The sequence below is a fragment of the Lygodium microphyllum genome, chromosome 4 (assembly GCF_053477565.2).
Source record: "Lygodium microphyllum isolate KBCC chromosome 4, Lygodium_microphyllum_v1.1.10, whole genome shotgun sequence".
Classification (NCBI taxonomy): Eukaryota; Viridiplantae; Streptophyta; class Polypodiopsida; order Schizaeales; family Lygodiaceae; genus Lygodium; species Lygodium microphyllum.
The window spans coordinates 160,946,485-161,018,573 of NC_141138.1; the positions used below are offsets into that span (position 1 = coordinate 160,946,485).

Consider the following 72,089-nt stretch of genomic DNA (forward strand, 5'->3'; position numbering starts at 1 on the left):
AATTTCAGTTGTTTTTCCTCTCACGAAATCAATTTGACCCAAAAGTTGAGCAACAGACCACTTTCCCTCTCTTCTCTATACTCGTGAATTTTCATCTCCATTGAAGCTCCATGCTGAGAGTAATTAGGGTTTTGAGCGTTTTGCTTACCTCTGCACTTTCTTCTCCACGTAGCTCTAGATTTTGGGCAAAACACAGGTGCCCATCTCTCTTTGCATTTTCTCTTGTTTGCTACTTTTTCAATAGGGTTTAATGTCGTTTCTTATTGTTGATGTTTTATTGCAGTGGTTGTTTGGGGCAGGAGACAAAGGTGCTCATCTCTCTCTCCTTTCTTTCCCCCCTCTCTGTATGTATTGTTTCTCTTTTATGTTGTGTTTTCAATAGAATTTGATGTTGGTTCTAATTATTGTTTTCTTGCAGAGTTTATTTGGAGCAAGAGGCAAAGATGTTAATCTCTCTCTGTTTGGTTTTTTTTTTTTTGCTGATATATTTTCAATACAACACAATGTTAGTTCTAACCCTTGTTTTTGTTTTGTTGCAGAGCATTTTGGGTGACATTGCATAAGTGCTTATCTCTCTCTCCGTCTCTCTTTCTCTGTCTATGTTTCCTCTTTTCTATTGTTTTTTCAGTATACCTTCATGTAAATACTAACTCTTGCAAAATTGTCTTTTGTAGAGATCAATTTGGGTAAAATTGGATAGGCGCTCATTTCTTTCTCTCTCCCGCGTACTCACATAAACTCTCTTTCTTCCTCTCTGCGTTATCCCTTTTCTACTATCTTTACAATAGGGTTTGATGCTAGTTCTAACTTAAAGATCAATTGTTGTTGCAGCACTTAACACAAGGTAGAGCAGAGATTCTATAGCTCAATTTACAGGTAAATCTACCATATTTTGTGGTGCCAAAATTTATTCATTTAATTAGTGACTTTTATATTTGATGGGATTGAGGTTTTCTTATATCCATCATTTGCAATGGGTTTTGATTAGCAATGATTCAATCTTATCTTCAACAAATCAGCTTATAGGTAAATTGGCCATGTTTTGTATTGCTTCTATTCATGCAGTTATCTAGATATTTTTTGCTAAAATGGATTCATGCAAGTATTTTTGTTAAAAGGGATTCATGCATGTGTTTATTTGTACATGCAGGTATTGTACAAGGTTTAGGTGAAGCATATAATTCTCCATCAACTATTTTGATGTGGTGAGTGATTCCTTTGTGTTGGATGATATGGATCTGCTGGAAGTCGATGGTTCAAAAATCCTCTGCTTTATTGGTCCTATGTGTCCATTTGGATCTCCATGCCAATTGGCAATGATCCATGAAACTCTTGTATCATATTATCCATATAACACACAATGTGTTGAGTCTTAGAATATCTCAGGTGTCAATCCAATGTGCCTATTAAGATTTACATGCCATGTGGCCACTATCCTTGTAACTACTCTATAATACCCACATTTCATACAATGTATTGAGTCAAATCAGACTCCTCTTCATTATAATAAAATTTATTTTGATGAAATTCTCTGAGTATTCTTGTGCTATTCTTTTCATTATATTTCATGTAAATGGTATGATTAAAGTGATGTCTTGAAATTAAATCTATACTTTGTGTTGATGTATATATCCACATGCGTTTTGATATCGATGTTTATGTCTGTTTACAAAAGTGTAAACATCTCTTAATGCCATGTTGATTTGTATGGCATATTGGTGATTACTGAACAGACTTAAAATGCTTATTATTTAGGGATTAATACATATTTCTTTACATCTAATGTGTAGGTTATGATACCTGAGAGAAGAACAAGCATTCTCTCGATAGAAGTACGTAACAGAAAAGATGAAGGAGGGAATTAGATCACTGATATGTATCATTGCTTGTCTTGGGTACATATGCATCCAAGTATGAAGATAGCTTTCAGGGTGAAAGCATCTACAACAATTGCAGAGCTGCAATAGAGGAGGCTCCACCTTGTGCTCCAGGTGGCAGGCCTTGGCATAATGTCTTCCAAGTGCCAAAATGGCAACATGCTTGCTTGGTGCGTGCCGCCATGCAAGCTCAAGGAGCAAGATGGAGAAGAGACAAAGGTTGGGGATGTGAAAATAGAGAAAGCAAAGAAATCAAGATGTGAAAATAAGAAGAAGAATGAACTTTTAACCCATTTAAACCCCAAAATCGAGTTAATGCACCTTCATATGCACTCAGTGCATCCATTGTGTGATCGTAAATCCATAACCTTGTATCGGAATGCGACGAAACTTCACACATGCACTCGTTAGGTGGCCAAGAGCCCTTTTTTTTTTGAAAAAAAAGTGCATGGAGACCCTTGATCTAAAGTCTGGCGTCTAGAGCCACTTTCCTGCCTTTAAAAAAAGTGGTGCCAGACCAGGGGTCTGCATGTACTTTTTTTTCAAAAAAAATTATTTGGGCTCTGGGCCACCTAGCGAGTGCGCATGTGAAGTTTTGTCGCATTACGATACAGTATTTTAAAAATTATCCCACACCAAAATGATGAATGGATTGATAATTGAGATATCAACATTGCGACTACTGGCCCTTAGAAACTTTGCACCACATAGACTATAAAGAGGCATTAGGAGTAAAGTCTACAACAAGAAAGGGCAAATTAAAATTGACAGTTCTAACAAAAATTGTAAGTAAATATTGAAAATACAGCGAAGATGCACAGTCAAAGTTGAGAGCGAAGGACAAGTGTAAAATTTTAATTCATATTTTAAGGGCACATACAATAGTTTTGCACTGGGACATAGTCATATGTCCAATGCACGAGGATAACACTATGCCAAAAAAGATAGGATTGTAAACGGTGTCTATTCTATTGGAACGAATGCATCCTTCACTGCTTAAAGATTTCTTACAAGTTCGAAGTCCTTGGGAGTTACAATGATGCGCTTCGTATGTATTGCACAACGTTGAACATCAGTCATCAAGTCAACTAAAAAGGCCTCTACAGCACACTATAGAGCATGAAGACATTCTTTTGTGAAGCGATCAGGTCTATCCTGACCTTGTGCCAAAAACCACCTCTTGCTTTCTGTGTGGTTGCACAATCTCACGAACAAGTCTCGAGAAGCTCGCCTTCGAAATGATGAGATCAAAAGAGCATTGATACCTTCTAATTTCTCTCAAGGCCACTGTACCTAGTTTCCACTTATGTTTCTTGTAGGGATGCTGAGGAGGACCCTTGTGAGGGAAACTTGAGGAAGGCGGATTAGGTTGAGAAGAGGGTGCATCTGAGCTAGTAGATGCTCCAAGGGGCTGAACACGATATGGGGCTCTAAGCGGAAGCTTATTTGCAACTACCTTAGACCTAACCATCTTTCCTACACAAGAGATGTGAGAACTCAATGAATAAGATAGAAAGTGAAACCCTCTTTTATATAACCCTAAATTGTGAGACTCATTCACATAGATGCACACTCTCTCTTTCTCTCTTAAACTATGAATTGCATTCACACTAACTCACATTGTTCATCTTACTATCTTAGCTCTTTTCGAACCCATTTGCTCCCTTGTTTCTAGCCACTTGGCATGGTTTTCTTTGGCACTTGAGGCTTCATAACGCACTCTTTTAATGACACGATGTGATTCCATCATGTCTGTAGCCGATTCATCAACACTTTCATTTGCTCTCTTTTGCAAGAGTTTAGCTTCATCCGCTACTATAATCCTATACCACCAAGATAGCAATTGGATCATTGGATTGCTACCATTCACCCCTCCACCATGATCAATTTTTGTTTGGTATGCAACACGCGCTATCCAATGTGAATTTTCCATCCCTTGTGTGGACCAAATTCTAATGCTTCCCTTTTCTGCAAAGTATGGCCCATGTGCCTCAAGTATATGCTACAAAGACACATATCACACATAAGTAAAACTATGCTCAATAGTTTATACAATTCATACAATTTTAAAATATTAACTTAGTACACACCTTGTAATGTGTGATAGAGCTTATGCCCCATGCTTCCACCATGTTTTTGTAGAAGCTATGCATAGCATTGATAAATTCTTGCTTATCTTCATTGTTAAACACCATCTTGCAAAGTAAGGGAGCCAATTTGTTAAGACTTATCCAAACCTTAGCTTTGGCCAATCTTGTTTTTCCTCCATTACTTCGATTAGGAACTGCAAAATGTAACTTTTTTCACCCATCGTAGTCCTGCGGCCTACGAACTATGACATTCCCTTCCTCATTGATGGGTACTGAGAGAAACTTCCTAGCCTTTGCTCCTCCAAAGAAAGGCTTTTTTGGCAAGTTACCAGATTTTCCTGATCTCTTCTCATCTTTTTCAATTGTCACTTGATGCTTGTGTAGCCCAATTTCTGAAAGCACTCGCTCCATATTCCTACACATTGCAATGGCTTCTTTTTCTGGTTGCATCCTATAAGCAAAGAAAATGTATTCATATACAAGTTTCTCCATGATTCTGACAAAAGCATGCATGAACAAATGTGAATACGATCCAAGGGAATGTTGAAGATGGGCTTCCAAGTGGGATCTTCTCTATTGCGCGTCGGTACAGAACTTGTCACCTTTTGCCAGTTCTTCTTTCCGTCCTTTCCTTCCACCCTCTCTGTCAAGCAATATAGGCATGGATTCTTTGTATTTGCACCATTAGAGATTCCACACATGCATTTTAAAGTTTTCAAGTCTCCTACAAGATGCCATTCAACCAAGTATTGACCATACCCTTCAACCAAGAGCATCTCACCATGTTCCTTGACAATCAATAATCCTTGGAATGCTTGTGTGCATAAAGAATAGCTGAAACACCTCAAATTTTTCCTTAGGAACTTCAAATGCAGCAAGCCACCACACATGGCACTCAAATTGAACACTAAAGTTCCATGGGTTGTTCTTGTCGAATTGTAAAGCTCTATTCATCAGAGTTACACTAACTCTTTCAAGCTTTACTCCTTTAACGACCTCACTTTCATCTAATTTTATAACAAACTGCAATTTACCATTACATTTGTCAATAGACATATTGTAGTACATTACCATTGGTGACTGCACCTTGTTCAAATCTAAATAGTAATTATTGAGTTCGGTCAACTTCACCTCATATGCATTTTTGGTCCCAACCTTTAGTGTTTCCACACATTGAACATGCATGGAATCTCCTATCAATTCCAAAACCTTTGTATTAAGTTGCCGTCAGGCCTCTATTAACTTTGAAGGTTGAGGAAGAGGCACGATTCTATTTCTCTTCAGCACACGACCAAACCCAGTCTTCACACCTTTGAATATCTTTGAGTAAGTCATTGTGCTAATGCTGGCCCTGTCACAAATAGATTGTGCATTCACAACTAAGAACTCATTTGACACATCTTTTAATGTGTACTCAATCGCCTTTTCCTTCACAGCCTTAAACTTACGATTTCTCAAAGCATTTTCCAATGTACTTACCTTCAGCAATCTACTAATACACGATCTAACCTCACCCTCACCTAGGTTCTCTTTTTGAGCTACCTTACATGCTTTGATACGTCGCTTCCACTGGCCACTATTCACAATTAACTCATTGATTGGCTTCTTCTTTCGTTTGCGCTACTGTGTTAGCTTGATGTTGATCTTTCTCAAGTCGTCCAATTGTGTCTTCGCCTCCTCATATGAGATACCAATGTCATGGATAGTGTCTTGTATTGAAATAATTTGATTGTTTTGTTGAATTATAGTGTCATTCAGTTGTACCACTTGTCCTATGAGCTGTTGTATATGAAGTTGATGTGCAGTAATCACATCATGGCAATTTTTTATGGTTGCTTGGCAAGTTGTAAATACTTTGAACGCCTGATCATTGAGCCACCTAGTATAACCAAGTAACCCATTTTCACCCTCGCACACATACTTCAGCAAATTTGTGATTCCTGAGAAAGTTGGAGGTCTATTGTTTAAGGGTTCAATTGGGTAGATTCCCCCATCAACCACAAATCCACATGTTTCAATCCCATTTGCATGTAACTCTGCAAAACCTGAGGATTGACACTAGTATGCTAGGTTCTTTTGAATAATGGGATATATTCAATCTCTACCTCAATATGCAGCTCCTTCTTTCCTGTATTCATTTTACTATTAATAGAAACGGGGAGCTGACTTGGTTGCCACAAGAGGTAGAGTGGAGATGCACAAAGAGGCACACAAAGGTGCCAAGGGAAAGGAGGGTGTAAGTAATTCACTCTATTAATGAAGGCTGCATAAACATAGAGAAGAGGTCACAATAGAGCCATAAGAGAGTATAGATATGGGGGGAAATAGCTCAGAGAGTATGGATGTCCAAGACTTTTTGTATTTTAGATATTTCTATTTTGCCTCCAAAAACGTCTCCAAAAAACACAAAATTTGACCAATTGGTTTGTTTTTTAACCAAAAGCTAGGATATAAAAAATCCCCAAAATATCTTAAAAGAAACTTTCGAAATTTTATTTTCCTTGTTTTCGATTAAAAAATCAATTACCTCGTATCTACTAATAATTTTGCATTGAAAATGAAGCACCACACTCCCGTAACTAACTCCTTTTTTAATATAAAATTTGGTTGAAAAATACTTCTTGAATGAGGAGAGAGAAGGAATCTGAGTATATCTTTGTAGATAATATAAAAAAGGCAAAAGAAAATTGCAAAAGTGGAGAGAGAGGAGGATTATTTTACTATTCTTCTCTCCTATTTACTTGTTTTAAGGAGGAGAGAGGGGGAGGCTAAAAGGCCCATTTGTGAGTTCATTTTTTTTCTAATGTAAGGATCTATCTAGTTATTTCTTGTAATTATGACTAGATAGGTTTTGCTACATCAAAATGTCATTTTGAAGGACATCAACAAGATTTGAAGCAAAATGGTGGTCATCTTACCAAGTTAGTAGGTTGTGACCAAGGCATTTTGGAGGTTTCTAGACAAAAGAGGGGGCCAAAAGGGAAATTTTAATTAATGGAAAAAAGGTGTGCACCATTTACAATTCTAGCCTTTTATACTATATCCTAACTCCTTTCAGAGTCTCATGGCTCTCATTGGGTACTTGTATTGCACTTATCGATCATACATCATTCTCAAATGGATTCTTAAAGTCTCACCCTAAAATAAGAAATCTATTACATGTTGTAGAGCTTTATTCATGAGTGCAATGCTTACATCTTTTGTATTCTAGTGTTTTAATATTTGTACCTCATCCAATCTCAATACAAAGGTAAGTCTCCCCTCATGTTCTTCAGAGTCATGTATAAGCATGCACCGTTGTAACTTGCACTCTCTTAAGATTGACTTAAATATTATTGAATTTAGTGTATTAGAAGTAAGCATATATATTTTTTTTAAATTTTGCAATAGGCATTGTATCATTAATATGCTTGTAGTCACTCAAAAGCTTTATTATGGCCAAATTTTCCTTTCATCTCTCCTTTTTTAGGATGTGTAGTCACGGAAATTCCCTAGAAGATGTTGATGAAGATTCTTTACCACTACGTTGTTAATTTCCTCCAAATATATTTATGTAGAGAACTTAAAGTTGGATCCTTGAAATGTTGGATAAGGTTTTCTCTATTTTGGTATATGCTATTCACTTCCTAGAATAACAACTTTTGAAGTCAACTCTTGTCATACCCTTGTTATTTGATTACTATGCCCAAGGAGATAAATCTACTAAACTAGTGAATGATTTGCAAAGACACCCTCATAAGCTCCATTAAGATGGTCAAAATATACCTTAAAGAAGAAACTATTTAACTCTAGGGAATCAATGTGATATTAAAATAGCATATCAATGTCATTTTCAAACTTAAAGATAAGTAAATTTAGGTAACCTTTGAGTTAATCAAAGAGTTCACATCCACTAATAATGTGGCATTCTTTGGTAAAAGGATCATTGGAAACACAACTTTCAAGAAGGACACCTCAATGGTGCACTACATTTGGCTAGATCTTGACTAGGGAGACTTCCATCATGCATCCCCTCGTTCATCTTGGATATGCCAACCCAACTCGCAATCTAGAAGGCCCTATTGAAGGTGCTTTGTGTTTGCACCATCACTTCATGTGTGTAAAAGATTACTCTTGTGAATCCTTAAGGAGCTAGTAAAAGTACACATGGGAGAGTACTATACGCCATGGGGATTGGAAGGGCCATAGGGGCGAGCAAGGAGGGCATGGAGAACAGTCCTAGGATCAGTGTGTTGCCACAATCCAAGAAGCAAAGCAAGCCGTCCTGTGGAAAAATCAAGCAATTGAAAATAAATTGAATTGTATATTATTGCTCGTATATCATATGAGCCTCAAAAAACCCTTATACTTTGCTTATGAATATAAATACATTTTCTGTGCAATCTCTCTGTGTTGTAAATATTTTGCATATTTTTATGTTTAAGATGAGCATAATATTAGAATTTTCGACAAACCAAAGTTATGATGTCTCAGGTCTGGTAATGATGTCTCTAGCAATTGATGACGAAAAAATATATTAAAATTTTGAAGACAACAAATCATCGTTCATATGGCCCAAGGAGCTTGTGAATGCTTTAATGTGTCAAAAAATGACAAAAAAAGGAGTTAAGAATAAGCATACTTGGAGGGCTCCTACCCCCTTTTTATTGTCCTTTTTGTGCATATTAAAGCATTTCTAAGCTCTCGTAATTGTCCTACCCCTACTCATGCATCATGACAGGAAAGCATTCTTGGTGGGCTCCTTGCTCCTTATTTTGATCATTTTTTGGTGCATTAAAGCATTACTGAGCTCCTTGAGCCCTGGGAATAACAGTCTAGTCTAGTCACGTATCATGGTGGGTAAGTAGGCATGGAGGGCTCCTGGCCTTTTTTTGTCTTGGTCATTTATTAGCACATTAAAGCATTCCTAAGCTCCATGAGCCCTTTGAGCGACATTTTTTGAGTTTTGTAAAAAATTACACATGTAATTCATTGCTTCAATGTTGTGCACATACTCCATTGCCCATTAGCCAAGGAGAAATGCAAGTATATTTTAAAAATCTAAAACATTGACTAAGATTGGATGGGAACACATCGAGAGCCGCTTCAATTTTCCTACTTTATCATAGCGGATTGCATTAACATTCTACTTTCAATATACTAAATTAAAAGTAATAATTATTAAGTAAATGTAGTACGAGACATCCAATATTAAATTAAGAGCAAATGTCTTTTATAATTACTTATCAAAATAGACAATGTGTATTGAGTTGCAATGGACATGTACAAAAATTCTAAGCACTTGGCATCTCCACTTTCTCTCCTCTCTTAGTCTTTTAGCTAATTGTATGCCTCTCTACATGATAGTGATGTGCTTGATATGAATTGCATACAAGTATACATTCTCAAATAGGCCAATAAGTAAGCTTCTGAAGCTTCCTAGATAGCCTTGCATGCAAAATCGTCTTCCAAAATACCAAGTAATTTTCTTCATTGTACATATGAAGGGTGCTTTCATTATCTCAATAACGTTGTGCTCTTTTGGTATGCATATATCCCAAAGCACTACCAGGTGATAATTCTTCCTCTTTACCAATTTCCTAGGGACTTGTCTTGCTAGACCTCATCATGCTCATTATGCTCATTGTTCCTACGCTTGTTGGGAGACTAAGGTTGATATAGAGGTTGGGGTTGAGGTTAGCATTGCTCAATCGAGTTTGACTGTAGAGAAATGACAAGGGCTAGTTGAGGAGCAAGAGGAGGAAGTTTTCATTGCTTGGTTTGTAGCTTGGGATGTTGCATGGGGCCCTTGCCACTATTGAGTTTTCTTTAATGATGGTTGCACTTATTATTTTCACCTTCCACTACCATTCTTTCATTCACTAATATTTTTGTCCTCGCTATCATTATTGTGACCTTCTTATCAATAGATCTTACTTCCTCATCTACATCCTCCGAATTTTTGTTGTTTTCATCCTCCTCTTCCTCTCTTGTTCTTAATATCTTTAGAAGAGTCTTCTTATATGCAAGCTCTTTTCAAAGTCTATAAGGTTGACTAAGGGAGATTTTTTTCACCTTTGGATAAGGGGAGGTAGGAGTGCTAGATGAGAAAGTTGTTGTTGTGGAGCTTATGTGCTAGGTGAAATTGTAGATTTCCTTATCTAGTATTAGTGGTGCACTGATGAATATTTGGTTGGCTCGACATAGTAGATGTCATCATGTGGTTTGCTTATTGTGTGGACAGTGAGGTGGATTAGAAGAGGGGAAGAAAAGATAGAGCAATAGAAGTGTGAAATAAAGGATGAATCAAGAAACAAACTCTATTTATATGAAACTTACTAAAACAAGTTTAAAGGATATTCACATGTGGTTTCATATGCATGCCCATTTTGACCCTTTCCTTCACCTCCTCATGCACCATCCTACATGTGTATTCACAACAAATGTGTTTCATCACCTTTCTTTGTTACAAGCTTGAATTTCCTACTTGAAGCTTTAGCCAACACAATAGTCTTTGCATTCTCCAATATGATGGAGTAGTTGGAGGTACATCTATAAAGACCAATTGAAAATTTCTACAAGGTAGCTACTCTTGGCATGGCCACCTCCATGGGAAGTGTTCTTGAAATATGCACCACGAGCTTAGTAATGAGACTTCTCCATACCTTGGTTGCTCCAAATGTTCAAAAACCCATAATTGTCCAAAAAATATAACCCATGAACATATAATATGTGATGTAAAAGTATGGGCCATTGACATTAGATTTGGAATGCCAAATTATACAAATAGAAAAGAATATGTAAGTAATAAAGTTGAAAACATAATATGTAGTGTGGGTGATGTTGAAAACATACCATGTAGTGGGTGATATTGGTTTCTCCCCATGCATTAACCACTAACTTTGTAGAATCGTTGTTAGCATTATACACACTAGTTTATTGAAAGAATGCCAAATTTTGGTATGAGCATTCTTAAGATTGGGATATGTTTCCAAATTTGAAGTGCATTTTCACAAATCTTTCCATAGCTCCCACTTTTAACCTTGATGACTTACTAGTCATGTGGTCGAGAATGTCTTCGCCTTCATCCTACTCATTGATATTTTATATGCTTTTTCATGAGGTAGGCCTTTTTTTTTTTGTTTCTTTTCAATCTTAACATTTCCTCCATGTACACCTACTAAACTTAGTAATTCTTTGTTTTTTTTAATAGTTGTTTCATGTCTAGAGGGAGGCTTCATTATGTTTACATAATGGGCACGCAACTTCTATAGCTTTTCAAATATACACACAAGGCAATGCAAAGTGCAAAATGGACATTCTCAATGTCAATTGGAAATATGGCTTTCTAGTTCTTCTCAATATGTGACCTATTTGGCGGTGCCTTTCTATTGCAAGCCAATGCTTCTCCATTCCATGTGACATGATCCAAGGCCTTAGAACAATTGTTTGCTTTCATAAAAAATGGATAGGGGACTAATGTTGATACCTTAGTGTCACAATTAGCCATAAAGTTGAGTGTCTTAAGATCCCCATCTAAGTGCCAATTGGCATTGAATTCTCCAACGCCTTTTACATAGAGCTTCTCCCCACACGTACTTGTTTAGAAATTAGATCTGGATACAGTGTTCATCAAAAGATCTAGGAGAGAACATTGTGGGTCTATTTGGGCACTTTAGTTAATATGACATTGAGGATTTAATATAATATACTTATTTCTAGTAAGTTTGTGCTCACTATGCTAGCAAGGTGTTATTTCAACCTTGTAATTGCTTATCAAGCTTGACAAATGCCAAATCACAAAGGGATGCAAGTTAGAGAGAGTGTGTCTTACATTGATGAACTACACAATGGCCTGTGTGAAAAGTATCATGTGTGTCCCTCTCGTAGTGTCTAGTTGGAAAAGGAAATTTGGTGGCTACCAAAAGAAGTATGTGATAACCCACACAATATGCATGAAAGATATGAAGCACATAAGAGAAGGTACAAAGCTAGATATGTAAGGAAGTAGGTGAATGCACATGCACAAAAAAAAAAGATATAGGTGCATATTAAAGAGATCACTATGAAGGGCACATGAAAAGGAAGCACATTCAAGAAGATGAAAGGTCCATGTGAACATGCTAGTGAAGTGTGTATATGTGATCTAATAGATGTGTACAAGTACAAATAATAGTTGAGAAAAAATGGCGTAATGTCTTTGAGTACAAGTATCGCATAGCACAAATAACACAATAGCTCAATATCTTCGAGTACAGGTATCTTATAGCCCAAGTACCACAATAGATCCTATCAATGAGGCTCAAATAAATCTCTACATATGAATGCTTCCAAAGAAAATCACATAAATATAAATTTTAATGTGTAAAAAGAATGGTACAGTTGAGTCATTGTGAAAACTAACTATTAATTGGAAGGTGTAACTAAACTGAGAAAGCTCCAATTGAATCCTAATTTAGTGAGCTTGCAATGATGACATACACACTAATGTATATACATTGTATGGAGGCATGTAAAGAGATGTGGTGGGTCAAAGATAATGATAGGTGGGAATCCAGTGAGATGGGATGTTGCTAGTAATAAAGATCACTGTGATAGATGGGACAAGGGATAATGATGGTGAGCTTAAAAGTTTAACTAGAGTGAAAGATAAGCTCAAAGTAACTGGTCTAGCCAAAATAGTATCTAAGGATAGTAAGAGAGATGCGTGCGTGCGTGCGTGCGTGCGCGCGCGCGCGCGCACGCACGCACGTGTGTGTGTGTGTGTGTGTGTGTGTGTGTGTGTGTGTGTGTGTGTGTGTGTGTGTGTGTGTGTGTGTGTGTGTGTGTGTGTGTGTGTGTGTGTGTGTGTGTGTGTGTGTGTGTGTGTGTGTGTGTGTGTGTGTGTGTGTGTGTGTGTGTGTGTGTGTGTGTGTGTGTGTGTGTGTGTGTGTGTGTGTGTGTGTGTGTGTGTGTGTGTGTGTGTGTGTGTGTGTGTGTGTGTGTGTGTGTGTGTGTGTGTGTGTGTGTGTGTGTGTGTGTGTGTGTGTGTGTGTGTGTGTGTGTGTGTGTGTGTGTGTGTGATGATATTCTTATATAGGATGTGTTTTCCTCAACAAAAAAAAACATTTTCTCATGTGTCAACTCCTTTCTTCTATCTTTTCCTCCTAATTATTATTATTATTATCCTTCTTCTTCCTCCTCCTCCTCCTCCTCTTCTTCTTCTATTATACATTTCCCTTCTATGCAAAAAAAACCCATTGGTATAAATGCTAGTATTTGTATGGAAAGGGTGTGCTAGAGAAAACTTGTAAACATGGCCTGCAAGTATAAGAATAAAATATTTTGAAATGCATATTGTTGCAAGATATTCTTATACTTGTAGACATGGCCTACAAGTATAAGAATAAAAGAATTTGAAATGCATATTGTTGCAAGATAGCTTACAAATATAGCCTACAAACCTATGGGTCACATATGGCTTATATGGAAACTTTGGATGTGGTGCAATAGGTCTTGTATCTACATGGCCTACAAGCATGCAAGTCAAATGTGCAAGCCATCTAGCTTATACGACTCTAGCCTATGGCTAGAGCCTATAAGAAAGTGAGTCAAGTGTATGGCTTAAGGGAACATCTTATCTAGGATCTACCATTATGATAATTTATTATTTTATTGCTATGAAGGGAATGTGTTACTTATTATTGAATGAATTTTGATTTGTTTATTTCTCACATAATAGTGGTGTATTGCACATAGTACCGCATGCACACTTGTTACATTCTACCTGATGGATAGATGGCAAGGAATTAATGTGTTTTTTATTTTTGGTTAAATAGATTATTAGATGAAATCATGAATGTATTCACAAAAGCTTAGGGAAAGATTACATCCATTCTCTTGTTGTGCACTCTTGTCTCTATTTTTTCCCTTGTGCAATTTGTGTTTTCTCAACTTTAGGTCCTAAGTTTTGTTTATGGCTTATGGGACAACAAATAGACATGGCTTACAAGTATCCTCCTAAGTGTGCATGCCAAGATTATTACTTATATCACAACTTGAGGCATGACCTACACTCGTATAAACCATGTGTACAATATTTCATGCCTTTTGGTCTCTTATAAGGTAGCTCATAACATGTTTTGCAAGTGTGAAAGTTTAGGGTTTAGGATAATATCTCTCTCTCTCTCTCTCTCTCTCTCTCTCTCTCTCTCTCTCTCTCTCTCTCTCTCTTCTCTCTCTCTCTACTTTATCTATTCAACTTTTTCTTCCACTCTCTTTGTCTTACGCCTTCTTCGAGAAATGAAATGGCAAAGACAGAAAAAAACAAACAAAGGACAAGAAGGAGGCTTAACTTCATGTGCAAATTGACTTGAATGTGTAGGTATGAATGTCGTAACAAGGTTATAGGCACAAAAGAAGTGTAAATTAGCTCATAGCACAACACACTTGGTAATAAGATAGTCTAACTAATCGAATGTATTGTTTAGTTCATGATGTGATGGGTTTTTTGTCACTAAATTAACCTTCTAATATCTATTGTATCATTAGGTTGCCTTGGCAACTTGCATTAATATCTTGCACCAAACTGTGTACAAAGTGATGCAAGTCATAAAGGCTTACCTCAACATGATTCTTGAGTGGGAATGTGCATTGCTTGGCTTGTCTCATGATTATGGTTTGAGCTACTATGGTGATAAAATATCATCACAAGGGTCTCTTCCAATAAAGGTTCACAATAGACATGTGACAAAATGTGACTTGTGTAATGTAGAACTCTAGGTACTTATCATTTTGACTAAAATTGAGGATAATAGACCTACCCCTTTTCTATTATTGAAGGTGGTTGAAGAGCATTCAATTTTTCCATGTGACTTATAAGGCTAGAGGTGGGGCTATGCTACTTAGACATTTGTTTGTCATATCTCACATAAGCATATTTGTTGGCAAGGGCCTTTCTAGCATTATGCTCAAAATCCTTAATCAACACAAGCAAAACATGGTCATGCTCTTTAGATATCATTTTAAGAAACTTCACATGAAAACATATGGTGTAACCAAAAAGGAAGATTCTTTACAAGCTTTAAAGGAAGGCCAACTTTTCCCTTGCCCATACTCGAATCTCCAAGTGAAACAAACTTTTGCATGTACCTAAAGCTACATGTATGCATCTTGATATTATACATTTCACTTTTATATTGTTGGCCATTCCCATTGTGTAGTAGGGCCACATGTTTGAGATAGGTGATTCATAAGATGATTTCTAGTTATGGAGGGATCAATAATCATTCATTGAACTTTGTACTTTTTGCATTGACCCTTACTTCAATCAATAATATTAATGAGTTAAAGCCATAAATTACTCTAGACTATATATTATCCTTGGTCAATAAAGGGAGTGCTTCAATTTGATAAAAGCATTCCCACTAGAGTTATTGTTTCAATATAATTGAGATTTTTTATTGTGAATTATAATATTGGCAACTATAGACGACAGCTTTACATAATACAAGGTTTGATAATTTTGAGAAAATATTTGGAACTCTCTATTAAACATACAACATTGATACCATTCATCCAAAAGACAAACTTGAAGGAACGTTTATTCAAGAAAGAACTAACAACAACACTCTTTTACAAACTTATAGAGCCTTGGCGTCCTACCTTTCATGAGCTCTTGTTACTTTTAGCTATGACAATGAACATTACAATTGTTCAAAATTTTAAAAAAGGAAGTATATAATATATTCGTGGTTGGGGATTAAAGTGGGTAAGAGGCCTTGTTTTCTATAATTGTTTTTTTGGGGATATGCAAGAAATCTTTTAGATGATTACAATATGAAAGTGGCATACAATCTTGGTTATGGTGCATTGCATGCTTGGGGAAGATAGTATAAAGCTACAAATAAGATCGCAAGGTGGGGCCAAAGGAGAGAGCCATACACGAAAATTGAGGGATAAGACAAGTTCACATATAGTAAAGGAAGAAGGGCATTGAAAGGGGGGGGAGAGCACATAACCAACATTGTTCTCAAATCTTTTGGGATGCATGTGCAATTATTTTGGCCTATTCGAAGCTGCACTTCATGTACATTAGGAAAGGAAGTAGTCATCAGGTGTCGATGATCTTGTCTTAGATTTTGTCCCACTGTCCAAAGGCAAAAAAACATAATGTGTAAGGTGAAAAGCCTTGCATCTCATCAACAAATTGCCAAGTCCACACCTCGAAACTTGCACCAACCATGTTTGTTATGGGCATGAGGTTGGTGGTAGCATGAGGAGGGGACGGGGCTAATTAAGATGTATAAATCAAGGATGTTGCTATGCCAAAGATTATGGCTCGAAATAGAAATTGAATATTTAGTTAAGGAATAAGCAAAGCAAGTTTACTACAAGCGGGTGATGATAAATAGGGTAATGAAATAATATGATGTGAAGGTTATGTCACTGCCACCATCACCTCCGCAGCCGCCGCTTCCGCCTCCTCCTCCTCGAAAATTTAGGGCATGGTGATACTATCAATGCATTAGGCTTTGGGAGTCCTTATTGGAGTCCTGAATGTGGTGGGAGGGGGAGCAGTCCTTGGAAGCGAGGTAAGCGCCATAAATGTAAGAGATGAAGCCCCAGATGGAGAGGAGCATGGCGATGCCTTTGAGGGCGGAGAAGCTGTCGTGGTTGAAGATGACAGCGAGGACGGGGAGGACAGGGATCATGGCGGTCATGAAGACGCAGGACATGAGGGAGGAGGCAAGGAAGATGATGCCGTAGCCCCCGAGGATGTAGAGCTGCCAGCCGACTGCAGACCAGGCAAGGGTGAGGCAGTAGGAGGCGATGCCGAGGTCGAAGGCGCGGGCCTCCATGCGCACAGCGGCGAGGTCCCCGCTGGCCCACATGCCCACCAGGGAGAAGGCGGAGGCGGCGGCGGAGATGCCGACCTGGACCTCCAACACCACCACGAAGCTGGGGCGGCCCGCGAGGACGCGGCGGTAGATGAGCTCGATGAGGGCCAGCATGAGGGCGTACAGGGCGGACGCAGCCACCGTGACCACGAAGCCCAGCGCGTACTGGCGTTGCGTGGTGCCTGGAGGGCGGTCGGCGCCCGCGCCCGCGCCTAGCAGCACCGTGCCGCTGGTGATCACCACCATGGCGTTGACGGCGTACGGGGTGATGCGCTGCCCCACCAGCGCGTACGCGAAGAGCGCGTTGAACGCCAGCTGGCTGGAGCACACCAGCGAGTTCGTGGACACGGGCAGGTACGACAGCCCCCACGAGTAGAGCAGGTTGTCGAACGCCGTCAAGCACCCCAGCGCCACGTACATCACCCCCAGCTTCACCATCAGAGGCCGCCGCCAGCAACCGCGCCTCTGCGCCTCGGCCGCCGCCTCCTCCTGGCGCCGCTGCAATACGTCGACGCACTGCTTCACGCCAGCTATCATCTCCACCTCCACCTCCACCTCCACCTCGCTACTTATAAATATACCATCATTACCAATATTGCTCTCATTGTGATTGTGATTATTATTATTATTGTTGTTATTGTTATTGGCCGCCGCTCCACGGTGCCCAGCGCCCCTCCAGTGGCACAGCAGTATTGCGGGCAGCATGATCGGCCACCCCGCGCTCTCCACCCACGTATACAGCCACCTCCTGGAGCCCCCGTGCACGAAATACAGCCTTCCCAGCAGCGTCGCTGACGATAAACCCACCACAAGCGCCACGCTGCTGCACATCATCAACCCCCAGAAGGTGAAGTCCCTCCCCAGCACCTCTATCCCCGTCATGATGATGAACCTCGCTCGTCGCGATTGCCGGCCTGCTTCCGCGCCCAGCTCATCCTGCACCTGCTGCTGGCGGCGCATCTGCATGCTGCCGCTGCTATATTGGTGATGATCGGCAGCTACGCCTAATTCTTGATGTGGATCGACTGCACCTTTGGCTGCTATACTGATCGGTCCGCCTATCCCTGCACCATCAATCATATAATTCCACAACTCATTATTAGCAATCGCCCAATCGTGCGCTTAAATCTACTCTTATAGTCTCTAATTGCCTTACTCCATGCCAGTGCCTCCTCAATGGAAATTCATTACTCCCGTGAAGTTAATTACTAAGGTTCCAGAACTGACTACATTTGCACTACACACTAACATGTTACAAAACGTCCTTTACGGTCACCCTAATTATAGCCTTCCTCAAGTTGCTCAATTCGACTTTGAAAGTTGAAACATCATTACCATCAGCTAGTCAATTGAGCTTCAGAACCGTATTTTACACAACAGACTTTTTTTCGACCCTTACGATCTTATGGACCTGATGCTAACAATGAAACATCTTCTTACATTCTTATGAAACATAAACCTGTATTTTGAAGCAGCTTCTTACACTCTACCATATGAGCAATAAATGACTGTTGCTATTTGGCCTACATCATCCTTAGCAGTCCCTTATCATATGACTAATATGGTCCCCTTTCAGATAATTAGCTTTGCTCAAGATCCTCAATTGATGATATACCTGCACCTATCATTATATCTCCAAACATATCATATATGGACTTTCAACCCAGCTGTCATCAAGCTCCTAAATTCAGGAATCAGCATTGCTCTCTACATGAAATCAACTGATCAATTGTGTTCCTCCAAAAAGTGTACGCATACTACGCACCGGCTAATTGCACTTGGATTTTGTCAATGCTGATCTGATGCTCCAGCGTCGCATGCACCAACGCGCTAGAATTGTTGCTGTGAGTGGAACCACCTTGAGAATTCATGCTGGCAGACATCAATTATACCTTGAGACGTAAGCCCATATGATCAGGGAACACAAAATCACCCTTTTATACGGAACAAGCAAGGAACTAATGACAAATAAACAAAGGCAAGTAACTATGCTCTGGACGAAATGGGAGGAAAGGCCAAGCAGAGAAGTCAAAAGGCGGAAGAAACTAAGGCGGAAGCAGCCACATTCAAGGGAAAACCAAAGACAGGCAGGCAGTGTAAAGGTTAACAGAGGCAAAAGAACAAGGCAGCTAACAAAAAGAAGGGAAGAGAGGAAGGTCTTTTGTGTTATACTGCAGACTGCCTCTTTTCAACATTTGGTCAACAATGTAGTCTCTCTCTCTCTCTCTCTCTCTCTCTCTCTCTCTCTCTCAATCATCAAAAGAAAGAGAGAGCCCACAAAATCCCGACTCAATCACTTGGGCAACACAAAGCAAGGAATCGGAAGACTCGTTTGAAGCAAATCAGAACCTCGTGACATGGAGGGAAGGAGAGGTGTTGTTGGAGGAAGAGCAGTGGAGATTGAAGAAGCACACAAAAACCAAAGAACCGGGCGGCCTTCTTTGGCTCTCCCAAATTCCAATTTAGGTTAATTTTAAGCTGCAGAAAGAACAAAGAAAAACTCGTAAACAAGACAGCCTTCTCTCCTTTCCCAACAGAAACAGTGTAAGGAATGGAGTGCTCCAGATCAGTCCAGCCTCATCCACACCAGAGGACAAACACAAGAGCCCCTTGGGATCTAGCCCATTAATATGTGCTTGAGAGAGAGAGAGAGAGAGAGAGAGAGAGAGAGAGAGAGAAATCTCACCTTAGAAATTTAAGTTATCCTTTCAATATAACACTAGCTATCTTTTCAATTGGGCACACCTCTGTTATCTTTTCGATATGACCTCCCCGCCTCCCGCCCTCTCTCTTTCTCTCTCTCTCTCCAAGTGTGTAACCTCGTGGATATCCGCTTCTTTCTTCCTGCTACGCATGCATCATGGATGTATGTGAAGCTTGTAGCCGAAATTGCAGCCAAGCTCTTTCGCGTGAACATGCTTTTATAAAGACAAAGAAAGAGATCACATTACCTCAAACTTTGCCTTGTGTCATGTATTATTTGTATGTATCCTCACCTGCCAACCTTCGGGACGCTCACACAAACCTATCCCTTTCCCTTTCCCTTTCCCTTTCCAGCCACCCTTCCGTCAATGCCTCCCTAGGTAGTGTTCTTATGGGGCAACATACCTAGGCTCTATACATCCGTCCATAACTAGCAATACGAGATGACTAATTCTTTTTTCTTGACTCGAAATACTTTAACCCGATCTTTCAAATTGTCTTGTCCCACTCATTTACAAACCATCTCAATTTAGGTCAAGCAATGTTCACACAAAGGTTTAACAAACATTTGGGGCTAAGTTATGTCAACCCTAGCCCGCCAAAGCCTTAAGAGTCGGGGTTGAGGAGGCACTATGCTTTGCTCTACCCATTACCATTTTCACTCAGGTCAAAGCAAGTTCACAAAAAATTTTGGAAATGTTTAGGGGGCTAAGGTATAAGAACCCTCCCCCACCCAAGCCCCTAGAATGGGGTTAATGAGGCAATCTCCTTTGCTCTAACCAATTGCTCACAGAATATGACTTCCTTTGATTGATAGCTTTCTTGGCTTTAAATACTTTAAATTGATCTTTCTCATTGTCTTGTTCTACTCATTTACAAAAAAAAATCATTTAGGTTAGATGAATGTTCACAAAAAGTTTAGCAAACGCTTGTGTCAATGGGCTTATGACTTACTCTCCCTTAGCTTAAGCACCTACATCTTATTGTGTTGGGTTCATATCACTCAAATATTAGAGTGACATGCCCCTTATCCCTTCCTCCAACAACCAAATAATGATAACTCGACATGTTAAAAATTGACTATCCTTGCTTGGAGACATAGTATTACTGGTAGTAGCATGGTGAGGTAGCTTGAAACTTTCTTGAAAAAACATATCCCAAACAAGTCTATTATTTCAATGCATAGCATTAATAGAAGATATTTACGCCCTATATTGAAAACTCAAAGAGTGTTACTTTACTTTGATTGCAATATGTTCTACTCAAACCATGAGGTTTTATCTTGTGACATTTATAGTCACTATGCCTTGCAAATAGTTTTATACTAAGTTAGACTAGCTAGCCACCTTATCATACTTTTACCTTGCAAACGAGTATGCATAGTCAAAAGCCTTTAAATGTTTACCTGTCAATCATACCTATCCTTTAATATGTTGTGGGAATCAATATGTGATACAATAACATGTACACATAGTCAAGGAGAAACAATTCCATTGATTTGCTTGATAATTAAGGTACTAATGAAATAAATCCTCTAATTAATCACAATTTTGATTTAAAAAAATTGCATGGCAATTTAACATAGTTATTTGGTGGCATTATGTATTCCTCTTCCACATTGCACGTTGAGAGATTAAATCACTAGCCATTCACTCTACTATTCATATTTAGTCCCAATGAGTAGACTTTTGAGACAAGCTTATCCATAACACCCATCATTGTCACCACAAACTCAATGTAAAAGGTTAATACATTGGGTGAGCTAAGCTACTAATATATGTGCACTATGCAACCTATAGTGTAGAAGTGACTAGAGTGAAACTTTTTTCATTTGTAGACATTGTGAGCAAAGCATCATGCAAACAATGTGTGTTGACATCTTAGATGATATAAGCAACTAAGAAAGTGTGGAAAATGCATGGAGCCTTGTCTATATGGGGAAATCCGAAGGCTTTTTCTTTTTTGGACAAAGGAATGCGAGCAAAGTGTTAAAAGTATTGAATTTAGTACAATCAAATAAATAAATGGATACTATCCAATGCCATTGGATGCAACGATTGGTAAACGAGGACATCAAATGCTTGTGCATATTAGACAGATTGATTGTATAACAATATGAAGGGTTGTAGATGACATTAAAGAAAACCATATTACAATTTGCGATCCCATCATGCATTACTACCTTTGTACAATCTAAGATCTCTTTTCCCTTTCATATAATCTTTAGTATATTCTCATGCCCTTCTATCTTATCTTATCTCTTCATAGTCAGCCTTCTTGTCATTATTAGCTCTATGGAGCTTATGACATAAACTCCAATGTCATGCACCCGTTTCATTTTTGAAAATTTCCTCCCCATTGGCCCAAACATTTGTCACTCATTACAATCATAAACTTTTCCCAAGTCCCCACAAAGAAATAGAAGAAAGGGACTTCACATTAGAGTAAGGAAAATGACAATGCATGAAAAATAAATGAGTTCTTGGACATTGTGGAAAATTGTAAATAGTAAAGCTAAAACTAGTAGAACAAAAGGAACCTACATCAATAATTGCATGTGCATGTTCCATGATAGTTTTCACAAGTAGTAATAGTAGTGTTTCTAATGCATCCTTCCCTAAGTTAATAATTGCATTTCTATCTTGCATGATAGTTTTCACAATTAGAGTATACTACCTTGTCTTAATTGCATCATGTCCTTTGTGTTGGATTTTGAAAGGTGCGAAGATTGTTATCCAAGTTGAATATGTGTGTCATGGTTGTCACTTAAGGATCTCATCTCAAGGCCCAGAGTTCTAACATGAATTTATATCTAGAAGTGTCTTAATCTCCCCATACATGGAGAATGAAAGGTTTTTTTTATTTTCAAATCTTTAGTAGAATCTCTTCAATATCTTCATGACTTTCCATACAACTAAGATTCGAGTGTACATGTGGTACCGACTACCAAAGAGAATCTTTTGAAGGAACTTCACACTTGCCATCTTTACCACATGTAGAAAATACTAAAAAAGATCTAGTTCCCTTTCTCAACATCTAGGGTGTTTTGGTGAAGGGAAGAGGGGAGATTTTAGCAAACATATATGCATAGTAGAAAAGATCTCTATGCTACCTGCTGCTAGAAATGAGGTGAATTTTCAAAGGCCTTGGGGGGGATTTTTTCTAGATGTACTCGAGGGCGGCCAAAGCTCAAAAACAATTTTAGCAATTTGTCGGATCTCAATGTCTGGTAGCAGAGATAAGTTGCATTTCTAAAAGTCCTTTTGGTGGGGGTTTTTGCGTAAGATCTCAGCGACGATTCACGAATGTGGCTCTCCACTGTTCCAACTTCCTACCATCAACATAAGCCTCGAACGTCATTGCTATCACGTATCCGGGCGGGGCGGGCGCGTGGGTTTGGGGGTTACTTTCGTGCAAGATCGTGGGAGATCTTGGGCAATTAAAAGGGGTCACTGCATGGCTCGTGAGGTCAAACATTACTGTCTATTAAGTTCCTCTCTCGGACATTTATTCTCAAAACTAGAGGGAAATTTTTTCAAATCCAAGGACCAGATGCCTTACAAAAAATGATGGAATTTAATGCATGGGCAAAGGAAACTACTAGATTTCAAAGATCTTGGACTTAAATGGGGGAAAAGAAAGGTGAAGGACTCAACAAACACGGACTTCCTAAGGGGTTCAATTACTGCGTAGTAGACTGGCCAGTGGCCAATGCCATGACTGCTGCACTTTGGCAAGGGCTTAGAGAGAGAGAGAGAGAGAGAGCTCAGACTCCAGAGTCCAGAGTAGACCCTTTGAAGAAGAAGAAGAAGAAGAGTTGACATTTGAAAAGAAAGGCAGCAGAGATGCTGAAGCTGATTAATGCACCCACGTGAGCCTTACTTAGAGTTTGTACTTTTCGATTAATGTGTTGCATGTCTGGTTGTGCTTCCATACAAAATGGGATATAGAATAGATCCATCCATTACTGTATCCTCAACAAATTACAGGTTTTCCATCCGAATTGCTTGCACTTGCCCGTCCTAGCGCGCTACCATTAACTTGAAGCAAGTTGCACGCATAATCTGGGATCTCGTCTTGCGTCCCGTCCCCCCCCGCTGCCATAACTCCCAATTAACTAGGGTCGGGGGACGTGATAATTGATCGGTATGTTTTCGTGTTGTAAGGTCTTAATCATCAGCAGCTCGTGCAACTGCAAGCTAGCTGCTAAGGGGTGGGTTGAACTTGAACTTTGAATGTTCTTTTTTCTTTTTAAAAAAATAAAAAGTTTTGCGCAGAGACAAATCATTGATGGGAACTTAAAACCTCCATTAATCCGTTCAATTGTCCCTAGTCCTCATGCGTACATTGTGTACCGAATGTGAAATCCTGGGGCATGGTGGAATCAAGTATATGCCCCCGCCCTTTTCAATAATGGTGAGAGTACCAGTAGATTGGGGGGACCCTCACACTAGATTGAAGTAGATATGATATGGGAGAGGACCTGTTGACGGGGGAAGACTTAGCCTTAGCATGCCGCAGCAAACATCAAGTAAGAAGAGCATCTCCGCCCATGAAAAAAATGGTATATTTTCCCATTACAACTGAAATGGACGATGCGCGCCTTCTACATTCTAGAAGTGACCATCCAGCACAAAAAAGAGGGCATGAAATTCGCGCGCAAAGAATCAGTCGATCATCGTATTCAAGCGTCAGTAGATTAAGGTCCGCACGTTTTGTAACGTAGAGCTACGTAGAGAGGTAAATATCCTTTTAGTGGCTCCATCCACTCTCCTCCATCATCCATCTCTTCTTCTTAATTGCGAGTATTAAATTAAGCAAGGATGACGTTTGATGTGGAGACCACATGTCAACTCTCTCGCTTTTTTAAAAAGGCAATTTAAAAGATGGAAAAAATGACCATTCAACATCTTGATATGGATCTCATCGATGGAGTGACTCATAGGCCGCCTCACGAGTCACGTAGCTCTTGAAAAGATCCGATTCGGCCTCCTTTTTACGATTATCTCAAATGATGGAGTCCAATTAGAATAGACATCCCACGTCTTGCAACAACATCAGCCCTTCTTAACGTTCCAAACGTGTAAATCTTATATTTATTCATATCATCATTTTTCTCAATAAGCCCGACCTCTACATTGATGCGATCCTTATATACTTTGTTCATTGTTTTAAATGCCAAAAAGAGAAGTTATCCTAAGACAATATAATATTGATAACGCCGATGCATTAACAAAATAGAATATTTTGTATATACTATCGGGACCTTGGAGGGTGGGTGTCAACGTGGTGCTGCCCTCCCCCCCCCCCCCACCCCCCAAATGTGGTCTCAAAGACCTCATAGAGTTGGGATTTGAGGTACAAATCGTATCTTAAAAAAGCAAGCGACTCTAATCATTACTTTTTAAATAGTAAACCCAACCCAATTAGTAAACCTAGCTAAAAATGTAAACCTTGCTTGCTAGAAAGTGATTGCTAAGGAATTTCTCTTGATAATAACCCGAGAAAAAGTAGTTGCTTCAAAATATCTTAAGACTCATTATTTCAAACATGTATATAGTATACGGAGCAATAGCTTTGACTTATATACATGAAGGTATAGGTTCAAACCTCCTTAAGTTTTTTATTTCTTCCTAAAACTTTGTATGGCAAGAAATAAGCTACTTTTTGAAAAATAAATAGTTTTTCAGAAGAGGTTTAAAATTTGGAAGTTTTAAAGGGGGTTTCAATACAAAAGTTATATTATAAACAGTAAAGTTTAAAGATTTAAAATTCTAGGTAAAAATAAAAAACTTAAAAATATAACAAAGAGAAAAGTTTTAAGGGTTTGAGCCCATAACCTCTTATGTAGGAGTCAAGCTTTCCTCCATTACTTTGTATACTATATATATGTTTGAAATAATGAGTTTCAAGGCATTTTTAAGCAATTGCTTTTTGGCGGGCCATTTTTTGACAAAAATTTTCCGGTAATCACTTTCCAGCAGAGCCGAGTTTGTAAGGAACTAAATTAGGGTATGTTTGAATAAATACTTAGTGTTACATTGACCACATTGACGTAAGTATAAAAGGTGTGAAAAATGACACGTGTACAAGCACTTTTTTTAAATAATACAACTTTCCCTTTCATCTTCTTAGGCCTCTTTCTTGTCCTTTCATGGCTCCCTGCCATCTCTCTCTTTTCGTCCAGTCTTTCTCTCTCCTCTACACTCTATTTCTCTCACTTTTATAGTATTCTCTCTCCTCTTTCTCCCTTCTCTTTGGTTGCTTCATTAGAAGTGGTATCAGAGCATAGGTCTTCAATCCACTTTTCTTTCATTTTCTTTATATTTGTTGAGATGGCAAGCTTAACACGTGTGGACATTGATGATGGACTGCCTGGCTAGATGGGTCCTCACGTCTACACTTAGTATGTTGGTGATCATTATGATACTTACATGGCCATTGACTTATCACTTATTATATTTAGTTTGTTACACTTAGTATGTTTTCTTACAAATATAGTGCCAGTCGATTAGTGTAGTCTGTTATGCATTGTTTGACTTAGTAGACCACTTTCCTTTATGTTGTATCTTATCTGTACTTTGTGTACGTTGTATAGTGTGTAGAAGAAAAAGAAGAAATCTGCAAGAAAACATTTTCCATCTCTCTTCTTGTGTTCCTGAGTAAGCTTCTTCTTGTGTATACAGTGTGTGTCTGGCGCAGTGGCCTAAGCAAGTCCCCCCACCATGTGATTCTTGACATGGCATCAGAGTGGCATCACTGAGAGAGGTTGATTTTGAAGATTGAAGTGAAGGAAAAGAAGCAAGGTTCAAGCAAGCAAGCAATAAGTAGAAAGCTCTCCCATTCTTTCACTCTTTCTCTTAGATGGTGCTTGTGGAGACACCGGAAGTAGGGTAGAGTGAAAATCTTAGATTGTTGTGAGAATTGGTGTGTGAGCAAAGCGCTGTATATTCTGCAGTAAGCTCTTTTGGGCATTTTCACAAATTTTTTTGGACATCTGAGGTCATTTTAAGCCTCGTTTCAGAGGTGCAGGGTTGTGGACAACAGTTTCAGGGTATACTGTGATTTCGGCTGTATTGACCGAAAGTGGGTGCACTGGTTACATATTTCAAATCTGTAACTTTTGAGGTGTTTGCTAGGAAGCAAACATAAGGTTAATTTGCAAATAGCTTGCAGATTACATGTAGTATTGAGCAATTAGTGAAAAAGGTTGCTTAGTGTATTGCTGTGCACTTGTTGTGAAAGGTTGTAGAAGACTAGCTTGTTGTGTTGTATCATTTTTTGATAATGGCAGAGAATAGTGGAAATCCTATTATTGAGAAGCTCGACAAGAACAACTACACTTTATGGAAGTTTCGTGTGATGAACTTCCTCATTGGAAAGGGCCTTTATGAGTTTGTTTTAGGTGAAGAAAAGGAGCCATAACTGAGTATCCCTGCAACTGCAGTGATGCAACTGCAGATGAATTAAAGGCATGGAAAGAATGGAATGCAAAAGACAAAAAGGTGATGTATTGGCTATCTGCAGTCATTGATAATACAATGGTGGGACATATCAGGAATGCAGAAACTTTACATGTAGCTTGGATCATTTTTAAGAACATGTTTTCAATAAATACAAAGGCATGAAAGATTCAACTCAAGCAAGAGTTGAATACCTTGAAGAAAGGGAAATACAATGAGTATGTTTTGAAGGTGAGGGGAGCATTGCAGATGCTTTAGCAGTGATTGATGCAATGCATGATGATGATGATCCGATTTTATCCACTTTGAGTAGCTTTAATAATGAGAAAGCATGAAAATCATTTGTTCTATATATGTACAAAAGCCATTTCCAGATTTTGATGAGTTGGTCTCTCTCATGGTTACCAAAGAGATCAATATGCAGGGTGACTCGTCTAAAAGAAATGGTGAACAAGTCCAAGCGTACTGGCAATAACCAGCAAAATAGGTTCAATCAACAATTTGGTGAAATGCAGGTTTCAAGAGGCCGATGAAACTTTAGAGGCAAGGGTGCTCTAGAGAAAGAGGTGGATGGCAGAATAGAGGTTTTGAAAATTTTGCTATTGTTTGTCATTATTGTGGAAAAACAGGTCATATTGCAGCCCATTGTATGCTCAGAAGGATTATATTCACACAATGGTAAATTGCAGCAAGGAAACTATGCATAGTTTTCAACGATAGAATGAAGAAAAAAATGAGTGTATGTTTGTTATGCAGCATATGATGAATGCAATTACAGGAAAGGGAACACATAATAATGTATGGTATGTTGATTCAATGCATCTAATCATATGACCAGCCATGTTGAATGGTTTGGAGGGATGTAGGACTTACAAAATCCAGATTATGTGCAGAGACGGGTGATGATTTCATGCCACCCAATTTCACACATTGGAGAGTCTAACAGATGTATTGCATGTGCCATCAATCAAAAAGAATCTAGTGTTTGTTGGCCAAATGATAGAGCAAGGGTTGCAGGTTCGATTCAATGCAAAAGGTTGTTTTGTAGAAGACTTTAATGATAAGTGCAGCTTGGTCACAAAAGGAAGTAGAGTTGGCCACATGTTCACTTTAGATACTAGAATTCTCGCAATGGATGTTGCTATGTATGCTAAAGGAAAAGGAGTGGTTGTAGACATTGAAATATGGCATAAACGTATCAAACATGCAAATATGCAAAGGCTAAAATTAATATAGTCCAAAGGGTTGGTTATAGGGTTGCCTTGTTTTAGAGTTGCAGAATTTCATAAAGTCTGTGAAGCATGCCAGTTTGGTAAGTAGGTGAGATAACCCTTTTCACATGACAGAGAAGTGAGTAGAAATATACTTGATGTAGTACAAATAGATGTTTGGGGGCTTACACAGAATGTATCTCTTGGTGGCAACAAATACTTTGTCAAATTTATTGATAACTGTTCAAGGAAGCTATGGATATAAAAGAGTGATGTATTTGAGTACTTTAAATATTTCAAGGTAGTTGTTTAAACACAAATATGCTTGAAAGTTAAGTGCTTGAGATCAAATGGATGGGGAGAGTGTCTCTCTGATGAGTTCAGTGGCTTCTTGAGGACTCATGGGATAAAGAGACAATTTACTTGTAGGTATACACCACAACAAAATGGGGCTGTAGAAATAAAAAATAAGCATATTGCAGAAGTTGCATGGGCATTGATGGCTAAAAGAATATGCCAAAAAAATTGTGGTTTAAAGTTGTTCATACTATTGTCTGTATTATGAATAGAACTCCCACAGATGCAGTTCATGGGATGACCCCCGAATTAAGCTTTACAAGCAAGAAGCCCAATGTATCACACTTGAAGGTATTTGGCTGTGTTGCATATGTTCATGTGTCATGAGCTGTGGAAGAAGCTTTATCCAAAGGTTGAAAATTTTATTTTTATTGGATACTCTTTAGAGAAAAAAGGGTATCTGTCACAACTCTATAGAAACAGAATTTGTATCCTTTTTCATTAATTTATCTATATAATGATTTATTAAATTTATTTCCTTTGCACTAATTAGATATAAAGAAAAGTGCATTGGAGCTGGCCACTGATGAGTGGTCACAGGTTATGGTGGACCCACACGGTGGGTTAGAGAAAAGATAGTTCACACTTCCACCTATATGACCCGATTGGGCGCCTGTGACTAGAACTCACGCATATCAGGGTTAGACTCGCACACAGAAAGGATTGATGCCTTGAAGTGTGGGCTAGATCCACCAGAACAGACAGTTACAATCAACAAGATGGCATGATCATGAAATGCTTGTATAATGTGCATGTGTGGGCTGAAAGCTTGAAATGCACATTTCTTTGCATAGGAAAGTCACATGAAGATTCGGATACCATTTTTGCGATGTACACGGAAAAAGCTTTCATATGATACCCATATTGGGGGGGTCCCTAAATTCTAGGAGATCCCTAAATTTTAGGAGGTCCCTAAATTTTAGGAGCCTCGAATTAGCCTAAAAATACTAGTCCTAAAAAATAGGGATGTCATTCTAAAAATAGTAAGTTCTGTACTCTGACTCTGCTTACTAAATTTGGTTGTTTCTATTCTTGACAGTATTCAACCCAAAAAGGAAGGCCATAGAGAAGAGACAAGTGTTAAGACACTTGTCACACAAGTTTCCAAGTGTCCCACCACTTGTCACATCTCATGACATGTGGCTGGACACTTGTCTTGTGCTACTCCACTTTCCCCTTTTGTACTAGCTCTCCCCTCTCCTATAAATAAGAGCTCGTTTTTCTTCATTCAAGATCATTTTTCTTTGCTGTAAACTCATGTACAGCACCCACAGATAGCCAGAAACTGGCCCCATCCATCCCCATCATCATCCCCCACTTCTCCATTATCAAATTCCTCCATATTCTCTCTTCTATCACTGTTGTTTACAGGATAGCAAGCCTGTAAATTCATTGCAACACCTCCTTCTCGAGCTTTTTCTTCCATTTTAGCTACAAGAAGCAAGCCCTATCCATGTACTGCTGGTCAACGATGGAGAAAGGCTGAATTTCCCTTTTTCTTCTCTCATACTGTAAAGAAATCAGTTCTTATCATTGCATAATAGATAATGCATGTGTGTTTGTACATCTTTGCATGATCTTGTGAGAGTGAGAATTACTTCTTCTCACTCTCAGGTTGATTGTAACTGAGCTCTTCCCTAAGGGACTTGGGTTGAGCAGAAATACATTCCTTCGGGGGGGGGTTGCCCATCTTCAACCCTCAATCTTGTCTCCATTACTTTTACATTTTTATGGCTGTAATTTTGTGAGTTATTTTCATTTTCAGCTTTAAGTGTTCATTCTCTTTTATATTAAATCTCGAAAACAAGCAAATATCATAATTGTTAAGCATACTACGTTGTTCGGGGCGTTTACAGTGGTATCAGAGCTTTGGCTCGGTCCTCACCCCCAACACTGGTAGTGCTTACAACTATAAGTTTGTTTGTTTTCAGCCCTTGCATTGAGTGCGTGAGCATATTTTTTTTTCTTTAGTCTCAATGGATCAATCGAGTGCTATTCTTCAAGCCATTCAAAGTCTTAGAGAGGAGAATCAGCAAATTCGTGAGCAACTTCTCAAACTAGAAAAAGTTGAGAATCCCAAAGAATTCAAGGAAAGAAGCCCATCTACTTCAAGGAGACAAAGCCATACCAATGAAAGGAGCCGATCAAGAAGTCCAACTACTTCTAAGAGGCAGTCCCATTCTACTTCAAGACAAAGAAAGAGATCGCGTCGAAGCTCATCCTCTTCTTCAAAGTCATCTGGCGCCTATTCTGATGGATCCTCTTCTAGTAATGAAGAGTCACACCCTTCTCGTGGAAGACCTCATCATCATCAAAGGCGTCGACATTCTTCACCCTCGTCTCCATCTTCATCCCCATCAAGCACTTCATCATCTTCAACCTCAATATCCGAGCATGGACAAAGGCATAAGAAGAAGAAGAAGACTAAGTCACTATCTCAACTTGAAAAGAAGATCAAGTTCAGTATGTATGATGGTTCCCGAAATCCTGATCTTCTTCTGAAGTTTATTCGTCAATTTCAAATTTTGTATGGTCGTGACAAGTATAAAGAAAAAGAAAAGATTAAGTTTGCAGCTTTACATTTAACCGACTTAGCCCATACTTGGTGGACGGGGTTGGAATATGATCATGCTGCCCCAAAATCATGGCGTTTTGAATTTTAAACTTCGTACTGCTCTTAATCATTATCATTGTTCTAGTCTCAGGGAACTCATTGACCATGCTGAGACATGGGAAATGGAGCACAATGGCAACAAATCATTCCAAAAGAATGATAAGAAGAGAGTAGCTGATGATGAGGAGTATTCAGCCCCAAATGAAGGACAAAAACAGTGGCAAAAGCAGCCATCAAATCAAAAGAAGATGAAGCCCTATGCACCTCCTAATGCTCCTCAATTTCGCTCCAATCTATACCCACAAGCAAAGCAAATTTTCGAAGAAGAAAAGCAACGCTTCATGAAAGAAGGGAAGTGCTTTAAATGTGGACAAACAGGCCACATAGCGAAGCAATGTCCAAACAAGGGACAAAGCAAGGTTTCTAACAACAAGCCTAAGTCGCCAGTGAAAATCAATGCTATCAGTGATGTAGTTGCAAACACAACTCACACTCCAGAGACGCGCAAATTATTAAAAGCTTGGGGACAGTTGCAAGGTAAGCAAGCACTATTCTTGATAGATCTTGGGGCGAATGAAAATATTATTTCCTTACAATTAGCTAAAGAGCTTGGATTAAAGAACGAAGAGATGGACACTCCGGCAGAAGTTCGCCAAGCTTTAAATGCTGATGAAGGTGGCACAGTGAAGACTGTGATACCCTACATTGGCAAGCTCAAGTTTCAAATTCAAGGCTACAGTGACGAAGATACCTTCTGTATCGGAGACCTTGATGGTTGCGATGTGATTCTTGGCATGCCCTGGAATCATAGAGTAGATTCAACCATCTTCTCTCAGAAAAAGAAGGTAGAACTCACCAACAAAGGCAAGAAGTACGAGATCCAAGCTGGAGTTTCTGGAGACACCATACCTATGGTAAGCCATATGCAAGTCTCCAGAGCAATTAAGGATTGTGTTCAATGTTGTCTGCTTTATGTCACTGATGTAAAAGATAATATGAATGCTGAAAACCAAGAGCAACTTCAGCTCTTGGAAAAGTATAAAGATTGTTTTTTGGAAGATCTTCCTTATCAGCTTCCCCCAAAAAGGCCAGAAGACCATCATATTGATATTATCCCGGGCAGTTCTCCTCCTAATATAGCACCATACCGTGTGAGCCGTCCTCAACAAGAAGAAATCAGAAAGCAAGTCGAAGACCTACTCAACCGTGGGCTAATTAGGCCAAGTAGCTCACCATTTTGTTCACCGGTTCTTCTTGTTCAAAAGAAAGATGGCACATTCAGGATGTGCATTGATTATCGAGCCCTCAACAAAATCACTGTGAAGAATCGGTTTCCTATTCCCAAAATTGACGACATTTTGGATCGTCTAGGAGGCTCAAAGGTTTTCAGCCGCATTGATCTAAAGAGTGGTTATCATCAAATTAGGGTAATACCACAAGATGTACACAAAACTGCTTTCCGCACTTCATACGGTCTTTATGAATTCTTGGTGGTTCCTTTCGGATTAACCAATGCACCAGCCACCTTTAATCGAATGATGAAGCGCATCTTTAGAGAGCATCGACAATATGTCGGTACTTTCTTTGATGATATTCTTGTCTTTAGCAAGAATGAAGAGGAGCATCATCAACACTTGGAAATTGTTCTACAATTACTACAACAAAATCAACTCTTGGTAAATGGTAAAAAGAGTGAATTTTTCATGCATAAAATAAATTACCTTGGGCATGTCATCTCTTTTGAAGGGATTCAAATGGATCCTGAAAAGATCAGGATAATCCAAGAATGGCCTCATCTTCGTGATGTACATGAGGTGCGATCGTTTCTTGGCTTATGTTCTTATTACCGCCGCTTCATCAAGCATTTTGCACATATGGCTTCTCCACTTCATGACCTTACAAAGAAGAAGATCTCTTTCCAATGGAAGGAAAAAGAGAAGGCAGCCTTCACAAGGCTGAAAACAGCTTTTACTTCTGGACCTGTTCTTATCATTCCAGATCTGGTAAAACCATTTGTGGTGGAAGCAGATGCTTGCGATGATTGTATTGGTGCAGTGCTAAATCAAGAAGGCCATGCCGTAGCCTTTGAAAGCCGCCGTCTAAATGATGTGGAGAAAAGGTATGACATTTATGAAAAGGAGCTCTTAGCAGTGGTTCATGCTTTAAAGATATGGAAACATTATCTTTTAGGCAATGAATTCCTTATTAAAACCGATCATCAAAGCTTGAAGTATTTCAAGACTCAAAAGCATTTGCAAGAGAAACATGCAAGATGGGAAAATTTCTTGTCTATGTTTCATTTTCAAATTATGTACACTCCAGGGAAACAAAATGTAGTTGCTGATGCACTTTCTAGAGTGCCTCGCATTGCAACTATTATAGTGGCTCATCATGAAGATTTTCAAACGATGAAGAATACTTATGATGAAGATACTGATTTTGCAGCAATTTGGTCAAATTTACAACAAGGAGGTTCTCATCCAGATTATTCCATCAAAGATGGTTACCTTCTCATGAACAATCGCCTTTGTGTCACTCTTCCTGTTCGACAAAAGGTGCTTAAAGAAAGTCATGAACCCCCTTATGTAGGGCATAGAGGGAGGGCAGCCACTCTAAGTGCAATTGAGCGCTACTTTTATTGGCCAACATTACGAAAAGATACACATAACTTCATTGAGGCTTGTCTGGTATGCCAAAAATCCAAAAATGATAGGCAGAAGATTCCAGGATTGTTGCAACCTCTTCCAGTGCCCAAAGATCTATGGGAATCTATCACAATGGATTTCATCTCAGGTATTCCAAGAACACCTCAAGGTCATGATATGATTTGGGTCATAATTGATAGATTCAGCAAACAATCACATTTTATTCCATGTCATAAAACATTGAAATCCGCACAAGCTGCAAGACTTTTCATTCAACATATCTTCAGATTACATGGTATGCCTTCTGAGATCATTTCAGATAGAGACTCCAAATTCACAAGTAACTTTTGGCGTGCTTTATTTGAGAATTTGGGAACCACTTTAAAGTTCTCCTCAGCTTTTCATCCTCAAACTGACGGCCAAATAGAGGTGATGAATCTCACTCTTTTGGATATGTTGAAAGCTTATGTTAGTGAACATAAGTCACAATGGGAGAAATATCTTCCATTATTGGAGTTTGCTTCAGATTTAAAAACAACAATGGATCAAGTTCGAGCCACTATCAAAGTTGCGCAAGAGCGACAAAAGAAGCAAGCAGATAAACGAAGAAGACCTTTGGCTTTTGAAAAAGGTCAATATGTCTTGCTAAAGTTTGATAAAAGCAGGCTCAAACAAGGTTCTGGTCAAAATTCATCTTTTCCAAAGCTCTCCAGTAGATACTTTGGACCCTTCAAAGTGATTGAGAAAATAAATGAAGTTTCTTATCGACTTGAGCTTCCTACTCATTGGAAAATACACAATGCTTTTCATGTAAGTTTGCTAAAACCTTACATAGGACCAGAACCAAAGGAACCCATTACTGAAGATCCTCCAGAAGTTGAAGAAACAGAGCAACTCTTGGAACCTGAAAAGATTTTGTTTCTCAAGGATCGAACCACGAGAAGTGGCCTTGTGACACGAAAATTCTTGCTAAAATTCAAGAATCTACCCACCACAGATGCACAGTGGGTAGATGAAAAATTCATGAAGGATTACCCAAATATTCTACAACAATATCAAGAAGATTTTCAGCTAAGGACAGCTGAATAAAAGCCAGAGGGCTGTCACAACTCTATAGAAACAGAATTTGTATCCTTTTTCATTAATTTATCTATATAATGATTTATTAAATTTATTTCCTTTGCACTAATTAGATATAAAGAAAAGTGCATTGGAGCTGGCCACTGATGAGTGGTCACAGGTTATGGTGGACCCACACAGTGGGTTAGAGAAAAGATAGTTCACACTTCCACCTATATGACCCGATTGGGCGCCTGTGACTAGAACTCACGCATATCAGGGTTAGACTCGCACACAGAAAGGATTGATGCCTTGAAGTGTGGGCTAGATCCACCAGAACAGACAATTACAATCAACAAGATGGCATGATCATGAAATGCTTGTATAATATGCATGTGTGGGCTGAAAGCTTGAAATGCACATTTCTTTGCATAGGAAAGTCACATGAAGATTCGGATACCATTTTTGCGATGTACACGGAAAAAGCTTTCATATGATACCCATATTGGGGGGGTCCCTAAATTCTAGGAGATCCCTAAATTTTAGGAGGTCCCTAAATTTTAGGAGCCTCGAATTAGCCTAAAAATACTAGTCCTAAAAAATAGGGATGTCATTCTAAAAATAGTAAGTTCTGTACTCTGACTCTGCTTACTAAATTTGGTTGTTTCTATTCTTGACAGTATTCAACCCAAAAAGGAAGGCCATAGAGAAGAGACAAGTGTTAAGACACTTGTCACACAAGTTTCCAAGTGTCCCACCACTTGTCACATCTCATGACATGTGGCTGGACACTTGTCTTGTGCTACTCCACTTTCCCCTTTTGTACTAGCTCTCCCCTCTCCTATAAATAAGAGCTCGTTTTTCTTCATTCAAGATCATTTTTCTTTGCTGTAAACTCATGTACAGCACCCACAGATAGCCAGAAACTGGCCCCATCCATCCCCATCATCATCCCCCACTTCTCCATTATCAAATTCCTCCATATTCTCTCTTCTATCACTGTTGTTTACAGGATAGCAAGCCTGTAAATTCATTGCAACACCTCCTTCTCGAGCTTTTTCTTCCATTTTAGCTACAAGAAGCAAGCCCTATCCATGTACTACTGGTCAACGATGGAGAAAGGCTGAATTTCCCTTTTTCTTCTCTCATACTGTAAAGAAATCAGTTCTTATCATTGCATAATAGATAATGCATGTGTGTTTGTACATCTTTGCATGATCTTGTGAGAGTGAGAATTACTTCTTCTCACTCTCAGGTTGATTGTAACTGAGCTCTTCCCTAAGGGACTTGGGTTGAGCAGAAATACATTCCTTCGCGGGGGGGTTGCCCATCTTCAACCCTCAATCTTGTCTCCATTACTTTTACATTTTTATGGCTGTAATTTTGTGAGTTATTTTCATTTTCAGCTTTAAGTGTTCATTCTCTTTTATATTAAATCTCGAAAACAAGCAAATATCATAATTGTTAAGCATACTACGTTGTTCGGGGCGTTTACAGTATCATTGTTATAACCCTATCACAGGTGAGTTCCGAGTGAGCAGGGATGTTATTTTTTATGAGATGAGCTATTGGTATGCATTTGTTAGTCATGTATTAGATGATGATAATGATCATGATAGCTATGTGCAGAAAGAAAAGCAAGAATCATAGAGTCTTAGTGGAATAGAAACATCATTTGGTAGTACACCTACAATGAGCCCTTGGTTTGGGTGGGAGACTAATGAGTAGCCCCACATCTTTAGGTGGATCTATAAGTGTTGCAGGCAAAGACAAAGGAAAGAAGAAAGTGTTGGATAGTAATGATATATCTACTAGTCATTTGGGACTTGATGGAGATTCTAGTGGTTCAGAGAGTTTGGATGAAGAGCTTGGTATTCCTTCAGTTAGGACACCAAATGTACAGTGAGCACATAATAATGTAAAGGCTCCGTTGAGTGATCTAGTGGTACACAGGTCTAGCAGGGTCAGATACCCTATTAAAAGATTTGGTTTTGAAGCTTATACAACTCACCATTATGCTTATATGGTGAAGCTAGTTGAGGATGTTGAGCCCACTTATTTTTAGGATGTTGTTGGTCATGCTAATTGGGATGCAGCAATGGATGAGGAGATGGCTGCAATAGAAGCTAATAAGACTTGGGATTTGGTACCCTTGTCTAAGGGTAAGAAAGCTATTGGCTATAAGTGTGTTTAAAAAGTCAAGCATAATGCAGATAGTTCCGTTATAGCAGGTATAAGGCTAGGCTGGTTACAAAATTCTATGCTCAAACATATGGCATAGATTATGAAGAGACATTCAATCTAGTTGCTAGGATGGAAACTGTAAGATGCATGATTGCCTTGGTAGTAGCCAAAGTTTGGAGTTTGTAACAAATGGATGTTAAGAATGCCTTCTTGCATGCTGAATTGCAAGAAGAAGTGTATATGGAGTAGTAAACAGGTTATGAGGATTTAAAGCATCCCACATGTGTGTGTAGGTTAAAGAAGGCGCTCTATGGGCTGAAGCAAGCACCTAAAGCATGGTTTGACAAGATCGGAGAGTATCTTGTCAATATTGGATTTTGTATTTTTTATGATGATCACTCACTTTAAATGAGAAGGGGAGAAGCAGCTAAGCATATACTTTCCATGGAGATGAGTATTTTCCATTTTTCATTTGCTTTTAGATTGAGGAAACTCTACTCTCCCATGTGCATCCATATTACCATGGAATGGATGAAGTGGTTGAGATACTTCAGCATACCCATAACAATAATAATGATGAAGTGGTTGCTTATACCATTAATCATTGTGGTCATAACAGTGCTCACATTGCTCATGTCTATGATAATGTTGATAATACTCATACCCATGATAATTCTCATGTTGTTTCTCATCATGCTTCTAAAAATACTCATGGTGCTCATGATGCTTACATTGACTAGATCTACTCTCATATTCAGACCAAAGAACTGCTAAATAGTGGTCAATATAGCTCAACTTTTCATCCAATATACCAATGAAACTTGAATGCTACCTAGATGTCATGCTAATCCAAACTCATCAAGGTCAAATCAAATGCTTACTTCTCTTCATTGTGGATTGTAGTAACACTTCAACTTGGAATTTATGCCAATCAAAATCTCAACTATGGATTGCAAGGTATCAATTTCTAAATATGAAATTTACTACTATTGTTGTCAGTGTTGTAATATTGATAAGAGAATTTACTATTGCTACTCATCAATATAAGCTCCGAAGGTCTCTCCCATTTGATTTTCCCTATTGTGTCATTGTAATAATACTTGTAGCCTACAAGAGAAGTGTGCTCTATCCAAGGACAAGTAGTTGCATGAGTAGATATAGCACTAAAAGAAATGACCTAGAACTACTTGGCTTGAGGCTACTAGGCTCGAGCTCGCCAAGGTGCCTGCGCGATAAAGGCTATTGAAAAACTGATATTTGTTGGTAGTAAGCCTATTGTGGCTACTGAAACTCAACAAACAAAAGATCCTATAGTCTAGCTAATAGAATGGGCTCTTGAGCTTCATGATGTATATTGCAAAAACTTTCAATTCCCTCTAAGGAGGTTACTATTTGCAAAATCTTAATGGTAGTGGCCCTATTTTTCTTAGTGTTATTCTTCATGATACTTATAACTTTTGTCCTAACCCTTGCTAACCTGAATGCCCTCTCAAAAAGAGTACATTTTTTAAATGTTTGTGGCAATTGTCTTGCTATTGTTGTTGCTCATCAATTTCATACAAATAGGATGCTTTAATGGGGGTATATCTTCTCAAACAAAATCTCAATCTAGCACTAAAGATGGGGAAATAGAATTGGAGACGAACTCCATGATAGAGCTAGAATTGAAGCTCCTAAAAAATTCAAATCTAATCTTTTGGATCAAGCATATCAAATGCCAAGCACACCTGAAAGGATGTGCAAATCCAAGATGAAGAGTAGCTTTGATATTGACATTATAGAGAATAGAGGTGGCAAAGATATTAGACATGTAAGGAAGATGAAAGGCAACATCATAAACTTTGTGGCAAATCGAGCAATGGCTATTCACAAATTGGTTGATGCATATCTTATGAGTTGTCTTCAGGAATATCTCAAGCTTTCAACCATTTGAAAAACAAGTTGCTTACAATATTGCACTCTATCAATTTATGAGGAAGGAAAAATTCATCCCCTCACATTCATTCACCATTCAACAATGTGTCAAGCATCCTTATGGTGCAAGGTATAAATGTTTTGGAGAGTTTGTGAATGTCAAGATCTCATGTCTTGATTTGAGACCAAAAGTCTCTACCTCAATTGCCGATATTACTATTGCTAGCAAGCAATTGCTAATGAGTAGCATGCTATAAAGTAAATGTCACACATAATTTCAATTCCCCATGCCTATGCTCATATGTTGAGATGGATAATGAAAGTCATCATGCAAAGGAAAGATAGGTCCATGCATCTTATGGTCATGCTACTAACATGTTAGTTTTGGCCAATGACAGTTTGGGTGATGCTCCTCAACATGTAGCAAGAGTTGTAGAACATGCGAGTAATGGAACCACTAACCAGCTCATTTTTTCTAGTTAAGAACTTAATTCAATCCTCAAAGGGTGTGATATTGAAGGAGATCAAGGCTTAATGGGGATGACAATTTTGAAGAATTGATGGATAATGATGCATCCAATGAGGAATGAGATAATCTAGATATTTTTGAGGACTCTAAAGGAGGATTTGCATTTCAAAGCCCCCTCAAAATGGCTATTAAAGCCCCTCAAAAGGGCTATCAATTTGTTTAGAATGAAGGTAAGAATAATCTTTATTGGTCCTTGTAAAAACAAGAATAAAAGGGTACATACAAATTTCTTCCATGGAATCTTTCCAAGACTTGAAAGAGAATAGAAAAGAAGAGCATGTTTGAATAGTAATTGTTACTTTTCCCCTTCTCCAACTTTAGTAAAACCCCTTTTCCACAAGCTACATGTTTAAATGGCTAAAAAATTGTCCACCACTAGCTATTTTGGTCATTTTCCCTCCAGATTTATTAGAATCTCTTGTAATGCCTTCAGCAATGGTGTGTTCTAACTATACTTGTCCCCCAAGTCACTATTAGTCACAATCCATGTCATATACCTATAGTACCTATTTGAAACATAAATTTTTGAGTGAAAATGAGACTAGATATGAAGAAAGAGAAGAAGAATGGATCAACGACCTCACTAAAACCACTAGCAATGAGAGAGAGAGAGAGAGAGAGAGAGAGAGAGAGAGAGAGAGAGAGAGAGAGAGAGAGAGAGAGAGAGAGAGAGAGAGAGAGAGAGAGAGAGAGAGAGAGAGAGAGAGAGAGAGAGAGAGAGAGAGAGAAGAGGAGGAGGAGGAGAGAGAAATGGCTAGTAGCCATAAAAGGGTAGGAGAGAAGCTTGAGAATGTAAAAGGATAGAGTCGTATTATTCAATTGGTGTGTGTACAATTGTCTTTTATAAGAAAGTATAAAAATAAAGATTGAAATAAAAATAGTACTAAATATGAACTAAGTATAAGACAAAGTATTAAAATAACTTCCATGTTAAAATAGACTAAGTATTAAAAATAAAATGGATGAGAGAGAGAGAGGTAGGTATAAAAGTAAAACTTAATAATAATATTAAACTCTTAAATAAACTTTGATGCACACAAAACTTAATGAGAAAGAGAAAGATAAAGATGGACCTAGAGAAAACAATTGGGATTGGGGCCGGGGTGAGGCCAATTAGGGACACACACACACACACACACGCACACACGCACACACGCACACACGCACACACACACGTATGCATGTATGTATGTCTATATAGATATGTGCATGTATGTATGTTTATAAAAAAATAACAAATAAGTATGAAGATTTTATTAATTCATAATTATACATACTAGAAAAAGTTAAAATTGATTCACAACACATACCTAGAAAGATGGAGTAGATAGAGAGATAAAGGTAGAAGTGTCGCAATTGCATGAAAAAACAATCACTACTGCAAAGCTAGAGAAAGTATTCAATAGATAAAGCATATAATGTATAAAATGTACTTTAAAAGCAAAACATGAATTGCAAAAAGGTATTTAAATCACAAAAATTATTTGCACGAAGACATTAAAAAATATTTTCCATTATGTTAAAGAGTAGTTACTAGAAAACAATAATATAACTAAAATAAAGATCTCCATATGTTATACAAGTATGTTTCAAGTGAAGAATTCTTAAATTCAAATAAATAAGCATCACCAAAATATTAAGCATTAAATTTATTTAAAATTTAAAATAAAACTAGAGATAGCATGAAACTATTAAATAATTATTAAAAGTAAATTACTATTCATTAATAAATATAAAGAGAGAGTGTGTATGTTTGTGTGAACTATCTAATTATTATTTAATTAAACCATTAAAAATTAGTGAAAAATAAAATTAATTTAAAGAAAAATAAAACTTTTACAAAAGTTCTTTATGCGGACTTTTCATTTACATGTAGAGAGAGAGAGAGAGAGAGAGAGAGAGAGAGAGAGAGAGAGAGAGAGAGAGAGAGAGAGAGAGAGAGAGAGAGAGAGAGAGAGAGAGAGAGAGAGAGAGAGAGAGAGAGAGAGAATAATGGGATTAAAGTGAAAGGGTACATTTAAATAAAATATAACTTAATGAGAATGATCAAAATATATGCTAAATAAGAGTATAAACATATGCACACATGCACATACACACACACACACACATGCGCGCGCACACGCATGCCCGCTCGCCCGCCTGCATGCACGCGCATGCACGCACGCACGCACGCACGCACGCACGCACACACACACGCACACACACACACACACACACACACACACACACACACACACACACACACACACACACACACACACACACACACACACACACACACACACACACACACACACACACAGATAATTCAATAGATAAACCATATAATGTTTAGAATGTACATAAAAAGTGAAATTTTATTGCAAAAAAGTATTCAAAATGCTAAACATAATTGCATTGCACTTTACTCCTAAAAAGGTTTATATATCAATCTTTAACAAGATTATATCTAACATTGACAATTTCTAGCATAATATAAATCAAAGTCTCACAAGAATCACACATGAAATTGTGTTGAATTATAGCTTCACTTCCCAATGTATCATAGCAATATAAATGTGACCATGCTAGTTATAGAGAAGGATAAAGTACTAATAGTACAATATGTGTTTTCAACTCTTTAGAAGGGACCCCTACCATGTTCAACTTGTTAGCAATCAATATATCTTAGGTCAATTACCTTGGCCACTAATGATGCATCATCAACTTAGAGAGAACTATAAGTAGTTTTGTAAAACAATTAACTTTCTTTAAGAGATGTGCTATGAACTTATAAAGGCCACTAGTTATGATTAACCTCTAAAAGTCATCACTAGTTAATAGTTGCAATATGTCATGATTTATCCAACCATGAGTGCTCCTACCTTGAACATTTTCCAATCACCATGCACAAACTTTTGGGTTCCAAATGTCCACACGGTCTAGAAGTTATGCACAAACCATCCTATCATAGTGATCAACATCCTTCAGCTTGAAAGCATCACATAATATTAGAAGTGTGAGAGTGTGGCAAGACTCTAGTGGTCAAATATGACCTATCATGCACTATGGACTAGGCAACAAAGCATCTCTAGTCTCTGCCCACCTTGGATTACATGTGAAGGTAATAAGGAGATCACGTTTCCACCTCTATGAAGTATGGCCCCATAGCATCTTGATATAGTTGGTACATGTGCCAAGGCCCTCCTATAAAGGATGATGGAAAAACAATGTGCTTGTTGACAGATCTCCGAAAAACTATATCTTGTCTATCATTAGTAGTAATCATATTAGCAAGTCTTGAATACACCTCAACATGCAAAGTGGATTGATTAAGGTGACACCATGTTAATCTACACTCCTCAATATTGCAATATGCATCCACCATAAATTGATACAATAGTCTTCCACCTCGTAGGTGCATGCATGCATCAATGTCATCTCAAACTTGAAGACGATATGCCTAGTACTCCATTTGTGTAATGCAATCTTTGTTAGGCATGTGTTCTAGAGGTACACTATCATCTACATAAGAGTAAGGGATTTTCAAGTGCCACCCATATTCTCCATTGGGAAACAAAAGAATGTACAACAATGGCATGAAGCTTTGAAATATAGTGACAAATGTTCCATTTCTCATATAAGCGTTTATGTTGCAGTGATCCAACCTAACATCATTACCTTGACCCAACATAATGGCAAGAACCTCATTCTGAGTTGGCACAGAGTATTGTCTTAAGGTTGAATGTCTTTTTGCAATAGTCATTTGTATCTCTATTATAGCGTTTTTTAAAATCATCTCTCCAATATTTCAAAAGGCTTGAGCATAAATGTTGCTGGTATATATCATTGCCTGCAAATGACGACAATATGCCCAAATCAAGGCTAGGTGTTATAGACATCCTATTTTGAAGCTCATGATTAGTATTGTAAACATATAATTGTGCAAATCATCTCTCCAATATTTCGAAAGGCTTGAGCATAAATGTTGCTAGTATATATCATTGCCTGCAAATGAAGACAATATGTCCAAATCAAGGCTAGGTGTTATAGACATCCTATTTTGAAGCTCATGATTAGTATTGTAAACATATAATTGTGCAACCTTGGCCTTGCACAATTTAGAATATCAAATGCCATAGACCTAGTATGGTGATATATAGAGCCATGCACTAGAAATGTGTACCCATTCCCATCACCAAGAAATGACTCATCTATCTCAGAACCCAATGGTACAAAAGCAAGGGTAGCATTGTAGGCATGCATCTATTTCTTAAACTCCCTACTATAATGGTTATTTCCAACCAACAAACCATGCAAGGGCTCAAGTGTTTCTTGCTCATTTCTTGAAGGGGATGCAATTAAACCTTCACATTCATGCAATAATGCTTTCCCATAGTCAATCCTTAAGACTCAAAAGTCCAAATCTTTGCATGAGACCAAGGGCACAACTTGCTCATAGTATGGCATTTGTGGTACCTCATGGAGAATGGAAAGAGCTCCTCCATTGTTAGGATCAAAAACTAGTTTGTGCCATCTATTGTGAATCAAGTGGTATTTGAGAAATACAGAAGCCAATATGTTGCACTTTCTCCACTAGACTTGCATGCATAGGTGTAATGAATGACACTAGGTTTTGGGCCTCAATAGGAATTGTATTTAGCGAAATGGAGGGTGCTATATAGGAGCTTGATTTATTCTATACAATGAAAGTTGTGTAGCATTAAAACCATCAAATCCACCATTTTGATTTGTAGCTTGCAAGCTTGCAAAATAGAAAGACCTAGTTTGAAGTTAGTTGAGTACAAAGCCTAGCATTGTATCTTTGACTAACTCTTCTTAAGTTCAACCATAATTTGCACAACTATATAATTGGCTCCCTTGACAATAGATGTAAAGGTGGAACCATCCTCTAAGTATAATATTATGGAGGGCTATGAGCAAAAGATATGAAAAGGTAAAATGAGAAAGAGAAAAACATTTGTAAATGCAAACGTTCATGGGACACACACACACACACACACACACACACACACACACACACACACACACACACACACACACACACACACACACACACACACACACACACACACACACACACACACACACACACACACACACACACACACACACACACACACACACACACACACACACACACACACACACACACACACACACACACACACACACACACACACACACACACACACACACACACACACACACACACACACACACACACACACACACACACACACACACACACACACACACACACACACACACACACACACACACACACACACACACACACACACACACACACACACACACACACACACACACACACACACACATTCATATAAAAGTATGTGAATAGATGTGTGTGTGTGTGTGCGTGTGTATAACCATACATTGTGTACGTATGTGTGTGTGAGAGAGGGAGAGAGAGGCATATGTATATATGTATGAATATACATGCATACATATATAACTATACACTATGTACATGTGCATGTGTGTATATGTGTGTGCATTATGTATGTAACTACATGTATACTTATATAACCATGCAAAACAAACATGTTCTCATGACAACAAGTGCACTTCCAAGATGCACATATTCTTATGAGAGAGAGAGAGAGAGAGAGAGAGAGAGAGAGAGAGAGAGAGAGAGAGAGAGAGAGAGAGAGAGAGAGAGAGAGAGAGAGAGAGAGAGAGAGAGAGAGAGAGAGAGAGAGAGAGAGAGAGAGAGAGAGAGAGAGAGAGAGAGAGAGAGAGAGAGAGAGAGAGTGTGTGTGTGTGTGTGTGTGTGTGAGGGAAAGATCCTAAACACTCCAATGAATATTATCAATACAATAACTTGGGAATGATAAAAAGGAAAATGAAATTGTAAATACACGATCACTAAAACATCAAAAGTGTTTCCACCAACTAACAAAGTAAAAATATCTCTTAATCCTTTCCCACAAAACGATAATGCTAAAATGTAGGTGGCCTACCAACCATGTTACTACTGCCAAGATAGGCATTATGAATGGCACTAGGGATAGATTGCCACCCATCCTAGCTACTGGACCATTCTCGATCTTTACAAATATTTCATTCAAATGCCCTAGATATGACCTAAGGTTGGTAACCTTAACCACAAATTTCTCAAGTTGAAGCTTCCAAGGTTGGGGTATCAACCAAGAACTTGTGGAGCACACCACACCGGCCCTTCAGATCCACCCCACATCATGCCCCACACCTCGCATACATCTCATCATGTCCTTATGCCTATTTGAAGTGATGTTTAGTAAGCCCTAAAGTGCAGCATTGACCTCAAACCTCCAAGAAGCATCCTATTGTGCCACACACTAGAGATGAGTTGCAAGATTTTTTTGGCCCACACAACATTGCTCAACCTACTACCACCACAAGCACTGAAGCTCATGCATGTGGATGCCACCCAATTCACCATGTGAGTGATGGGTCTTGTGAACAATAGTCAAGGGTCTTTTACTGGCTCATCACTGTCAATTGTCTCAACTGTGGCATTAGGGTTCTGAACCTTCGTGTTTGGCAAAAAGACAAATGATTTGTTTTCTTTTAAAAGACCTCTTTTTGAGTTTTACAACACACACACACAAGAATTTGAATATTCCAACACAAAAGATATATTCAAAAGGCATTGTGGTAAAGCCATCAATATTGAAAGAGTACATAGATGCTCATTAAGCATATGAAGAGACTCAACTATAGAAGGTGGCCACACCAAAGCATTTGGATTTTAGTGCCCCTTGTCTTGACTACGGCATGCTTACTTTACAACAAAAGATCATATTTTATTTCATATCTATTAAAAGAAGAAAAACCTAAATGGAAGCTTTGTAATTAAGTATGAAGCCTAACATTATGTCTTTGAATAGGTCTTGTTGCATTTAACCATAGTCTATCTATGCAATCATAGAATTGGTTCCCTTAACAAAGGATATACAGCTTCTTGCACCATCCATTGTGAACAATGCCATTGATTGTTGAGAACAAAACATATGCAAAGCTTAAATGAGAAAGAGAAAAATATTTTTACATGCATGCATTCATGGGGCATATGCATGTGCTCATGCGCGCGCCCGCGCACGCACACACACACACACACACACACACACACACACACACACACACACACACACACACACACACACACACACACACACACACACACACACACACACACACACACACACACACACACACACACACACACACACACACACACACACACACACACACACACACACACACACACACACACACACACACACACACACACACACACACACACACACACACACACACACACACACACACACACACACACACACACACACACACACACACACACACACACATTGATTTTTCAAAATAGAAACTCAAATGCAAATTCCAAAAGTCACTAATCAATAAACATTCGTGATGTGCATACTTAATATACTTGATATCAATGTTAGACCTCCCTTTGATCTAATTGGATTTCTTCTACCTTATATAGGCTTGATACTACCCTATAAGCATTTACTAAGTTCAATAATGTACCTCATTAACTAAGCTTAACAACAAAATCCATAATATCACCAAACAATACATCCCTTTAATAAACTGCTACATAGTAAAATGAACAAAGTTAACAAATCATGAATGCTTATGAATCCCTTTGGTAAACATGTACATAGTAAAAGGAAAAAAGTTAACAATGTTTAGAATAATGCTTAAGTATAGCATTCATGATTCTAATATGCTAACCCATATGCTTTTGTAGCTTGTAATACATGGAATCACTCATGGTTCTAATACGCTAGCACATATGCTTAATCATAGAATCACTCATGGTTCTAATATGCTTTTGTAGCTTGTAATATCTTGAATTCTTAATCATAGAATCACTCATGGTTTTAATATTCTAGCCCATATGCTTTTGTTGCTTGTAATGTCTTGAAAATTATGCAAGCAATATTTTACATGCTCTTTGTACGTTGATTCATCCATAGTCATTGACTTCTTGCATAACAAAATATATGGTTCCAAGCATGCACTACATATGCTACTCTACACTTATGCTTAATTATGGAATCACTCATGGTACACATATACTATCCCATATCCCTCCAAATGGAATAGGGGAGGGACACACACACACACACACACACACACACACACACACACACACACACACACACACACACACACACACACACACACACACACACACACACACACACACACACACACACACACACACACACACACACACACACACACACACACACACACACACACACACACACACACACACACACACACACACACACACACACACACACACACACACACACACACACACACACACACACACACACAAATCCATAGGACTACAACTAATTTTTCTCCACCAAATCATAGACACACAAGAGCTCTCTAAAGCATTTGATTTAAAGGAGGAGAGGGCAAGACATGTTAGAGGTTTGGGATTTCTTTCCATTCTAAAGTAGTATAGATAGGTGTATGTGTGCATGTATGCACCTATATGTGTTTGCATGTGTTAATGTGATTGTGGTTCATTACTATGCATGTATATGCACGTATATATGAGCCATGTGTTTTTCTTAAGTCTCTCTATTCCTCAAAATAAACTTGACCTTTCTTAGGCATTCTATTCTCACCGAATCCTCTCTATATCCAACTTAACTGTTTATATCTGTCTTATGAAATGACACAAATCATGCACCAAAGTTAATCAAGGTTTTATTAAATTATTAAATAGAGGAATATTATGTCTACAAATACATTTGACTTGGACTCTTGATTTGAACTCAACATATCCATTGCAAACCTCCCAATCATGACATTACAAAAATTTTTACACCAATAAGTAAAAGCACAAACATAATATAAAATTGATAGTTAAAACCGTAATATTGGTAACCAACATATAAAAATTCCTAAGCTCGCCAACATGTGGCATTCCTAAGCAATGTGGACATTTTGGATATCTTGGTCAATAGATCATATCATTGTGATAGGGACACAAAGTCTAGTCCATGTAGTTAATGCATAGAACAACTCATGGAGCGCAAGGATTAACTTTGTTAAGTGTTGCTTTTAGACCTCAAACTATTAATACTTGTTGGCATTGATTCAACCTCATAAACTCATTATAAGTTTAGTAGATTTTAAGGACAAATTGAGAGAGAGAGAGAGAGAGAGAGAGAGAGAGAGAGAGAGAGAGAGAGAGAGAGAGAGAGAGAGAGAGAGAGAGAGAGAGAGAGAGAGAGAGAGAGAGAGAGAGAGAGAGAGAGAGAGAGAGAGAGAGAGAGAGAGAGGTGAGTAAAAATAGTAAAAGTCTCACATAAAGTGAGAGTTATGTTCCACTCTCTCTCTCTTTCTTCCCCACTTTCACTAATATTATTTTTTCTTTTATCTCTCTCTCTCTCTCTCAATCATTCTCTAATGCACTGTATCAAGTTGCTCCCCAATCTTCCATGTTAGGAGTTTCTCTCTCTCTCTCTCTCTCTCTCTCTCTCTCATATCCACATGCCCCTGCTAATTTTGAGCTATAGGTTGACCTCATTTCTTCTCTTACATGTAGTTCCCATTCATTACCAAGGCACATAGAGAGCAAGCATGGGAGCCTGCATCACCTAAAGAACCGAGGAAATACAAAGCAAATAGAGGAGCCTTGCATCACATAAAGACCAAATTTTATTATAAAATTCATGGTCATTATCCTCTTAAACTTGGCCTAATCCCCATTTCAATCCAGGCAAGTCACAATTTTGGGGATATTGTCTCTATCCTTATACATAAGGAATTTAAACATAACATATCATCATTACCCTTGCCTTTCCCAACCAAATCCCTTTGAATTACTTTGTGGAACAAACATTGTGGTACAATGATCTAGTCTTGGACCTTTTCCTCCTTGCAAAGTTTACTTATGTATATCGTTGTACTTGAATACCTAGCTACTACTAAGTTGAAGATTTCTTATTTTAACCAATTTGTCACCCTTGATTTTCATTAGTAGCATCCTGATGTGTGATTAGAGCATGTATCTACATGCATTACCAATGTTCATCCATTTTCCCTTATTCCCTTCTCTCTTTTGTCTTCTCCATCCCTTTTCAACAACTATACTGATGACCGACAACTTTGTGCAAGTAAAGGCACCAAAATGTGCTCACATAGAAACAACTTTTTGTAAAATGACTAATTGCAAATGTACCTCTTGTAAAAAAATTTCAAATATGAAGCAATGTAAAATGTGTACTCCAAAAGGCTCACATTAAAAAATATTGAAAGGAAAAGGAATGGTCAAACACCTTTTGTCCCATTCTAAAATTAAAGGGTCTTTAGACCTTAGCCAAAATGTATGCAATTCAAATTTTATAATATCAAGAAAAGAAAAGGAAGAGGCTTGTCGGGTGATTTGAGGAGGTGGGAGGTTGAGGTGGTTACACCCTCTCTCTTCCTTTATCTTCTCCTCTCACGCTTCATTTTCTCCTCTCTCATTTTGGCACAACTCTCATCTTTCTTGTTCTTGCTTTTCTCTCTTGTGCTTCATTGCTAGATCTTATGGAGAGTGAGGAAGAGGAAGAGAGTGAGGATAGAAGCATTGTTTAATTTCTTGTGTGCTTCTTTCTTGTGTGTTTTGGAGCAATGGTTCTTGTTGAGAAGAAGAGTTCTTTTTGCAGGTTTTCATGGGCAGTAAGCTTTTTGCAGCCTCTACCTAGCCAATTTGTGGTTTTCTTTGTGACATGGCAGGGTGCTCTTCATTTTAGACATAGCCATGTTTTTGGTGCGCAGCCAAGGAAACTTGCTATCAACAAGCATCAGAAGAGGCTGAAAATGAAGGAAATGGCATTGCCAAGAAGAGGAGAATTCAATGGATGCTTGCAAAGTTCCTTCTTCCATTGAAGAGTTGGAAATTCTTATTGCCAAAGCTACTTTCCACAAGAAGCTCATCCCACAATGGTGGAAACACATTATCATCATGATGCATGCTCTATGTGGTGGATTGTTTCCTCTTCTTGTTGAAGTAGCAGAAACTTGCATCTTGGTGGCAAATTGTTTGGAAACAAACTAAAGAGCAGAAACGGAGAGAATGACCATCCATGGAAGATTTAGTATTCATTGAGAAGTTTCCAGACATCATTAAATGGGAGATCGTGAAGAAGCTTCAAGAGTCGTGGTCTGTGGAGGTTCACAAAAACAAGAAAGAAAAGAGTTGAAATTTGTTCGTGGATGCTCAACATCAAGATACGTGGGATGCTTGGTGCACTGACGCAATCTTCTGTTTGTCCAATTAGCAACCCACTAGAAGTTAGTAGACAAAGTGTTTTTCACAACATACACTGTTGAAACCATCAGAATTATTATGATGATGGCACAACAACGATCTTAAGAAGAATGAGTTTTGATACTTTCAGAATGGAATATAACCCCCTCTATAGTGGTTTGAAAGCTGAATTCAGAGATGTTGCAAAAAAGGAAGTAGAAGAGATGTTGGTCAGAGAATCCTCCAGAGATTGAAGCCCCTCTCCGATTCTATTCTGTTGAGTATAAACCAATTGGTTGGAGCCAAGCTCTTGATGAATAACGCAATCAAGTGGCAAGCACTAGAACGAGTCCAGAGGTACGTGAGAAGAGAGAAGGCAAGAATTAGAGCTGAGAATGAGCTTGGATCAGAAGCCTCCTTTGACGCCCTAAAATCACTCTTTATAGAAGTCCCCATGGCGACTCAAGGTCCCCTTCCTAGTCAGATTCATCTTGGAAATATTGATGATAGGCCAGCAAATATAGTCCCATTGCCAATTTTTAAGGGAGAGTACAATGAAGACCCTGATCTTCATGTAGCAGAATTTATGGTAGCATGTGTGGCTAACAATGCCAGAACCCCTAAGCATTGGTTAGTGATATTCCCCGCCACTTTCAAGGGCACGGCATTTCAATGGTATGCGAGACAAAGCAACAGGAACTTTTGGCACATGGGACTACTTGAAGTTGGCCTTTTTCACTAAATTCAGGCGTGAAGGTTTTGAAGAGTAGATGCGAGAGGAGTTCATGAAGCTAAGTCAGTCCTCTAGTGAAAGAGTAGAATCTTATGTCTCACGAATGAAATCCATCCTGAAAAGATGGACTAACCGTCATTTGGATGAAGGTATCTAGAAAGGAGTGTTCCTCAGAGACCTACAACCAAAAGTTCGCAAGTTCGTGAAATTGAGAAGACCAGTCAATATGTAAGTTGTAGTGGAAGGTGCAAGATTGTATGACGAAGTTGAAGCAAGGCTGTCATTGACTCCAGGAAGAGGAGTCTTACCTCCTCCCATGCCAGGAATGGTATACCCACCAAATGTAGTTCCAGGGACTGTTCCCTACCCCTATCCCCAGATGCAAATAGTGCCACAGTATACTGCACCTAATCCACTGTGGTCACCATAAACGACAGTGCCTCAAATGATGGTTCAACCACAACAACAATGGCCTCAAATAGTTCCTCCAATGGCGATTCAACAATAGTGGAACCCTACCAACTGAAATAAAAAACCCCAAGTCTCAACACGAGCTCTGAATTAGAACCAGAACAGAGGACCCTATGGATTAACCCAATCTATATATGCACTAATTATAGAAGCTTCCCAAAACCCTACTACAAGTACTTTAGGAGGTGAAAATTTGAAGTTGGTGCGTAGATCGGATGTTGTATGCGTACGTGCGAGCGCTGGAAGGTCCCCAAGAACAAAATAACTCTATTTTTGCACAAAAAACAAGAGATAAGACTTGCATGACATGAAACAAAAGATTAATTGGGTACAATCTCCCCCCATGCCTTGTGTGAGCGCTCCACAAAGCATGTATTTAATATATTATTCATCTCCTCAAAAAGTAGCCCAAATTTACAATTAGCACTCTTTGGCTTTTGTGTTTGCTTTTGTCCAAATAAAGAATAAAGCGGTTGGGTGCCCAAAGAGTCGAGCTGTTCCCAAATAAAATGTCCAATAACAAATATTTAAATCGTGCGTCCATGTGCATACAAAATAATAAATAAATATCAAGCACTTTAATAAATAAGCACGCCAAAATAAATATTGGCACCATGTCTAAGATGCGTGCCCATAAAAAATGATAATTTTTTCTAAATAACTTGAATACACGTTATCGCCCAGTGCTTCCCAACGCCACTACTACCTACTCTACACATCAATTGAAGCATTCACAATTGTTAGAAAAATAATAAAATTAAATCGAAAATAAATAAATTGGCTAGAACTTAGTCCTAACCTTAATTTATTACGAGTGCACACTCTAAACTCATAAACGTTCATTAATTTAAATATGTATTTTGCGGAATCACCCGCTATGGAATCACCCACTTGCACATTAAATTAACAAAATGCCAAAAAGGATAGGTGTCCCCATCGACTTTTCGCACAAGGAATCCACCTTGTGTATGAGCCTCAACAAGCAACAAATATAATTTACGGAATCCACCGCAAAACCCCATGGAATCCACCGTGGAATATGCCTCCTGGCATCAGAAGGACTACTTATCCAACTTAGTTGTAAGTATCAAGAAAGAGCTTATGGATGTGATTATAGAGCAACTACAAACGCTGAAGGTGAATACCGCCTATACATCCACTCCTGCGGGAGGTGGGAGAGATGTGATGCGTTCTAATACATGGTGCGGAAAGTGCCATCGAGTGGGACATTTAGCCACTGAGTATACTCGAAAACCAACCATTCCTGGAGCCTTCTGTTCCTACTGTTTGTGGAAGAACCATACATAGGACATTTTCTCTTTGAAAGAGATGCATGAACGAAGACAGAAAGATGAAAATGTAAGATTTAACTTAATAGTATCTAAAATGACAATCTAGGACATTGGACCAAAGCCTTGCAAGTTCAGTCCTAATTTCAGTCCAAGGAGGTTTCCCTCTCAAGGTTACTGAGGGCGATAGTCTGGCGGTGGTCAAAGATCAGAGGTGGAACGTTACAAATGTGGAGAAAAGGGTCACATCTCCCCGAATTGTCCAAAACCTAGAAGATATGTGGATTACAAGCCCTTATGCAGCTAATGCAAAGTAGAAGGCCACACTGCAAAGGACTATCCAAGTCCAGCCCCTATCAAGGCCAAAGCCATTGATAGCCAGCACAAGGCACAAGAGCTTGCCTCCAACTTGGTAGAGTTGGAAGTTGTTGCTATCACGTGCTCCAAGAAGAAGGAACCAGTTGTCCAGAAAGAGAATAATTCCCTTACCAAGATTGTGAAGTTCAACCTACCAATAGAGAGACAGAGCAGTACAGGACAGAACAGTGCAATACAGAGCATTGCAGTGCCATAGAGAGTCACAGAAACAATCCCAGAAACAGGACCAAAGGTCTAGGAGATAGACAATATAGAGGCACCTCCAGAAACAGAGGAAGTGCCGATGCTACCATTGCTAGAAGAAAAATGAAAGATGAAAATGGGTGTAGTCCCATTCCTGAGCAAGCTGGAGAAGCCCGTGGATCCTATCAAAGAGTATGACTTGGTCAAAAACCTAGACACCTTTAAACCAAGCCTAACATTCTGACAATTGCTGATCCTATCTCCCAGCTATCGAAAGAAATTCAAAATCATATCGACAAGAAGACGCGGACTAAGGATTGCTCCCAATAACAACAAAGTTTAATGGAGCCTTAGAGCATGTACATGTAGTAGATGTGGCTAACGCCTTCCTAGATCTTGGAACCCCAGAGATTAGTGTATGGATAGAAGGATGGTTTATTTCAGATGCATTGATTGATGGAGGCTCATCAATAAACATAATGACAGATGTGACAATGAAGGACTTAGGTTTGCAAGGAATTCAACCTACACAGTGGTTTATCAGATTGGCAAACCAAAGCAGAATTAAACCGTTGGGCATCCTTCCATACGTAAAAACAACCCTTGCATGAAAAGATTACTGGTTGACCTATCTGGTAGTCAAACCAACTTCTTATGGGACCTCATACCCTCTGCTATTGGAAAGACCTTGGCTTTTTGAAGCGAGAGCTAGGACGGACTGGTTCAAAGGAACCCTAACCCTAGACAGAGGACTCCATAAAGTGGTGTTGAAACTGTATGGATCGCAAAAAGGCAATGAATCCACATCCATCAAAGTCATAACCGACTCCTCCAATGAAGTAACAGATGGTACATCATGAGACGAAGAGGCTGTTAAATAGATCTTTCCCAAGAAAATAGGGGCACAGTCCCTAACAGTGGGCATTGTAAGCCAACTACCAAAGGAAGCAAAGTCATTGTCCATGGGAGAATACCTCTTGCCTCAACTCAAATTGACTTCTGAAATTACCTCTGACAACGAGATAGAAGCATGGATGTACTGTTCTCCCTACTACATGACAGTAGCAGAGACAGAGCTAGAGACAGAAGCAGATGCAAAGGTAGAAGATCTATTCTTCTCCTACAGAGCCTCTACAAAAGCAGAGAGATAGAGCCTCCAAAGGAAGAGGATGAAAATGATGAAGAAAACGAAGCAGGTTATGAAAGTGCGGTTGAAGAAGATCCTCTGATAGCGGATGATCTTGTTGATGTCCCTACAGAGACCTCAGAGGACGAAGATCTCGAGGTGTTGGATGGAATGACCATGGTTCCATTTGGGTTGACCAATGGACTACAAAGTATGCAGAATCTGCATAAGCAATGGATCAAAGGCATAAAAATTAAGTTCACCAGTGGCTCCTATTGCTATGACCATTCATTTGGGAGAAAAGATGATGATGATGCTCCTTGTCAACAAAAGCCTGAGCCATTAGAGCCATGGCTTCTAGAAGGTCCGTGCTATGTAACATTCCTAGACGCATCTTTGAAGATGAATCCCTAAGTCCAGAAGAAATCACCACTCACACAGAAGCAAACAAAGCTCTGATACCCTTCCAGCAATCTCAACAGACAAATGAGTCATCTGTTCAGAAGGAGGACACTAGTTCTAGTGGAACATCAGATGATGACACTACTCCCTTGAAGGAGTCATACCTCTATCCAGAAGCAATCCGTGGGACATTTATCCGTGAAGTGGAAGGTGAAAGGTAAGTGACGTTCTTAGATACTAAAGGTACTGAACGTCACCTAAAAGTGGGTCTCAATCTTCCAGAAGAAGAACCAGTGGTCTTGCGAGACTTACTATAGGATAACTTAGACATGTTTGCTTGGTCATATAAAGATCTAAAGGGGATTGATCCCACAGTATGCCAACATCACATTGACCTAGAGCCTGATGACAAACTAGTGAGACAAAGACAATGGCGCATGAATCCTAATTATTCTGCTCTGGTGAAGGCTAAATTAGTGAAGCTTCTTGAAGCAGAGTTCATTTATCCTGTGGCTAACAGTGAATGGGTTTCGCCCATTGTGGTAGTACCCAAGAAGAATTGGAAACTTAGAATATGTATGGAATTTCAAAAGCTCGACTCGAAGACAAAGAAGGATCATTTCCCTATCCCTTTCACAGACCAGCTGTTGGACACAGTGGCAGGCCATGAGTTGTATTCCCTCTTGGATGGATTCAGTGGATATAATCAAGTCTAAATCGTAGAGAAGGACCAATCCAAAACAACCTTCACCACAGAATGGGGAACCTATGTCTATAGAGTGATGCCATTTAGGCTCTGTAATGCTCTTGCCACCTTCCAACGAGTAATGATGGCTGCCTTTCAGAATCTCCTGCATGATTTCATTGAGGTGTATCTCGATGACTTCTGTGTCTATAGCTTAATACGTGAGCATTGGGGACACCTAGAGCAATGCTTTGACATATGTTGAGAGTATGGGATCTCTCTCAACCCAACAAATGTGTCTTTGGCATCTCATCGGAGTTCTTCTGGGCCATATTGTCTCTGCACAAGGGATTGCAACAGACTCGATGAAGATTGAGAAGATTGTTGCCTTGACAACACCAACAAACCTCAAGTAATTGAGAGAATTTCTTGGCCATGTGGGCTACTATAGAAGATTTATTGCACATTTTGCAACCAAGGAAGCCCCTCTGCACAAGCTCCTAAGAAAAGATGCGGATTTCCTTTGGACTAATGATTGCAAAGAAGCCTTTAATACCCTAGAACAGTGCCTTATCCAAGCACCTATTTTGCAGCCTCCTGACTGGACGAAGGAGTTCCATGTGCACATAGATGCATCAGTTGAAGGGCTAGGTGCTGTCCTATGTCAAAAGAGCCCCTCTAAATTAGATCAACCAATATATTATGCAAGCTGAAAGGTCATTGATAGAGAACGGAACTACACAGTGATAGAGCTTGAGTGCTTGGCAATGGTGTTTGCACCAAAGAAGTTTCGACACTATCTACTGTCAACGCGTTTCAATTTCTACGTGGATCATGAAGCCCTATCCTTCTTGATGAAAAAGATAGATGTTAAGGGACGACCGATGAGATGGTTGCTCCTATTCCTGGAGTTCAATTTTGAAGTGGTCACTAAGACCTGCCATTCCCATGTCCTAGCCGATCATCTGTCACGGATCCCTCAAACTACAGAAGAGGAGCAGGATGATCCAGACCTTCCTGATGCTTCCTTGTTTCTAGTTGAAACAGCTACTTCGTGGTATGCAAACATAGCCAATCTCCTGGAAACTCAATAGTATCCTCCTGGCATCTCAAGCCATGAGAAGAACAAGCTTTTGTTAGAATCAGCCCCCTACACCTTGCTAGGTGGTGCACTATATAAGAGAGGCAAATATGAAGTGTTGTGAAGATGTTTTGCAGGAGACAAAATTGGCACAGTATTGAAAGCATGCCATGATGAACCATGTGGTGGACACTTTGTAGGAGAAGGGACAGCCAGAAAGGCTCTGTTAGTAGGATACTAGTGGTCGACCCCCCACAAGGATGCATATGACTATTGCAAGATATTGGTGGTCAACCCCCCACAAGAATGCATATGACTATTGCAAGAGATGCAATGCTTGTTAGCGAATGTGAAAACCCACCAGAATAAGTGCTATGTCAGTGCAACCTATTCTTTCCCTAAAGCTGTTCGAGAAGTGGGGGATTGGTTTTGTGAGACCCATTGATCCACCCACCAGACGGAAGCAGAATAGATACATCTTAGTATGTATGGATTATGTCACAAAGTGGTGTGAAGCTAAAGCTCTAAAGCGGGATGATGGTAATAGCGTAGCCTTGTTCATGTATGAGAATATTATCACCCGTTTTGGGAGTCCCCTCGAGCTGGTAAGTGACAAAGGTACTCATTTCCTTAACAAGATCATGGAAGAGTTGATGGAACTGTATAAGATCCGCCATCGCAAGTCCACTCCTTACTACCCAAGAGCCAATGACCAAGTTGAAGTCACCAATCGCATCCTCTGCTTGATCCTGACAAGAATGATTACCGCACATCATCATGACTGGGACGATCAACTTACAGAGGTCCTGTGGGCATACAGAACCTCCCATAAGGCAACTACAGGACACACCCCTTTCCAGTTGGTATATGCTACTGAAGCCATCTTCCTTGTTGAACTGGAATTGCCCTCTTTGTGAGTGGTAGTTAAAGAACACTATAAAGAGGGCACTGCAATGCTGCCTCCTACACTTGGAATGTTTGGATGAGATTTGACGGATGGCCCTACAGTATATAGAAACCACTCAAGTGCGATGCAAGGCCTATCATGACAGTTTCATCAAGCATAAGGAGTTCAAAGAAGGTGATCTTGTCCTGGCCTATGATTCGAGATTTGGCAAATTTCATGGCAAGCTTCAACAATGGTGGATAGGCCTGTACAAGGTACTTGTTGTCAACCCTAATGGCTCTGTTCAGATGCAGACCGTTGATGCCTCTGATGCCTCTGATGATCCTTTTCTGATCAATGGCTATCGTCCTCCCTGGGGATCTTGATAATCACAGTCGATCTACCCTCTCCCTTTTGGGCGTCGCACTGTCTTTTTCTTCATGCTCCTCATAGCCTTGATGATATTCTTCATGAGTTAGTCTTGTTCTGCTAGCCCCTCACAAATACCTCTCAACCCTACCTTGTTCTCTTCTCATCTAATTTAGCAATGGTGGCGAGGTTGGTCCTGACACATGGTATTTCTACCATTCTCTTTATTAATGAAAGAAAATAAAAATAAAAAAATAATAACAAATAAAATAAACAAACTGTTATGGGAAAAAAGAAAGAAATTCCCTGTCATAGCAGGCCTCGTTCCAAGAAAAGGTGGAAACACCCTGCAGTTCAGGATAGATGACTCACTAGTAGAACCTTTCCAGCAAGTAATTTGAAGCCACCTCCCTTGGTGCACTGCCTTTGCAATATCAGTCTGTCTGCCGTTCTTAACAGACAACCTTTCTTACAAATCATTGAGGTACCAGACTTGTTGGCTGCCTCCCTAGGTATGCCTTGTCTTCAATATCCTGATGACAACAATAAACAAAGTGATCTTTATCATCAACCCCCCTGAGTGATGCGAGCTTTCATCCTAAAAGGATGGGGATGTGAGTATGGGTTGCCCTCTGTATCTATTAGTGAGTGTGAGACAGAGGGTGGGCTGAGTGACCAGTCTTTCCCTTCAAATCTAGTGAGAGGTGAGATGTGTGACTGGAGTGTTGCATGCACGAGATGGGCCTCTCAATGCACAACACACAATTTGTTCCTGTGCACTATACCATAAGGCTCCCTGGCCTTCCTTCTTGCAGTGTATACTAGCACAAGGTCGGATACACTATTGCACCATCAAATGCGTACAAGGAATACAATCTTTGCACAAGTGGCAGTGAGGATTACATCAATGGGTTTCAGGAACGGGTTGCCCTCCTATATCTATCAATAGAGCATGAGACAGAGGGGGGGTTGAGTGTGACTGGTGTTTCTTCGATCAATTATTAAGAGGTGAGGATTGAGGGACATTACGACAATTGGAGTCAGGAACCTTCTCGTTTCCCTATGCACCCATAGGATGGGTCTCTGCCATCATCATAGGACACGCCACTTTGTTCTGTGCACTGCACTACAAGTCTCCCTGGCCTTCCTCCTTGTACCTATGCCAAACGGGTTGGATGCACTGATGCACCATCAACTGTACACCCTGGCATACTCCCTCTGCACCATTCCCTTATCGATTCCTAAACTGGGTGTGAGATTTGGGTTTCCATCAATATTCACTCGCATGATATAAGTTATGGAGCGAGTGACTGTTCTCTCATTCCATTTGAGTGCCCGTGAGTTGAGTGACTCTCCTTCATCAACGACATCTACCCCGATGGGTTTTCTCAACCAACTACCTCCCTGGGTGCTGTTGCATGGTCCTTGCCATGCTAGCTAAACGTTGGAGCGAGCCATGGTACCTCTTGCAGCTGACTCCAACCCTTCTATAGCAGTGATGGTTCCTTCGACCATATGCGAAACGGGCCAAGTTTTTCTAACCCTATCCTTATGATTGCAAGTGTACGTTATGTTTTAAGTATGGAGACACCAAAGTCCAATCGATTGTCGAGTCCTAGGCTGTCTTGCTGCATCTAACCTTGTCCGTTAAGGTTTTTAGTGTGGGGATGAGTCCCTACGTGTCTATGATACATACCCCCATGCATACGCCTCACTTTACTCATGCATGTATGCCATGACCCGATTTTACCCTGATGGGGTCCCTTTCCCACCCACCTGTCCATGTTCACCCCACCCTTGGGGTTGTTCCTTCTCTTTTACCCTTTATCCCTTGTTGTGACGTTTTTTCACGTGAACGCATCCTCTGTTCACTGAAACCCCCATCCAACCTTACAACCCTATTCATCCCTTCGAATGATACACTTTTCCTTTTTACCAACCCTTGTTCCGAATACTGGTTCTTGAGTTATTAATTTTTGAAGCATTTCCCGTAAATTGGACGATTTTCCATGTGAATGTACCTTTCTTGCTTCGAAACCACACTCTAACATGCCAATCCCGACCTCCATCTTCCCCTTGCCCTTTTTTCTTTTTGCTCCCTGTCTTTCCGATGACTGGTTCCTCTGATCTTAATTTTTGTACGTTCCCCCCGTCATGATCCCCTCCCACAGTCAATTCCATAAGAGGCATCCTGAGACACTATATGCAACGCCAAAGGGCTTCACAGATCAGGGCTACATGGAGTGCCTTAAAGTCATGGCTCTAGCTCTCTATAAATTTCTCGACTTATCTAGCTTCTTTGCCATGGCCTTTATTGCCAAGCCATGCCTCTTTGCAGCTCCCGAGCTTTATGATGTATTGGGTTAGGCACGCGCTCTCCATTTATTAGCCCACTTGGAACAAGTTGCCCTTCAGTTGGACTCGATGATGGCATGACGCAGCAGCTTGGTTTCAAGTGGTGGTTGATTGTTTCATGCTCGCAAGTGCTGCTGCAGTGGATTGGCTTCCTTTGCCCTTTATCGTTGTTTTTTGCGAATTGCGAGCAAGATTAATTTCCTTCTTCTAAACATCGTGAAGGAATCTTTCCAGATGACCAAGTGGTAGATCCAAGTGGACCTGTCTTTTCCTGAATCCTAGTTTCACCCATTGAGTAGGGCGACTGGATTCTCTTTCAACTTGACAACATTTCCAAACAATTGTTAGGGAATTACTTCAAAAGGCGCCCCTAGAACCGGCTCCCACCGATCCCCTACCACCACCCTGGACCAAAGACCAAATGAACCACAAGCATTTTCGCGCAAACACCTCACAATAGAAGTTATTGTTGGACATCTAGTATCCAAGAACATGACCATTTTCTCCCTATTGACTTTGCGATGAGAAGTTTAGTTGAATCAAGTCATCATGGACGAGGGGTGACGATATGGTTTAGTGGCATTGCTCCAAAGTGTAAGACATGAGTTTTAACTAGCCATGTGGGATTAAGGACATGCGGATCAACATCACCAGTGCCCCTTAGAAAATTTTCTTCAATTTGCACAAAACTTTTACAGACAAGCACATAACACCTATTATGCATGGTGTGAGCCCCAGTTCACTGGGCTCGCACCCCCTCCCGTGTGCAATTTTGAGGGCTCTAAGCTTGAGGGTGGCCACCTGTACAAAGCCACGATTTGGTTGTCCATGGGTATGGCCTCAACCCCTAATGTCACATTAACTACTCATTGTTTAGACCTTTTCTACATGCTACCACACATATCGTCCCTTTATACATTTTGCATTTTGCATTACTCGACATATATGGCTCTTAAATCTTATGTCTCATTTGTTGGTCTTGTATATAGGGGTTGGTTAATTCGTTAACAAGTGGTGGTAAGGATTTTGGTTATGGTGATGTCAAGTCTTAAGGGACACCAAAATTTTAAGCTTTATTGTTATTGCCTTTCCTACGACATGTGATTCTAGTGATGGTGGCAAAGGGATGGGTACTTTGTTCGCTATGGTAGTGCAATTACGCCACATTCATTCTTGTTGGACCCTTCGAATTAGGTTGTAGTGGTTCATAAACTTGCAAGTATATTTTTGCAACACATACCATATGACTGCATATGACGATGTATGTGCGTACAATGGGTTTATGCGATTGCACAACCTGTTTGATTATGCATTGATGATGTGACCATGAAGACTTATACTCACAACAAGACTTGGCTAGGATCGGATTCCATGCACATTAGCTATGACAACATTGGAAACTTATGGCCATGCACACCCTGTTCCCTACACAACCTTGAACTTCCCCTCTAAGTCGGCGTCAATTAGGGAAGATGTTTGCACACTCTCAATGTTTGCTCAAAATAATTATTACCTTTGAAAAAAAAAAACAACAACACTACCCCCAACCTTTCTTTTTTTAAAAATTATTATTTTCTTAAAAAAAATAAACCAACAACCAAACCAAATAACCACCAACCAACCACTCATAATCATGCTTTACAACACAACTAACAAAAAAAAACACAACAAATTAAAAAAAACACCACAACAAACAAAAGAAAAAACAAAAATTTCAAAAAAAACACAAAAACCCCAAAATAAAAACACCATATTAAAAAAAAAACAACCAAAACCCCCAAATAACCTACACCAAACCCATTAAACAAAATAATACAACTCATACTAAACACCCACAACTTAAACACCCACAACCACCCAATCCACCATTTTATTTAAAAAAAACAAAAAAGAAAAAGAAAAAAAGGAAAAAACAATCAACCAAAAAAAACCAACTGTCGACGTTGGCGGTCTCCTCCTCCCACATTTCTCTTTGCGTCCTTCCATGTTCCTCCCTCCATGCTGTGCGATCGCCTCCCTCTCCCATGCTTCCTCCCTTCATCGTTGCCTCCCTCTTCCATGCTTTCCCCTTCACCGTTGCCTCTCCCTTTGCCTTGGTCATCGCCGCCTCCTTCCCCTCCATCGTCCGCTGCCTCTCCTTCTCCCTCCGCCTTCACTGCCGCCCGTCGCCTCCCCTTCTCCTTCCTCCTTCACCGCCACCCTATCCTCCTCCTCCTCCTCCTTCTTCATCTTCTTTCCTCTCCCCTTCCAACCCTCCCACCTCCACCCCTCCCGTTGCCCGCCTCCAAACCCCTCCCCTCCCAAACCCACCCCCCAAACCCACCTCCAAACCACCCCCCCCCCCCCCCTCCCCCAAACCTACCCCCCTACTTGACCCAACCTATCCCCAACCAAACCCAACCCACCCTAGCCCCCTTTCCCACCCCCACCCAGTTACCCCCACCATAGCCCCCTTTCCCACCACCCCCACCTGCAATAAATATGCAGCCACCCCAATCTCTAAAAAAAAGCAACCAAAAACCCCCCACACGTAGGCCCCCTTTCCTTCTCGATGGTACCATGTGCTCGTGTGTTTGTGCGTGTCTACGGATGTGCTTGTGATTGTGTTTGTGAGTTGCCAGCAGGTGTTCACGCGTAAGGATACACGTTCGACCTTGTTTGTGCGGTGGTGCGTGCTCAGCCATTTCCACGCAGTTGTTCACAAGCAGCCCGGGTACTTATTTTTAAATTTCAAAAGGCACTTAAAAACCCAAGAAAACACCTAAAATCTTAAAAATTCCTTTAAAAATCATAAAAATTTCAATTAAAAAATCGAAAAATAGCTATACGTTTCGTGGGATAGGCACGCGCAGTCTTTTGAGCTATCATTGCTTATCGAAGTTCTGGTTATGTCTTGAGAGGGTTATTGAGGTATTATGCTTTGATTGTATGATACAATTACGTGTGCGGTCTGTAGTTTTCTTTTATGCCTGATACGGGGTCTAGGGTGCCTGTTTATTACATAACATGAAGCTTTTGGTCGCATATGTGTAGGGGTCATGTCGACTTTTTCTAGGATGTGGATTGTTTGGGGTGGTCAGTTGGTTAGTCACGTCTGTATGTGTTTATTATTCTGGTTGATTTTTTAATATAGATATTTTGTTGTTTTGCAGGCATTCACTGTGATTGTCTTTGTGCGTGGTGTGTGTGTGTGTATATTCCATCTGAATGGCACGTCAAGCTCCTCTTCCTGTTCAGTATGTCCCATTGATCAGTAGGGATTATTCTTCCCTACTGACTTTTGAGCCTATTGCAAAAGATGGCCTTGCATCTTTTGTGGCTACTTCACTCCCTCTGATTCTAGATGATCCAGCCCTTTGTGATGAGTTTCTTGTCTCATACAGTAAGAAATCGGGCTTGGTTCATGGTACTTCCATGGTCCTGACACCTAGAGGGTTAGGGAAGGCTTTGTCTCTTCCTTACAAAGGAGAACCCTTTGTCATAGCGAGACAATTATTCTCAAATGAGGAGATCCTCAACTGTTACAGAAGCAGACTAAAGAGGTCCTCAATGTCAAGAAGGTGATTAACACCTCAGGAGTGTCTTTCTCAATGATCACTGATCCTCTCTAGAAGCTAGTCTGCCAATTTCTTTAGGACAGATTCATGCCTACCAAGACACCATCTCACTATTTGTCCAAGGAGCCCTTCACAGCTTCTAGGATGGTTTTGAAAGGGGTTGCCATTGATTGGAGTACTTACCTTCTTACGAAGATGGACCAGCATTTTGTCAAGCTGACTAGAGGGAATGTTACCAATGTACCCTATGGTTCATATTTATATGATTTCTTGACATATTCAAGCCTTAAGAAGGATGTGCTACCTACTCCTCCATCTAATCTAGTCCCTTCCCTTCCACCTTTAGAAGATTCAGAACCTATTGACATACAGGATACTGGCTCCCCTCCTCCGTTGGTCATTCAACGAAAGCGATTGAAGCGTGTAGTAGAGAAAATTCCACCAGTCATTCCTTCAGTGTCAGTTCATGCTACCTCTGGAAGTGACCTCCCTACTTACCTCACATACAACAATTTATTCAGGGCACATCGAGAGGGTTATTTGGAAATATCAATTCCTTTGTTGAATAGCTTAATGTTAGGGGATGCCATTCCTTTCCTTTGTAACGATATCTAGAGTTCTATTGAACTCTCAGTGACAGCTTGTGTTCAACAATTATATGCTTCTTTCTACGAAGAATTGATGCAATCCAAAGACGAGATGCATAAGGCAACCAAAGAGCTAGCCTCTGCTAAAGACATTCTTGTCGATCTGTTTAAGTAGATGGAGTAGCAGACACAAATGATTGAGACCCAGTGAGAAGAAATATCTTCTTTGAAAACTCAGTTAAGCAGAAGCTCAGTCAGAGGTCACTAGAGTTTTGCAAGAGAAAGAGAAAATGTCTAAAGAAGCTCAAGAGTTTAAGACTCTTTTGGATACAAAACTGTCAGCTTTGCAGAGTGCTCACAATACAGTGGAATCCCAAGCTTCCCAGATTAAACAGTTGAAAGACCAATTGGCATAGTCACAGTCCATCCCTCCAAGTCCCAGTGTCCCCATGATTCCTTCTATATCTCAACAGGACTTGGCAGTTCTCAAGAGACAGGCCACATTATGTTCGTTGTTTCAAGATAAAGTGGAAAGGTTGTAGTCTAGGATGGATTTATTATGGTCTACATTTGAGCAATTTCAGGTTCCTCCTGACCATTCCTTTTTTGTTCACTATCAGTTGCAGAAGTTGGCCTTATATATTAAGCTCTCAACGATGGATCTCCCTCTTCCAGAGGATGGTCGGAGTGGAGCTTGGTCTTCTGATTTGTTGACAGAAGTTGTCCGTATGGTGCTTGAAGATTCTGTGACGACGGATACCATGATGCTATCTTATATGTATCTACAAGGTGATCTATTAATTTCAGATGATGTCGATCTGGCTTGGTATGTAGGGGATGTGGTCTTGCAATCTGCCTTATATGTCAACCATTTGGAGTTGAGGATATATGACATGTTCTAGTGCTATTCTTCTAAAGTGGCTACTTGCCGTGATACTTTATGGCATTCAATGATTGATTTCGTAGTCTTGAACCAATGATAGAATACAACCTCTACTTATGTGTAGAGTACTAACCAACTGAGGGTGGATCTCCTAACTTATCTTTCCAAGAACCATCCATTTGATTCATTCTTCTTTGATGCCTACCATCGACGATCTATTTTAGGTCCCTCTGTTCCTAGCTTATTGTATTATCAACAAATGGCCCATTGCTATGATGCTTATTTTTCCCTTTATCAATCCAACTCAACAACCATCTTACTTCTCCTTTTCCAACCTCAAGGTTTTCCTCAAATTCCAATCTTTATCTATTATTCTTTCATTGAAGATTGAGTCTTTTCCCCTTCTGCGCCTTGTCCTTCCCCATCTATCCATATACCTTCTACTTTTCCTGCTTATCAAGTAATACCTTTCCTAACTGATTCGCTTAAATTTTCAGCTACTCCTTCTTTAGCTTATTCCTTATTTTATGATTTTTCCTACCCATCTCTTCATCCTCTTTTACTCATTCCTCTTCCATCTCCTGCCACTTCTATTTCTCAACCCCCTCAGTTGGTTAGTGGGTACGAAGGATTTGATCAACAAATTCCAAGAAAAAGAGGATGGAGCTCAATTGATTCTCTCATGGGACCACAGATTAATTGGCCATTAATTCTAGGGGAATGGACAATTGCTAGTCAAGCGTACCAAAATTACCTCAATTTTTTCCAACAATATTCACAATCTCTAGATTCTTCAGTGAGATTGACAGCCCATTTTGCATGGTTCCTAGCATATATGCATAGGCATTTCCATAACAATCAAAAGGCCATTCCAAAGCTTTGTATGAATGTCAATGTGAACATCGATTCCCAATAGTTGGATGTCCTATACTTTCATGTCCTTTGTTTACCTAGCAGATACCTTGTTTTGCTAGAACGGATGTGCTGCCTTCAATTTTTTCAATATCCTCCAAAATCTTTTGTAGATGAGTCTTTATCCCTGGATCACTTTCATAATCATCAAGCATTTAAGAGGAATCATCTTCACTGATACCCCTGAATGTATCTTCTGCTGGGCTTCTTAATGTTTTTTTTTGGAGGTGCCATTCAGATGGTTGTGTTTGTATTTGTGATGTATTAATTTGTATGTGATGAGTTCGTGCTGGTTGAATAATTTGTTCGAGAGCTCTCTTTTCAACTATTGATACTGATGGTGGATGGCAAGCCTATGATGCAAAGCTAAAGAACCTCTTATATCCTTAACAAATTTATTATGATTTTCTATTGTTTATAAGATGTGTTAATGAATAATGATGTTTTCCTTTAGTAGTATTCTTTTCTAGATACATGTGATAAGTTGGGGCCGTGTTTAGAGTGATTATTGAAGATACTATAGAAGATCAAATTGAGCTCTTTATTGAACTTATATTCTTCTTTTCCTTAGGTTGCGAGGACGCTTCTTTTCTAAGTGTGGGGATATGTTGAGAGTGAAAAAAGACTGAATTTTTGATTGATTTTTGTCATTTTTGAGGTCTGAATGGTTGATTTTTGATGGATTTTGAGTGATGTTTAGTTTTTTTTGGAAGTGTTCGAGAGTATTTTGGATGATATTAATTATTTTTTGGAAGCTCATGATGATTCTCAGTAGAAATATGAGACTCTATGATGTTCTGATAGGTTATGTTGAGGTTCTAATTGGTTATGATACCTTCTGTTTAGCTTCTGTTTTGTTTTGATTTTCTTCTGTATGAAGCATGGATTGATGATTGATGAATGTTGAAGTCTTTTGAAAGCTTATTGAATAGTTTTTGATAGTTTGGAATGGTTTTAGTACGAGTTATGAGGATTTGTTGTTCTCATGACCTTATGTAACCCTTTTTAGAGCCTCTGTCTCTACTCTGTTTATGTTCTGTTCTGTTCTATAGATATTCTATAAGTGTTCTGTAGGATGTATGTGTGACTTTGGGAAAGTTTTCTAGCTTTTGGAAAGGATGAATCTAAGTTTAAAAGAGCTAAAAAAAATGGAAGAAGCAGCTGCTGAAGACTAAAGTGACAATGACACTAGTGAGCTATGAAGAGACATTGTAGTGGCTCTCGTGCCCTTTCATACCTCCCATACCTTTTGGGAGGTGCATCCATGACCTAAGAAGGATTATTAAGTGACATTATTGAGTATGGTAGTGAGGACATAATGAATTATTGATATATATATATATAGAGAGTAAGAGATAGCCAATTCTATCAAAACAATGTATCTATTATGAGAGATAGAGAGAGAACTATGAAGACAATGAAGATGAATACTATGTGATTTATTTCCATTCAAAAGTGGTGTATTTCTTTTTATTCTTGCTTATTATGATGGATCCTGTGAAGATGTTGAAGATTATGGTTGATTCTATCAAATCCGTGGGAGATATCTACTATGATGCTGCATGAAGATTTGCTGTTTTCCTTGTTTTGGTCATCTAAAGAATGAAACAAAATCTTGTTGATGTTACAAGATAGATTTTCTTGCACTAGAATCCCTTTCTTCTTGGTGTCTCTATTGGGGTTCCATATACCTCATTCATCTAATCATGCCCTAGTGCCCTCCTTTGTCTACAATAGACTACACTATTCTAGTTAGTTATACAATCATTGTGCCTATGGGTAATGAAAGTGCATATCATCCCTGTCTTCCATTTATTGGTAGTACTATACTATGATCATGATGTTGATATTGGTAGTCACTTGAAAATGGTTTATTAGTGTGTAAACTATGGTACTAAGCATTTTTGTCATAGAAGCTTGAGTAATATTCTATCTACTATTTACTTTTTTGTTTTGCAAACTTACTTTTTCTATTGCTTGTGATTATTATTACTTTTTCTATTTGTAGTCAGGTTTGGCTACAAGATCAATGGCTTGGCAAGTGTGGGAGAGGGCATACCCTAGCCACAAATAGTTTGACCCATTGGACCTCGTTAGTGACCCTAGATACTCACTGATCTAAAGGTGAAGGAGTAGAAGGACAGGCACTTGGCCATGTCCACCATGTTCAACCTATGCCACCAAATTCATCCTTGGTTCTTTTAATACAATCCCTCCCCCCTTCACTTCCAACCTCTACCTCCACCTAGGAAGTAGCCTTGGCTTCTATGGGTCTATGAGAGAGAGAGAGGGGGAGAGAGAGTAGCACAGAGAGAGAGAGAGAGAGAGAGAGAGAGAGAGAGAGAGAGAGAGAGAGAGAGAGAGAGAGAGAGAGAGAGAGAGAGAGAGAGAGAGAGAGAGAGAGAGAGAGAGAGAGAGAGAGAGAGAGAGAGAGAGAGAGAGAGAGAGAGAGAGAGAGAGAGAGAGAGAGAGAGAGAGAGAGAAGCAACATAAGTAGAAAGATTTATTAATAGGAGCAATGTGGTTTATATATAGGTTTAGGCTACTTGCACGGAGGAACAAACGTCCTCAATTCAAGGTGCATAAGTCAAGGTACATGGACTCGATGGTTGGTGTGGCAAATCTTCATGTGATCTTAATATCATAATTAGGATCTTTTATTTAAAGAGAGGGGAAGAGATAGAAAAGGAATGGGCATTAGAATAGAGAGGGAAATGTATCCTCATTCTTCTCATTATTTCATTCATTTAGATAACACACATCCAACAACCACTAAGTCACACATCCAACTGAAGACATGGGTCACTAATTGACCACATTGACTAATTGTGGTTGATGAGTCACATTGACTCATTTATTATGTCACACATGATGGTACTAGCTACGCTACAATTGTACTACACAATGTCAGTGTATGCTACTAAGCTTGATTCTCAACACCCCCCCTCAAGCTCAAGTCAACCATTGCACTCCAAGTAGCTCCTTGAAGTAAATGAAATTATCTCTACCAAGTGATTCGGTAAATATATTAGCTACTTTGTCTTGTCCAATGCACTTATGTCATATTTTTGCATCTCTAATTACTCCAATGTCATGCAAAAACATGATTGCCTTTAGTTCAAGAATACTAGCATCCAAGATAAACATCTTGCCATCTCTTTTTTCTTTTACAATCAACTTGTATCCATTTCCATATTCTTCAATAAAATAGCTATCTCTATTGAATTTGACCTATAGATTCTGCTCAGAGCTATATGTCTAATAGACATAAATTTTTTAGTGATAGATTGTACATGTAAAACATCATAGAGACTCTTATTCTTCCCATCATGCATGACTAACAATACAACACTTGTATGCTTGATATCATGATGCATATCAAAACCTATACATACATAGGCATGAGAGGCCATAGTCATCTCACCAAACCACTCTCCATGTGGGTTCATATGATTTGAGGCACCTAAGCAAGCCTTGCTTTCCTTAGGTATATTGTTCGATAAATGTGTCATGGCAAACAACCTATCTAATTGATCATCAATAGCATTTCTAGAGGATGCTTAGTTATCATGTTGTTTACCTTTTACTTTCATGTTAGCCTATTTTTTATGATAGTCTTTGGAAATATGTCCATACTTGCCAAAATTAATGACAATCTTTATCTCTGTTTGACTAATCATTAGACTACCAAGTATCACCTCTACCTCTAGGTGATCTCCCCCTACCTATAAAAGATCCTGATCCTCTTTGACCTTGTGCATTTTGATTGTTCCAAGCATTTTGTTGCTGTTGCCCATAGTTATTTTGAGTGTCACCATGACCTCGAGGGGCTCAGTGAGCCATGCTGCCTCTAGCTCTCTAACTAGAGTAAAAACTGTATCTCTATTTTGAGAGGTACTCAAATTAGTATTCAAGCCAAGCTTTAATTCTTCATGCAGCAACAATGCAAGCAACTCATCCCAATCAAGGGGTTCTAATCTTACAAAAATAAACGTGTCAAAAGCTTTATATTCCTTACCCAAGCCATTCAAAGTAATAGCAATCATGTCATCATCCTCAACTTTCGAACCAATAGAAGCAAGCTGATCTGCAATAGTTTTATTTTCCATGGTATAAGCTTATATGCTTATGTTATTAAACTACTGTTTAAGATGAATTTTCCTTGCATGAGTTACATTTTCATAGTTTTTCATAAGAATATCCCATGCATCCTTTGGAGATCGATAGTTATTAGTGATCTGCATGGCCATAGCATCTGATATGCATAAGGAGAACTAATGTAGAAATTTACTTGCTCTTTTCATCCACTATTTATGAGCTTTCCACTACTCATAAATAAACACCAAGCAAGATTTTAGCAAACATCAAGTGCTCAAGATATGTAAGACCAAGGAAGTTGGCTATACTTTAGTTACAACTATTTGCAGACATGCATTCACTACTCAGAATGCCATAAACCAAATGTATTTCAGATCATTTTGGAAAAATCTTACTTATTTGCAACCTCTTTAGTGTGTCACATACATTTGTAGCTCATAACAACATTGACATACATTAGTAACATCAATCAGAGGACTCAAGATTTCAGCCAAGTACAATAGGCATGAACTTTGTTGGACAGGATAGTTTTGGTCCTTCAATGACCACTAGCAATATCTCCACAATAGTTGAGATATTTTCAACTTAATAGCACCTCACATCTCAAACATTTTCCATATCATCTAGGAGTTAGAACATATCCACACGAGCATCAATGATTACATATATATCATATAAACATGAAATAGAGTCTTCACTTAGATAATAACCAGCCAAAACCTTGCTATAACTATTAGTAAATCACTTCTAAGTTCAGCAATTGATGGTCAAATGATCTCCCAAGACATGCCATAGTAGTCAGAGCACAAAACTTTGAAGACATAAGTATCATGGAAGCATCATTGAATCAAATACTTGATATGTACTGTATATTATAGTACTCTATCTATTTTATACCATATATGTTAGAGACTAGGAATCTCAAACCAATGTGTAATGGCACTATAGTAGTCCTAGGTTATATGTACATGATTACCAATGTGTATATCAACTGTTAGAGGCCACCAACAAGCAAGTGGCATATGAGAGTGAGCTACTATTATGTTAGCCTATGAACTAGGTGTAACCAACGTGAATTAGCCTCTGGGGCTTATAGCATATGTGTTGTTGATAATGGAGTAGGGGAGCACTCAATGGTGACCACTCAAGTCTCTCTACAAATCCTTGACAAGGCTCAATAGGACTGGGAACAAAATGTAGCACAAATGCATACCTTGGAGTAAGAAGCTTGATGTCTACTACAGATCCGGCTGTAGTAAAATTGAGATATCTTTCAATGAATGTAT

At 39.2% G+C, this 72,089-nt stretch overlaps 1 protein-coding gene across 4 annotated transcripts; it reads right to left on the bottom strand.

The window, feature by feature from the left end:
* Positions 1 to 15,646: 15,646 nt before the first annotated feature.
* On the bottom strand, positions 15,647 to 19,740 carry LOC148037840 (purine permease 3-like). 4 transcript variants are annotated; one of them, XM_087676794.1, is made up of 3 exons: positions 19,570 to 19,707; positions 18,590 to 18,696; positions 15,647 to 17,888 (listed from the first exon to the last, which is right to left on the bottom strand). In XM_087676794.1, exons 2-3 carry the CDS (start codon positions 18,693 to 18,695, stop codon positions 16,444 to 16,446), a joined length of 1,551 nt encoding a protein of 516 aa, XP_087532920.1. In that variant the 5' UTR covers position 18,696; positions 19,570 to 19,707; the 3' UTR covers positions 15,647 to 16,443. The 4 variants fall into 4 exon arrangements, with proteins under 4 accessions (XP_087532920.1, XP_087532921.1, XP_087532918.1 ...); XM_087676795.1 differs by having other exon boundaries at positions 19,511 to 19,620; XM_087676792.1 differs by lacking the exon at positions 18,590 to 18,696 and having other exon boundaries at positions 19,570 to 19,740.
* Positions 19,741 to 72,089: the final 52,349 nt, after the last annotated feature.

What these genes read in the sequence shown, in the direction of transcription:
- LOC148037840 (XM_087676793.1), bottom strand. Translation starts at nt 18,707, where the DNA reads ATGTCTGCCAGCATGAATTCTCAAGGTGGTTCCACTCACAGCAACAAT. An exon ending in AATCCAAGTGCAATTAGCCG is followed by an intron (nt 17,889 to 18,589) that starts GTGCGTAGTATG and finishes TTGATGGTGCAG; the next exon opens with GGATAGGCGGACCGATCAGT.